Source organism: Onychomys torridus, chromosome 10, assembly GCF_903995425.1.
Source record: "Onychomys torridus chromosome 10, mOncTor1.1, whole genome shotgun sequence".
NCBI classification, from domain to species: domain Eukaryota; kingdom Metazoa; phylum Chordata; class Mammalia; order Rodentia; family Cricetidae; genus Onychomys; species Onychomys torridus.
The window spans coordinates 80,860,594-80,932,682 of record NC_050452.1 but is presented as its reverse complement, the minus strand read 5'-3'; the positions used below and the strand labels follow the sequence as shown (position 1 = coordinate 80,932,682).

Sequence of the window (72,089 nt, the reverse complement as noted above, 5' to 3'; positions counted from 1 at the left end):
AGGCAGGCTAGGGAAATTCCCAGAAGAAAAATAAATTTTTTAACTCATCGATTTGTCAAATTGAGTGTCATTTTAAGGCTTTACTCTGGCATCACAAGACAAGTGCCTTTGTTATCTGCAAGAGACACAGCTTTGCTCATGGAGAACACGTGACAGAGGTGCTTGAATGCCATCACTCTGAACACAGGATGGCTCGGGGACTATCATTTCATCACCTGTAAGATTCTGGTATGACTGTTGTTAAATTGGAGGGCTGTCATCTCTCTACATGTCATCTGATGCTATTATCTCTGATATTTATGTCAAGAGAAATCCCTTGTGATTTTTACAACTCAAGCTGAATTGCATTTTCTTTACAGAATTGAAGCGGCCTAACTTAGAAAAGGAAAAGGCCCTTCAAATGTGGTCTTTCCCTCCCCTGAAATGATCTCTTGTCAGTTCTCCTGCAGAGGATGGGCAATACTGATTCACCAGTGTGTGTAAGCTACATAATTTTCCACATGAGAAACAGTACCATGAGATTAGGCTTGGTTTTTGTTTCCTAGGTTCAGAGGGCATAGGAAGTTTGCTCCATGTTGGAGAGGCAGGGATTTGGGAGAGGGAGACTGATCTTAGAGTGCATACTTCCTGCTCCCAGGCTAAGTGTGCTGGCGGAGAAGACCATACAGGACAGCTCATCCAGGCAGTCTTCAGACTGATGTTTATGTGTGTGCTGATATCTTCCTGAGAGAGGATGTATATTAGTACCAATGTGCATGTCCATTCCCAGCATTTACATGGACCAAGGTTTTCTGTGATTCCTTTTAAGGGGCTACAAGCAACGAGCTCCCTAAGGCTTTGCTTGGTTAGCAACCTTGGTTGGGATGGCAGTATATTAAATGTCAAAGAGTTATAAAGGCAGGGTGTCAAAGTTTTTCTCTTTCCTTGCAATGACTAGAAAGGTGGCAAAAATTCCTAATAATAATTTCAAATGTCAGCAGCAAACTGGTCTTTAACACTGTGTTAGACAATTCCTCCAATTCTCTTCCTTGCCCTTCCTGTTTGCTGCAGTCCTGTGCCACAACCAGCTGTGCCCAGCATGATTCTTTCCTTAAAACACATTGACCTTTCAATTTTTTTTCTTTCATATGCTCAAATGTTTCACAAAAAGTACCTGTTATATTAGATATACAGTGGTGTAATATATCTGCCCAAACAAAGCCTAGGATATCAAATAATGTGGTAAAAAGTCCTAAAATACTTTGTAAAACTGTAGGAATTAATTATATTTGAGTAAAGTTCTTAATGCTTCAAAATTTTTTTTGGGGGGGGGTTTTCTATTAAAGGAGAAGCTGATGTGGCATTGAATAAAGATTTGTACCTACTCCATCTATCCAGCAGGTAGGATTGTGGGAGGATCACAAAAGCAGTGTCTTTGAGGCAGTCTGATATATTCAAAAACAGTGCTGTGAAACAAAATGACTTTGGTAGACTCTTCAGCTCTCCTGGAATATAAGCTGAGGCACCTGAGAACTGGATGTTCTGGAGTGTCCCAATCAAGTTCATTTATGCACTCAACATAATTACTGGGTACCCACAGTGTGTCCAGTGTCAATCTGTGTGTTTTCTAACTTTGAACAGAGGAAAGATTTGGACCATTGAGCTTATTGTTGTTGTTTGTTTTTACTCTTTTCTTGGGGGGCCCGCCACCCAGCTCCCAAATAAATCACATACAGAGGTTTATTCTTACTTATCAATGCCCAGTCTTAGCTTGGCTTAATTTCTTGCCACATTTCCTTAAATCATCCCATCTACCTTTTGCCTCTGGGCTTTTCCTGTTCTTTTACTTCTGTAAATCTTTCTCTTACTCTGTGGCTTGCTGGTTGTGTAGCTAGGTGGCTGGGCCCTGATGTCCTCCCCTTCTCTGGCTCCTTGATCTTAGATCTCTCTTCCCAGATTTCTCCTTCTGTTTATACTTTCTGCCTGCTAGTCCCGCCTATCCTTTCCCCTGCCTTGCTATTGGACTCTCAGGTGTTTTACGAAGGCACAGTAACACAGCTTCACAGAGTTAATCAAATGCTCCATAAACAAAAGTAACACATCTTAAACTAGTATTCTACTGCAGCTTGCACACTAAGCAGCAGACTGCAGCAGACAGTATGCGGCTCTCATGGTACTGAAATTCTCCAATAGCAAGTAGGTTAGAAAATGATAAATTGCCACAAAGATACAAGGACATTGGCTCTGGAGAAGACTCCTGAGCTTGGGCCTCAGCCCCACCCTTCCAAACAACACAAAACAAGTACATTTCTTAACTACTTCTTCTTCTTCTTCTTCTTCTTCTTCTTCTTCTTCTTCTTCTTCTTCTTCTTCTTCTTCTCTCTCTCTCTCTCTCTCTCTCTCTCTCTCTCTCTCTCTTTTCTTTTGATGACCTCAAAGAAGCAAGACGATGGTGACAATTTCTGACAGATTTTGTGAGCATTTGATGAATTCATAGCTGATCAGAATCTTGCCTTATAATATAGCTTCTGTAAGTGTTTGTGAAATAAACAACAGTTTCTGTGAGGAAAAGACCAATAAACAGCACGGGTATTGTGGAGTGCTTTGTGTACAGACTGCTTGAGATTTGAGAAGAAAACATCTGAACAAAGCCTTAAGAGGTTAAAGGACTTGACCAGACACTTGTGTTTGAAAGCTCAGCCTCAGCAGAGGAAGTGGCCTTGGTGTCTGTATGGAGACAAGGAGGTGGTAGCTGAGTTACAACTGAGGGGACGCTCATGTGGCCCCAGTGGACAGAGTGTGATCAGGTGGGCTTGAAGACCACTGAGGACACTTGAGCTTTTGAGTGGAGTGAGAAATGGCGGGGAGTTTTAAGAAGAGGGGTTTCTATAAACTGATGCTAATTTTTTAAAAAAAGATTACTTGGCTATGACAAGAACAAATTGTAACAGTCCAAGGCCCAGAGCAAGGAGACTTAAGATCACAATCATCCACATCAGGTGTGATGGCTGTTTGACTATGCGTGGCTACCATGGAGGGCTGTGGTGAAGTAGACTTCGACTCAAGTTACATTTTAGAGATAAAAGGAGATAAAATGGAACAGGCAACTAAAGAGAAACCAGCAATGAGCCCCAGAGTAAAATCCTCTGTGTGATTCTTCTGTTTACCCTCCTTCCTGCTTGCAATATTTTTAATCTACCTGAAACTGCCATTTGGAGTTAAATGCAAAAAGTGTTCCGAGAGTAGAGAGGACCGTGGTGTGAAGGGCGGATCGCAGTGTGAGGGATCACCATGGTGTGAGGGGAGGACCGTGGCATGAGAGACAATGGGGTAGAAACAGGAAGCATCAACCATCTGGAGAAGGACAGACTGGCAGCCCATCCCAGAGAGCATCCTGGAGAACATTTCCAACTGGAAATAGATGCAGATGGATCCTTGGGAGACCCAGCTCTGTGAGCAGTCTTTCACAGCATGAGGCAGGCTCAAGAAGTTTCCCTGGGCCTGTCTGAATATCTACACATACTGAGCCTGGGGAAGAAAAGGTTAAGGATATGAAAATGAACAGTGGCGTTGAAATCTCTTTGGAAAACGAAAACCCTGGAGAGCTTTTTAATTTTGCTCCTTCTCTTTCCTTAACCTCTGTTTCATTATGTTCTCTTCATTCTCTGTATGAGGGTATAAGCTATAGGAGGTATCTAACCTGCCAAGGAAAACCTGATTACTTAAAGAATTGATTCTGATTTTTCCAGTGATGTCTAGTAGAGCGTGTTTAACTGTCCCTGGTAGCACCAGCCTAGTGCCATCAACTTCCTCAAAATGATCCTTTTTCTGAAATTCTATGGAAAGTAAGGTGGTCTTGGCTTTCATGTTAGCATGTCTTTGCTTCCTTTCCTTTTCTCATGCCCTTCCCTCTACTCTTATGAGCTGGGTAATCACCTGTGAAATTGTTCCTACCTGCTAAACCATAGCCTCCTTTAAAAAGGAGTTCTCCTGGAATCCGACCACATTCATTTGCTCAGTAACAGATGTGACAGCCCCGGGCTGCATTTCTCTGGGGGTAGACAGAGGAAGGCCAGAAAACTCATGGACATCTTCTGTTAGATGTCAATAAGCTGTCATTTGTTTTTCCCCAGCCCCAGGCAGCTGCTCATCCTTTCTTCTGACAATTGCAAAGGTTTCCGAGACCCCATGACAGCATTCAGTAGCTCTATTAACAGGTGTTCCTCTGTGTGACCAGACAACAGGTGTTTGCCTGGGAGAGCCTGCCAAAAGTCAGGGTCTCTGGAATAGAAAACAAAGTCTGTTTTTAAGAATGATTATTACCATTTAGATCTATAGTAATGCAAATGATGACCACACACACACACACACACACACACACACACACACACACACACGAGAGAGAGAGAGAGAGAGAGAGAGAGAGAGAGAGAGAGAGAGAGAGAAACAGACAGAGACAGAGAGAGAAGAATGCACACATACGCACATAACTTACTCATGAAGACTTGTGAGACCAAATCTTCAGGCCTCTTGATTAAGGAAATGGTAGAGAACAAATTAGCCAGCTTTGCAACACACTTTTAAGTATTAAAAGTTCTTCTTTTAGGGAGCCCTTTAAACTATTATTTAGCATCATTTAAAACCGTTTCTTATAGGACCCTACCCATGATTTGTTTTTTGAGTGTATTTCAGCAAATGCTGAAAGGATGTGGCTTTTAGAGAACCTATGATTTACTTTTGGCCATATAAATCCATGAAAAAGTAAAACAATGAAATAATAATAATACCACAATAGCACGTTCAGTAGTGACCATATTACCACAGCAAGTTTTACTGTGTGTCCATCTGCTCTCCATGAGGAACTGCTTCACTTATATTTAATAAAAATCTTGATGGTTGAAGAGCATGTCTTGTATGTTCCTTCAGTCCCTTCCTCAAGAATCATGCAGGAACATCTAAGACAGAGCAGGCAGAATGGTTAACAAAAGGTAAATTCCTCCCTTCTCCTCTCTCTTCCTTCCCTCCTTGAGACAGGATTTTGCCATGTTGCCCAGGCTAGTCTCCAACTCCTGGGTTTCACGTGATCCACCTCCTCATTTAGCAGGAACTGCAGGCATGCCTTACTGACTGCTGTGCCCAGAACTCCCCCTCTCTCTCCCTCTCTCTGCTTTCTCATCCAGGAGCTAGGCTAGCGAGAGGCCAGAACCCTTCCACTGCTCTGGTCTGGTCAGCTGCAGAAATAAAAACAAATGTATTAGACTCATTCACGAGCTACATTAACATGATTTTCTGGTTGTGCCTCTATGGTCATAATAATTGAAATGATTCATGTAAGTCAGGCCTATCTTCTACTTTAGATCTCTTCTTGTGTATGGTTGCAAATGGCAGGAATGGGGGCATGGTGGAGCATTCCACTCCACTTGATAGACACTATGACTTATCAATAATTTCCACACTACTATAAAGGAACAGGCTAGATTTTTAAATTAGCTATTTCCTAATTAGGAAAGACTGGCTGGAAGAAACAGAAGTATTTTTCAAGTAATCCTCTTTCTAGAGACCATGGCAGGAGAATTCTTTTTCTTTCTTTTTGTTTTATGGTTTTATTTTATTTATTTATTTATTTATTTATTTATTTATTTATTTATTTATTTATTTATTTATTTATTTGGACAGGGTTTCTCTGTGTATTCCCAGCTGTCCTGGAATGCATTCTGTATACCAGGCTGGCCTTCATCTCAGAGATCTGCCTGCCTTTGCCTCTCCAGTGCAGGGAATAAAGGTTCTTTCCTTCTTTTTTTCATTCATTTTTTGTTAGCATCTTTTGGCTAAGCTAAAATTACTTTTTCAGCTTCTGAAGGAAGGTATACAATGACTATTTCTTTAGAATGTTTTGTGGAAGTCAAGTGTGTGGTGCACACCTTAAATGCCAGCACCTGAGAGACAGTGTCACATAGAGCTCCATGAGTTCAAGGTCAGCCCGATCTACATAGAGAGTTATAGGTTAGCTAGTGACACATTGAGATCCTGTTTCAATAAATGAATAAATCATAAATAAATAAATATGTGTTTTTTTTCTCGGAAGAACAAAAGCTACAATCAAATCAAACCCAAGCAAATATCCATACGCTATTGTTGATGGCATCTTTCAAATTTTGTGTACACTGAGAGTTGGTTGCATGGCTATGTCTTCCTCCTTCCTGATCAGCATGAAAGGAAACTTTCCACCTTACTGCTGGGGAGAAAAATAGACTCTAAATGAACAGACCTGGTCTGAGAAGGCATCTTCAGAGTCCTTTCCGAAAGAAGCCTCCAGGTGGGTTGGCGCATAGACAGGTGGGTTCCTGTCGGTTTGTTGTCTGCACCAGGCTCTCTGTCACTCTTGTTTGTGGGGTTGTGCACCCCAACATATTGTGAACCCCAATAAAGCTTATCTGAGGAGCAGAGGAAAAAGCCACCCAGTATAGTAAACTATACTATAGTCAGGCAATGGTATAGCACATGCCTGTAATCCTAGCTTTCCGAAGGCAGACATCCATCCAGATCTCTGTGAGTTCAAGGCCACACTGGGGAACAGAGCCAGGTGTGGTGACTCACGCCTTTAATCCCAGCACTAATCATAGAGGTCTGGAGGTCTGTACAGACAGACAAGAAGTGATGTAGCTAGGCAGAGAGAGGAAGTGAGATGCAGAACAGAAAGGCATATAGGTGTGGGTATACAGAAAGTAGGTTTCTTTGGAAGCTGAAGAGTTGGTGAGGTGAAGTTGGTTGGGTCTTCTCCAATTCCTCCGATCTTTCAGTTTTAACCACAATATCTGGTTCCAGGTTTTTTTGCTAATAAGACCATTTATCAACTTGTCTTACACCTGTTTGCTTCTCACCTTTTCCATTTGACCCAAGAAGAATTTCCCAGGTGACAATGCAACCTTTCTCTTCTTCCTACTGTCTTCCCCCATTTTTCTTGAGTACATGCCTGCCTCTCTAGAGACAAACTATCCAGAGTGATAATAGACCTATCTGAAAAGTAGACCTTATTTCTTCCTCCTCGTTCTTCACGGATGAGAAACACCCATGATTTCCTACCCAATGCCCTGTTAAGAGTAGAGACTCTCCCTGTGTGCCCACAATGTACTCTTTGGGATTATTAGAAATAGATAGTGCCAGTAACAAAATCTATCACATACAGCTATTGTCTGTGGACCTCTGTTTTGGGGGAGGGCTTGAAGTAAAACAGAGATCATGACTTTTTTCCCATGTGTATCAAACATCAGACATCTATCTCTTCTGCTGACCACTAGACCCTTTAAAGTGGTTATTTCTCCACTGTTGAATCTTGTGCACTGAGATAATTGGCATCCTGTAGTGTTTTGGGAATTCAGTGTATGACTCTGTACAGAAGCTAAAACATGAACAGTCACTAGGTTAGTTCAAATCCCCAGGAACTAAGCTATACTGAGAAAAATATAGCTGATTCATCGACTTCATTCTACTTACAGAAGGTCTTTTTATAGCCGATGCTACAAACGTTGAAGAGAGCGCTGCAACCATTGCCAACCATCACCCCTTGGCGGAGGAAATCAATGGACTATGAAGACAAGGGAAGAGATCTAATCCCCTTGTGCTCCTCTTGGTTTTCTTCTCACACAGAAGTCCCTTCCCACCCTTCTCAACCTGCTCAGCCTGCTCCTGTAGCCATAGGCAATTTGCCGCTGTAATGGCTGCCAACATGGCTGGTGGGAAGCCAAGCCTGGAGGGAATAAAGGGTCCTGGCAACTGCATGATCCGAGGGCCCCACAGGTCAGCTCCTAACTCCTTCTACAAGGCAAGCTCATTGCTTTCTGTCTTCAGCTGTTTTAACAAGAAGGTGGGAGACTGGATGGCTTGGAAAACACGTAAGTATGCTCACAGTTCCAGTGTCTGGGGAGGCCAAGATCAAGGTGCCTTATGGCTACTCTTGGATGAGCACTCTCTGATTTCCTCATATGGAGGGGGTGCAACCTTTTTCCTGTCCCTTCTTATAAGGGTACTTACCAGTTCATGAGGAATCCATTCCCAGGGTTCAAAGTTCCATCTCCAAGTAGCATTATACTGGAGCTTAGGGGTTCCATGTGAACTCGGAGGTGTCATACATATTCAGTCCATAGCAGCCTTCTTGAAAATGTGTGTGGCATCCCTGAGAACCTGGTTGTCAAAATATGATATGTATTGTTGTGTGGGCATAACCTCTCTGAGTATAGAAATGGGGCAGGAGTGGTAGGAGCCACAGAGCCCTTTAACACCAGGGTTAACACAGCTTTAGCAGAAAAAAATTCTGTTTGCTCATATCAAAGAGAAGCCTTGCCTTTCAGCCTTATGAGTAACAGACCCTCAAACACACAGACCCCACCATGCACTTGCATTTCCAGGAGCAGAGATTTGGCTCAAGGGATGATTTGGACCAGAGGTCTATTCAGGGTCCTGGCTTCTGCTTCCAGGTGGGAGGGTCTGCAGGATGGCTGCTTGCACTGCATCCTAAGACACTGTCTGCATTTTTGCCCTTCCTTGTAGCAGGAATCTTAAAGAGTTTTATTAATAAAATCAAACTCAGAGCCAGGTATTGGGGTGAATGCTAGAAGATCAGAGAGACAGGACAGCCACAGCCACCTCACCTTGCCAGTTCATCAGCTGGTCTTATTTCCTCAGACTGGAAGCTTCTGAGTCCTCATCCAAATGGCCATCAGCTGAACTGCTGCTTGAAAGCCTGAATACTTAACCAGCCAAAAGCTTCTAGTTTCTGGTCTTCACGCCTTATGTATCTTTCTCTTTCTGCCATCACTCCCTGGGATTAAAAGCTGGATTTCTGGGATTAAAGGCTTGTGTCACCTTGCCCGGGTGTTTCTAAAGGCATGTGCTACCACTGCCTATCCTCATGTTTAATATTGTGGCTGTCCTGTTCTCTGATCCCAGATAAGTTTATTAGCCTGCACAATATTTTTGGGGAACACAATACCACCACACTTCCTGGTCCCAGCATGATGCACTGTGTGTGTGTGGGTGCCTTTTAATCCCTGCACCAGCAAGGCTAGGGCTTGGCTTACAACCAGTGGAAGGTCATCAACAGTGAACCTGTTCCTTGGATAAAAGGAAGCATTCACCTTAACCTCTATCTTCTTAGGCTTCCAAGGTCTAAGTTGAGGGTGGGGCATTTCATCTTCCATTCAGATGAGGGGGGCTAGAAATTGGATCGATGATGTAGCTGATATTCTCCTCAAAGAAATAGGAGAGGCATGGAAGGGTCCAGATACTGTGGTCAAGAAAAAGGGAGTCCAGCTGGGCCGTGGTGGCACACGCCTTTAATCCCAGCACTCGGGAGGCAGAGGCAGGCGGATCTCTGTGCGTTTGAGGCCAGCCTGGGCTACCAAGTGAGTTCCAGGAAAGGCACAAAGCTACACAGAGAAACCCTGTCTTGAAAAACCAAGGGGAAAAAAAAGAAAGAAAGAAAAAGAAAAAGTGAGTCCAAGGTGGTGGCGTTTCCAAATGTGAGGTTTAGGTCAGTAAAGTGACAGCAGCTGAGCCTGAAGAAACGGGACTGTGGAAAGTGAACATGACAGGATGCGGCCAAACTGACTGCACACCCCAAGCCTGGCACCTAGATGATTGGGGGACGCAGTCAGTTTGGTGAGCTTTCCATTGCTCTGTTAAATGGCAATGAGTACATACACACCACTGTTCTAGAACTGTTTGCTGTATAAAGCAGACAGATAGCAGCATGCTTTTTCTCCAGGTCCTGCTTCTCAGCTCTGAGAGAGTAGGAATAACACTATGATGCTGGCTATGGGTTCAGGCTCTCAGGAACTGTGTCCAGGTTTCAGTGGCTCATAAACAGCAACTATGGGACTGACTATACCAGCAAGGGACGTAGGGTGATAATAGCCTTTTAGGAAGCCACCTGAAAAAAAAAATGTGGTATAGGATTGCACTCACGTTGGGGTAGAATTCACTGGAACGAATCCAGAGCATCCAAGACAATGAAAGGAGAGACTTTTTTGCCCCCAACAGTGGATTTGCTGTGAGCCCAGGTTTGGCTGAGACCAGCTAGTCATGTGTGAGAAAGGTTATAAGCACTGCAGGCGTGCACAACTCTGGTGTTGAACACTAGCTGAGTTGCTGGGTCGGGGTGGGGGAATGGGGGGTTTGGTCACTCAGCTCATTCACAAGCTATGGGCATGCTGTTATTGTCTCAGTTCCTCTGCCTCAGTTTTTTGTAGTCCCTCTTCCCTCTTAAATGAGCTCCATACCAGTTTAACAGTCCTTTATCAATTTTAAATTAATGACCATCACTATTTGCTTACACCCACCAGCCGGGACATGGTTTTCAACGCACATGTACACATGTTTTATCCTTCTGAGGAGAGAGTTAGGTTGCTTTGCCAAATTTAATCATTTCCCCCAGCAGCTGGGACTTGTCCCCTTTTAGTGAGCTCCACCCAAACCCTTGGACACCAGAAAAAGTCATCTCGACATGCTCCAAACTGAGGCAGACTACAGCCTGAGCAGAAGTCTTAGCCTTTCTAAGTCACCCTTAGACAAGAATTTGATCTTCAACTTGGCTCTTGCCAGATACAAGAGAGACAAAGATTGCTGTCTCAGGCAGACAGAGTAGAAAGAGGCGAAACTTCAGTCTACAAAACTCCCAGAGTCCTCTTCTTTCTCCCACTCTGGAGCAAAGGGGGTGATCAGACATCTGAGGGGTAGGTCACTTCTCAGTTCCTTCCATAGACTCCTCAGGATGGGGGGGGGGGCTGCAATAGAATCTGCTTTGAAAAAAATTCTGTGAGTTTAGACACAGGCAGTGGATTGTGTGACACACAAGGAGTTTACTGATGTCATCCAGAGACACCAAAAGTGGTTTGAACCATGTAGATCAAGGGTTTCCTCTTCAGAAGGCATAGCACAATGTCTCAGCATGCAAAATGCATTCACCCTGGAAGAGGTGACTCTTTTCAAGTGGACCTTTTGGAAGGAACCTGCGATTGTTCTCATGGTGGGTTGGGGGACAGCTGACCAAGGACTATTCTGTGAGGGCCTCTCTTCCCAACTCAATTAAGCCAAAGAAGTGCATCGTGGACCTAGAACTCTGGCATAGAGAGTATGCTGTGAAGCACGCCAGGGGCACTGTGCCTCCTGTTACAATCCTTTGTGTTGATTTTTCCCTATCTCCCCTTTGGTGGCTCCTGGTGTTCTCCAGGTGACTGAAGGTCTGTTGTAAAGCTGTACTCTGTCCATGGATGATTTGTAATTCTGAAAACAAATCTACATCCGTCTTACAGTTTTTCATTTTTAAGATAGGAAATCTTAAGCAGACACCCAGTAATGAATAAAGTCATAACTTAACATCAAGCCTGACTTATGTGAATTGACCTTATTGGCCAGTATCATTGACTTTTCACTTTAAAAGACCAATGAGTAATATATCACAGTGTAGTTTAAAGTTTCAAATATGTTTTTGGACAGAAATATTCCAAGAATGCAAGTCAGGTATATTTCTCAGATAAATAACAGTCGTGGCGTTACATACAGGGAAAGTCTCCCTTCTCGGATTTCCCAGTTGAGATTCAGAGTTGTCATTAATCATTCACTGGGGTCGGTCCTCCAGTCAATGGAAGTTGAAGAGAGGGCTGTTGGCTAATTCCTCTGGGTAAGGGGATCATGGGGCCAGACAGGACAACAGGGCAGTCAGTCACATGTCCTGGTGTTCAGACACACTTCATCTTTGCCTTGAGTTCGAGAGTGTGTGTGTGTGTGTGTGTGTGTGTGTGTGTGTGTGTGTGTGTTTCCTCATTGGCGTTCACCTGTTCCAACTCAGACACAGGGTTTTCCAGAAGGATAAACTGGACACATCGTTCACCTGCAGAGTTCGTTACAGGGCAGCAGCTGAATTCTGGCATAATGATTCAGGGTGGCTTTCAAACGGAGAAATAAGCGCACACCTTAGCTCTTTAATAAATCAATAACATTAGGAAACCAGCCTTCTCTCCCACCTGGGCCACCACAAAGCCTTCCCGAGTTGCGTGGCCAATCAGTTCTTGGTTCCCTTCGGAAAGTGGTTCCCAGGTTCTAGGTGGTAGGGGCCAGGAACTTGGACATCGGGGGTGCTTGGTAAAGAGTGAGTTGCCTGGGACACACGTGGCCACTGAGGACGGGAACCCATGCCCACGTTTCCGTCCTTGCCCCTTGCGCGCTCAGAGGCGCGCTCCGAGCCGAATCCCGAGCCGCTGGCTCGGGCAGGGGGTGGGGTGACCCTGTGGCTCCTGAGAACAGCTGGGGTGCGTGGCCGGTGCTTGGGCGCAGCCAACGTCCTGGGGGTAGCTACTGAGGGCCAGGTACCTCCTCCCACTCCCGGGATCGCTTCTCCCTCCTCCTTCACACCCCCGCCCCCGGGACCGCGGCGCTCCCTCCCCGCACCGGCCAGTGAGTACACAAAGCGGCGGGTGAGGGGAAGCTTCGCAGGCGTGCACGGAGCAGTGAGATCACTGGCGTTATAAATATCCCGGTGCCAGCGCCGAGATCCGCTCGGGTGGCCTCTCTCTCTCTCCCTCTCTCTCTCCCCCTCTCCCTCTCCCTTCCCCGGGGCTATGTCCACCCAGTGCGGCGAGGGAGGCAGCGCCAGAGGCACGCAGCAGCGCGGGGGCTACGGAGCCCGGAGCCAGCCCTGCAAGATGCACTTAGGACCCCCGCGGCCGGAAGAATGAGCTTGTCCTTGCTCTTCCTCCTCTTCAGCAGCCACCTGATCCTCAGCGCTTGGGCTCACGGGGAGAAGCGTCTCACTCCCGAAGGGCAACCCGCGGCTCCGAGGCACCCGGGAGACTCCAGCGGCAGCCGGGGCAGAAGTAGCACGACGTCTTCCTCGTCTTCTGCCTCCTCCCCAGTCGCGGCTTCCCCGGGCAGCCCAGGAAGCGGCTTGGAGCACAGCAGTTTCCAGTGGAGCCCTTCGGGGCGCCGGACCGGCAGCCTGTACTGCAGAGTGGGCATCGGCTTCCATCTGCAGATCTACCCGGATGGCAAAGTCAATGGCTCCCACGAAGCCAGTATGTTAAGTAAGTTGCTCACTCTCCAACAAAACCTGTTCTGGGAGGGACAGCCGGTATTCCTTTGGGCCACAGGGGAACCTCTAGGAACCCCAGCTTCTGGGACTCGGCTGATTCTGGAAATAGTTGGGCAGGTTTCGTGGAGATGCGTCTACAGGGTCCGTGCACACGCACACCTCTCTCTTGGGCAGCGGGCATGGCGCTTCCCCAGGTGGAGGTTACCCTGATGAGACAGGCAGCTGGTTTCCAGAATGCCCTGGCCGAAAAAACCAGCCTCTCATCATAGCTGAAGAAAAAAAAAAATAACGCAAGAAGTAAAATATCTTTCTCTTGGTACAATTTCTTTTTACTTATGAACTAGAATCGCATTTTTCTTTAAGTGTCAAAGTACATCTCTTTTTTTCCCCTGTATACAATTCAGGTTAGTTTCTGAAAATATCAAATCTGAGTATTTCTACTCTCCAACCACATATATCATATACATATATCCCATATTATAGGTTTATACTAATATGTGTAACTTTACACGCATAGGCATATTTCACACACGTATACATATATATGTATACACACATATACACCAGCTACACGTGTCTACGTAGAATTTATATGTACGTACTGAGAGCAGGGTCCTACTTGCAAGAAAGCAACATGATCTGAAAAACTGGACAGTGTGATGACTGAGTCCGGGGCCGGGCTTATCAGCTGAGACCCTGACAACACCTTCTTAGCCTTTGATACCCAGGGATATTTAGAAAGTTCTTAATTTTAAAAGAACCACAGAGGAGCTGTAAATTGAGCATAACTTAAAAAAACAACAACCCAACTTGGAAATTTTCTTTCTGAGTTCTCTTTCCTCTTTGCTTCCCCTCCATCCGCGTCCCCTCCACTCCACCCGCGTCCCCTCCACTCCATCCCGCGCTCCCTCCACTCCCATCTGCCTCTCTGGACTATGCAGTAGCGGCCGACACTCCGCTCGCTCGCACTCCTAGGTGGCTGAGGCGAGCAGGGATTTGGGGTTGTGTGCAAGGGACTGGGGTTGTCTCTGTAGTCCCACTAGGTATTTTCTCACTAAATTCAGACCGCTTTTTCCAGCCGGGCTTAGTCCTTCTGATAAAAGCCACAGCAGGGATCTCGCAGCCTCCCAGGGAGAACGGAAATGGGGCGAGGAGATAATGCTGTGCAGTCACCTGGCTTCTCTAGTCTTCCTGTGGCTCCCAAGTACACCTCACCCAACCAGCGTCCTCCAGAGACAGACTAGAACGCTTCCGTTTATTCAGCTCCAAGAACCGCAGGCTTTATTTGTTGGGGTTGACAGACTGCTGGGGCCTGTGGAGAGGGTTTGGAGAGCCAAGCACAGGTGGGTGGCTGGCTGACCAGCCTCTTTCAATGAGTTAAGAGGATCAGACGCCTGAGATCTGGCAGGAGCGTCCCCGACAGGTGCGGTTCCAAGCCAGCAGGCTGCTTATTTTGTCTTTGGAGGGCTCCCCTTCAGCCGGCTGAGCTGCAGGTGGAGAGGCAGTGCAAAACCGAGGCTCCCATCTCATTGAGTCCCACAGCCTCAGAGTGCTCCACGTTGGATCCCCTCTCTTCACCTTTGAAAAAACTCTGATTTTTTCTTGCTGAAGGGAACAGCCTGTTCTGGTTAAGGTGACTTTTCCGAGGCTTTGGGAGGATGGAGAGCTCCTTTTGTTTCAGAGGTCCTGCTCATGCTCCTCATTTTGTAGGACTCAGTCCTACCAGAAGACACCAAAACCCAGTCTCCACTTCCAGCAATCTTCCTATCTCTGGGAGAAAACCATTCTCTAGTTTGTTGCTGTGGATTTTATTCAGGAAACTGGCGCTAACCAAACATAAGCCTTTCTTGCTCAGGAGAGACCCAAAGTAGTGGTAGGTTGGAGTCCCTGATGCCTGAGGTAGGCTTTGGAGTGCCAGGGAGCTCTGAAAGCAGGATGTCCCTTCTTTATTACAAAAGCACATTGAAGTTAAATGTGGCTGCAGTTTAGGCCTTGTTAGAAGGAGATTTTCAGAAGCACAAGTGAAGGAAAGTGAGAACAGACCAGCAGACTCAATTTAGGCTAAACAAGAAACTGGCCACCTATCCATTAATGCCAAGGGTCAATTTATTTTAAAATCCTCATTGAAAGATGGCCACCAAACAACAGAGATGTATTCTAAGCAGGGACTAATAAATCTTTGTAAGTAGCTTTTTCCTAACTCCCAAGCCCCCAGTTGTAACAGTCATTCAAAGTTTAATTTGTGTCTTTCAAAAGACTGGCTTTCATTCATTCTCCCACTCATTCATTCATTTACCCAAACCTGCCTCAGGAAGTAGGAGGTTTGGGTTATGTTTGTACCACTTTTGTTTTTCTGTTTGCATTTTCTCTGACCTTGCCTTCTACAGTTTTTTTTTTTTTCTTAAAGGTAAAGGTAAGCATAATTTAAATAACCACTGTCCTAGTGATTGCTTTTGATATTTGGAGTTCCTAAAAAATGATCTATGAAATATTTCTATGTGCAGTGGGAAGGCATGGAATTTGGAAAGTTAACATGACCCTTTACACTTACGTAGCCATGGGAAAAAAGCAGCAGCTACTTGCAGTTGATTATTTAGCGTACTTTGCAGGTAGTGCTTGATAGATTCCTGAAATTTGTGTAAACTAAGGTATTGACCTTGGACCATTACTAAGAATGTATGTGGAACTGTTTGTTTGGGTTTCACAGGAGAGGCCAGGAGGGCACTGCAAGAAAACCTCAGTCTAAAAGTTTCTTTAAGATGCTACAATAAAACTTTTTTTTTCCACTTTGGTCAGATAAAATGTCAGTTTTACTCAATAATGATTATACTTGCCAATTGCAAGGATTTGTTTGATTTTAATATCAAAATCATGCTCTAGTCACAGATATCGAAACATTCCCTTCAGTACATCAATTAGTAAGGCCCTGGTTTACCTCATTCAGTAGGGGCACCATACTAGAATATGCTATCTAGCTTATTGCACATAGGAAGGAAATACTGGGGAAAGATGAAGAAGGAAGGAGAAGATGAGGGGTGAGCTCTAACCTGGAAGAGAAAGGAGCAGCTGCTTTTACTTACAACCTGTTAAGTTTAGCTTGGATACAGTGCTACTGGTTGACTTACCTTGGACCATCAAAACTACGAAACTAGTATCAGTTCAGAGAAGTGAACTTTAGGTGACGACCACACAAAGCATTCACACAAAACACGAAAATTCCATTTACTATTTGGTTAAGGGAGTCCTCAATTTTACATTTTGTTTTGAGAATCTGACTCAACTATGTGTTTGGGTGTCACAAAGTCAGCAGACATTTCCCTGAGTTGGAGAAATCAGAATTTACTAGGCAGAGAAATTCAAGGGGAAATTTTGTTACTAAATTAATCAGCAGAGACTGTGCTAAATTGGATCATTCAATACCAAGATTTGATAACTTGGCAGAGCATATCTGTTGCCATGGATGGAAGTAGAGAAACTTCAGTGTCGCCATATTTTTCTTCAGGAATTTTCAAATATGTTATTGAAAGCTTTTGAACACATGTAGCTTTTATTCTCCAAGACCCCCCACCATCAACAGAGCCGTCTGATGGTTAGAGATGTAAAGAAGAACAAGAAAGAGATCTATGCATGTGTTTTCCTACTGAAGTAAACTTATTCATAAAGCATAATTTTCCTTTGAAGAAAGTAGCTTAAGGACCAATGGTAGAGACACCAAAAAAAAAAAAAAAAAGTTTTGTTTCCTCCAACCTTGATAGTTTACTGAGAAAAGGTTCTCTCTCTCTCTCTCTCTCTCTCTCTCTCTCTCTCTCTCTCTCTCTCTCTCAGACTTTGAATATCTTGGGAAAGATAGCACACCATCTTCAGTACCTGACTATGAAGTAATTTTTTCCTGAGTTCTCTACATCAGTACCCAAACGGGAGAGAGACACAATAATAAGGAACAACTCAAAACACATGTCTCTACATGGCAGGGAGGGTGTCCCTATGAAAGTGTAACATTGCAGACAGTCACCGGCTGGTCTGTGAGACAGTTGTCTTCCAGAGTTTTGCCTAAGGGTACTGTTTTGACATCCACAGCGTGAACAGGAAATTTCCTTCAAGTTTATCATCACCTACTCCTAAAGATGAGGATACAGATAATACTGATGTTTTCAAAGTTAGCATTAGAGAAAGGTTTTTTGGGATGCATTAATTAGTGATATAATATATGAAGGTCTAAAGTATTTGCTAGAATTCTTTAATGAGCTATTGAGATTTACACTATAAAGTAGATTACATAGACAGCCTGTGCTCTCTTGGAAAGAGGAACAGAAAACCGGTTCACTGTGAGTTGTGAGGAATTGTGCCAGCATTCTAGAAGACAAGACAGAGTGAAATCATTATTGACATTAGTTGAGGAATTATGATCTTAAGAATGATTCCAATATTAGATCAAAATTGCATTCAGATTTAAAAGATCAATTTCAAAGTTGCCTGTGTGAAAAACAATTCTTATGTACACATACACTCATATACATACATACACGAATATACATATATACATACATACATACATACACACACACATATATATGTATATATATATACATATATACATATATGCATGCATACATCTATAAAGCTTCCAGATATGTGGAATCTTCTTAACATTATATAATCCTTCCATTATCTGGCAATTCATGACTTTTGTAATAGAATTTACCAGACAAACCCTGCAATGCATAACAAAATAACACTTTTACAGGCACTGTTTCATCATCTCCCAATACTTAGAATTAACTGAAGTGAAAATGTGTATAATAAGCACATGTGCCGTGTGTTGAGACACAAGTTCAGTGAGACAAAATGAGTCCTTAAAAGAAGGTTATATACTCAGGAAGGAGTAGTTTGACTGAACAAAGCCGTAGGTGTTTTCTTCATTTGTTTGCTTTTTGGTTTTTAACCAAGTAAATATTTATAAAAACCATCTAATCCTAACATCTCAAAAGTCAGACTGAAAACAAGAGAATTTGATCTTTGATACTGCCATGTATTTTTCATTAATATAGCATCTCTTTATACTTATAAAGCTGAGCGCATGCATAAGGTGAACGGAAATTTCCTTCCAATTCACTGTCAAGGACTCCTAATAATCAGCTTATAGAAAATACTGAATTTTTAGAACGTCGTTTTTTCTTGGGAGTGCATCGGCGCGTGAGTTAAAGCATCACTTAACACCTAGAGCTGTGAGAACACTGGAGAGAACCTACTGAGACCTCATCTCTCCACCCCATGTGGCCTGTTATGTCAATCATTCCGCAAAGACGAGCTCCGATGATGGCCTCTTCATGCTTCTGATCACACATGTTTGTGCAGTGCTCACAGTTCCATCCCCAATCAACGAAATATTTGAACTTGTTACTGATGCTTTCAGCTTTACTCTTTAATTCTGGTTCAAATATAGCTTTTTACCAGACATGTTAGTCATATTTTAATAATAATAACAATAATATATCTACATCTTTATAATTTTATCTAGAAAGTTAAATATCCTACATGCAAAGCATATTTTAAATTTTGAAAAGTTAAGTATACCATGTGCGTATACATATTATACTCTATATAAACTGATGTATATAACTTTACAAAGCATTCCCTGTGCTTTGCCAGTACCTGGTAAAATGATAATGCTTCTAAATCTTTGGGTGTGTATCACAGTCAGACAACATTTGTATTAAATTCTACACAAATTACATTTTAGAAACATTTTAAAGAAAATGATGTACAGGACACTAGTATCTGTTAACACTCTCTCACATAAACAAAAACAGCTTCTTGTTGAGTGTATTTAAAATTCATGAAAAGAAACACCACTAAATTGGTGCCTGCAGTTTTTCATACTCTGGGCTAAGATTTCAGAACAATATTGACAAAAATAGCTTCTCAGGTGTTCCTTTTTTCTGTGATATTTCTAAGTATTTCTAACAAAGCAAGCTGAGAAAGCAAGCAGTAATATTTGTGACAACGAGAGGTTCTCAGCTTGTGTTGTGGGACATAAGTCCTCAATAAATTGATTCTTCTACATGCACTTAGAGTCCTTGTTAGGAGACTGAATAATTTTGCATTCACGTCAAGCGCTGCCTGGGAAGATTGCTATTTCAAGGAAGACTGAAGAAGTGTCACCTTAGTAGAGATCTACTAAGACCCCTAGTCAATGTGTATGCTTGAAACAGTTGTGACCAAGTGTGCAGATGTGCTTTTTCCTCCTCTGTGTGTTTTTTTTTCTTCTCAGCTCTAATGAACTATATTATCTTGTTTATATATTTTTTTTCTTTTCTTACAATTTCATATATCTAACTAACAACGATGTTGTCCTTGCTCATACTTACATAAAATCTTTTGTGAGTTTATTATTAATAATAGGCAGGTTTTCTAACTATATGCAGAATGCACATTTAATCATATTCACTCCATGAATTACAGTAACAGTTTCTTGACTCGACATATCGTTCTTGAAATGACTGTGGGGGATGAAGGACATTGCATTAACGTGCAGACATGCTGCGTTATACATTGACAATGCTATAAAAATCATCACGTTTATCTAGGAATTGATTTAAAATCTAGCATTTCTCAAAACACAATTCAAACAATTCACAGAAGTTGTAATAACTTATAATGTTTTCAGTATCTTAGGTGTAATTTTTATGTTTTGAAAGGACTGAATGGGGCATATGTGTATTTAAGTTCTTAAATTGTGATTGAAAGAAGGGGATTTGTGTTATGCAAGAAAGAATAATTTTCCAGGCTTTTGAAATTCTTATACCAGCTTTGAGTTCAGACTTGTGTTTTAATACTAAAAGTGGGTCATCTTTGGTAGAATATTAACAAATTTAGATTAAATTCAATACCCTTAGGATTTGAAAAGATTCTAGTGTCAAACGCCATTTACTAAAAGCCACCTACAGAATTATTGAGGAAGCAGAATCAAATTTCTGAATCTGGAAGTAAGTCGTCCCGAGTGTCCAAAGGATGGTAGCCATTCTTTAACACAGCGGATGTCACGGAAGGTCATCGTGTGTTCTTTTCTTTAATCACGGTAGTAAAGACTGAGAACAGTTGGTGTAGACATTGAATTCTTCACAGTTCTGTGTAGAAGAGTCTGTGTTTTATTTTGGGATTTTTGTCATCCTAGGTATTTTGGAAATATTTGCTGTGTCTCAGGGGATTGTAGGAATACGAGGAGTTTTCAGCAACAAATTTTTAGCGATGTCAAAAAAAGGAAAACTCCATGCAAGTGTAAGTAGAACCACTTTATGTTTGTTAAAGGTGCTCTGGAGGTTTTACATTTGTAACAAAGGTGAAATGATTGTTTCTGTTTTTGTTTTTGTTTTTCAAAATTAGGAGATAAGGTAGACAATTTGCTTATGGAACTTAATTTTTTTTTTTTTTTTGGTAAAACTATATGTACGTATGAACAATTTTGTATGTGTCTGTAAGTCATCATTTGAACTGACCTGAAAATACATAGACCCTTTAAAACTGTAAAGGATAAATGCACCTACAAATAGCCTTGGCACGCTGGTTGCCATTGTTAGTTTCCTAGTAGGGTCTGGGTGAGACTATCCCAGCAACAAGCTATTCTGTTGCATTTTAACTTTCTGTGTTTATCTGGTGATCTGAGTGTTTAATATACAGAGAGTTCTTATTTGATTTTATAGGCTATTCATTCATGATGTCAAATGTGGTCTAAGTAATATACATTTCCATGTAAGCGAGTAAGAGACAAAAACCAAGACTGCAAATCCCCTTAGTTCCCAGAAAGAAATTGCACTGGATGAGGTAGGGGAATTGCCATCTTGTTTTTTGTCACATCAAATATAATTACTTAATACTAATCTCGAATTGAAAATGTTCCTTCACACTACTTTTACGTTTTACAATCAATTTACAAATTAGTTATTTCTTAGCTCTTAGTACATCCAGATTCTGTTTATTTATATTAGTGTATAGGCTTTCACACTTAAAAGTAACAGGGTTTTTTGTGATATCAGATTTCTTCACACTAAATAATTTTAAAAGGCAATTATTTTTTAAAGGCAGTCCTTTAATTAATAGTAAATGAATAGTTGACTATTCCTTTTGCAATTTTCAAAGTAGGTAGAATGTCTAAGTTAGGAGTGATATCAATGGACACTTCTTGGCCTTTTGCTTTATAGACCTTTAAGAATCCAATCAGAATCCCACTTATTTCTATATGCAAAACTCTTACAGTTTCCTTTCCTTTGCATCAAAAGTAATCCATAGCGTTTGCAGAACACTGTGGCTGTTGGGGATTTAGTAAGATAGTAAGTACATAGAATGTACTGAGGATAGCATTTGGTACCTTGTAAGTGTTCAATAAACAGTGTATATTGTTATATGCAATAAACTAAATATAATGTAGATGTAGCAAACCACAATCTAAGATAAATGGAAACCCTTTGCTAAACTCTTTAGTCATTAATTTCAAAAATTATAAAAGCACTTTATTTCATTTCTGGGTTGTTTGCAAGGACTAACACAGTTATTTTATTTTATTTTTTTTTAATGGTTGCTATGACTGAACAACTAAAAGTAACATTACACATATTCAAGGGGGAAAATATTCTGCATCACCATGGGTAAAAATCAGACATCTCATTCTGTTAAGAATAATATTTGATCCTTAAAAATTCACATCCCGGTTGGAAAGCAGAGACTTTGCCTTGTTCTACTTTAAGGTTGGAAAAGCCTTCAAAATCTCAGCATCATCATGTATAAAACAAGTAAAAAAAAAAAATCACCTCTTAAAGGTTTGTTTGCTGTGGGATGAAAAATCCCAACACCGAAAATATTCTGACTTATGCACTAGCACAATACAAAAACAGATGAAACTTGGCCGGCATGAGGATAATGGCTACAGAAAGCAAAGTATTATAAATGGATGCCAATTAGAAGGGTCAAACTGAGAGGTTAGGATACATGATTCCTCTGTCAAATGCAAGTAACTAATTTCTAGAAATTTGACCCAAATGTCTAAGGATGACTGGTGGAAATAATGCAGATAACGCAAAAACAGCATCTGTTATTCTTTCTCATCTTGGCAGGCTGAAGTTATGTCGTGGAAGAATGACTTTTCGCCAGTACAAAGCAAGTCTTGTTCTTGTCACTCATGGGGCTCTTTGATATAAAAGTCATTCTGATGACTTTGAGCTGAACCACAGATAAAAAACTAAGCCCTGCGATTATGTCCAAACCTACATTCTCTTATCTGAGCCTTTATTAGCACATTTTCTCTAGATGGAAACCTAATTAAATTATGAAGTGATTTATTTTTAAAGAAGTCGAGTTTAGAAATAGCATTAATCATAGCAATTATCGGCTTTATGCCCAGCTGGTTTCTTTCCTGTTTTCACTGTAGCAGAATACGTTAAAAAACAGTCTTATAACTTCCAGTGTGTTTACTTGACTTGGTTTTGATATTTACAAAGTTAAATTATTATCCAAAAACCTAACTCACATTTACTAATCCTTAGTTTGTGAGGTACTTTATATTAATAATCTTGCAAAGGCATTAAAGAGTACCTACCTTTTGGCTTCTTCTTCCAAAGTAGAGGTCAACCAGAAGTGAAAAGCGTCCAGGTAACTCTGGGGAAAGTAATCTCCGTACACTGAATCGTCCATTTCAGTTCAGTTCTGCCAACAGAGATTAGTCACCAGGTGAGGGTGATGTACTTTCATAGTTCTGTAAAGACCTTCCACTCATATTGTCTCATCAGACATTGAGTTGAGGAAAAAGTTTGAGATGTTTAGTTATTTTTCTAAGGTTACACAGTTATGTGATTGAAGAAAACTGTATCATTTTCAAATTCCTTCTTTAAATATCCAAATGCTTTGTAGGTTCAAGTTAGTTTAAAAGAAAGCATTCTTTGGGAACAAATTACTGTTTTCATGTGCTTGTAGGAATTAACAAGTACCTGATTTAGTAATATTTTCACACCGTATGTAAAAATCGAACATTATGGCACATCACTAAGAGCATTTATTGCACACTATTAACCAGCAAAGAAGAGGGAAATTCTAGATTAGACATGGAAAGTTGTAAATTAATTTCCGCCTTCTTCCCTTGGATTCAGAACACATTAATTTAGTCCTTGCTTCCCCTCAAACTCTCCAGTACTTGGTTTTAGTCCACAGCAGAGGGGATGTGTCTGCCACAGAACTTTACAGACATATGTGTTGTTATCCAGTGTGATGCTGAGTTTCTTAGGGAGCCCTTTTCAAGATGGAACTTTCAAAACAGAAAAAAACTACCTGGTTCCTAAAAATCTTCACATACTGCATGCTACTTTCATTGTGTACCCAAAGACGGCACACTAAAGCGGCAGCCCTGGGCAGTGCGAAGGAGCCAACACTGGTGGTGCCCTGAGTGCCCTGAGTGCCCCGAGTGTTACTTTCACATTAGAAGTTTTACTTGAAACTCAAGCATGTGGACAGGTGGTGTTTCAAGCTCTCATCCCATCCTCTCATCTGCATGCCCCTCTCCTCAAAACCATTCACAGATTCTAAATACACTGATAGCCAAATTCCTACCATGTGAGAGTCTCAGCACTCTTGTTTTAAAAAGAATCTTTTTCATTGAAAATAATTTTTTTCATGCAATATATTCTGATAATAGTTTTCCCTCCCCCAACTCCTCCCAGGTGTTCCCCACCTTCCCACCCACCCAAATCCACACTTTTTGTCTGTAAAGAGAGAGAGAAAGGGTGTTATGGGCCGAAAGTGTATGGACTTCTTGTCGAAATGTGCTAGGAGTTATGGAGAATAGGAGACAGTAATTACTTCCCCTTCCCGGAGGGCCAGCAGGCTCAGTCAGTCTCCAATGTGGCTCTTATTCTCTGTCTCAACGTCCTCCAGACGGAGGCACCTTCTGAGAACAGGTTTGTTGTCTCTCGTCTGTTCATGCTCTTTCATCAGGTTTGGGGTCCTTAAGAAAGTCCCACAGAGAACCTTTTTGGATTTTCCTGATGGAGTTCTGATGTGCAGCTAAGTACACAGACCACTCAGCCAGTTCTGCTCCACACTTGTGTCATTTTATTTAATGATCCTGTTTTTTTTTTTTTTTTCCTTTTATGGGTGATACAAATAGGAAAATCATTTTCCTGCAGTGATTGCCCACAGTAGTGGCTGTGTTTTACATGAGATAATATGTACAGAATATTTGGTGTCGTGCCTGGAAACTAATATTACTCCCTATTTAAACAGATCTTCCAGAATGTGTTCTCTGGCAGCTGGTTGATGATCTTCAATCTTTCCTTCTGATTTCAAGGTCAAGTGACTCTTCAGTTATTTAGAGTAGCCCAAATCCTACTCGCCATTAGCCTTTATTCCTTGGGGTCACACTTTTTATGCACAGAATAGTCTGTTATCTGTTAGGTTTTTCTTTTGCAAAGGAGTCAAATTTGAAGGCAAGATTTCCAAGCTCACATTGTCACAGTGGCAGGGATTTCTACTGTCACATTATATAATTTTTTTGGAGACCTACAGTCCATTTTAGTATTTTAAACCCTAAAAAAATGAAATCTTAGAAAAGTTGGGTATCACATGTGCCTCAACCGCTTCATGAAGCATGCACAATAGCTTGTTACATATTGGGGAAAAGTCTGTTGGCTAACTGTATAGAAAAAAGCATGTGGTCAGATGGTTATTTTCTTATGTCTCAGGGTTTTAGGGGATCATGTTTGGAAGGAAAGCTAATTGCGGAGTTTACGAAATAGTCTTGGAATGTGTGTTGATCAGCCTTGGGTGAGGACGAGAACATCCTCCTTTCCTGGGTTCAGAGGGTGCCAGCTGGCTGGCCTCAGAGGAGAGGCTGGACTGGACTTCAGGTGCTGGGGGCAGTGAGGAGCAGCCAGCAGCCCCTTAGCTCAGCATGTTTACTAAAAGGGGAAATAGCAAGTCTTCAGCAGTACTTACCATCATCACTTAGAAAAACAAAAACAAAAACCTGGTAAGACCCACTCTTCCAGTCAAGAGTGTGGTTTATATCAAAGCTTTTGTATAGAGATGTCCTTTGCACTGTAAGAGCGGCTCATTTATATGGAAAAATAAGAGGTCCAGTAATTTGGGATTGAAAATGAGTTTGGGGTTCTGCCTGTGCAATTAATTCCCTTATCTGGCTTTAATTTTGTCTTCTGTAAAGTTGATGAGAAGGACTTTTTTTGAAGAAATTGGGCAAAATGAATGGACTTGTCGCTTCAAAATCCAAGTTGCCTGAAGCAAGTAAGAGTGTGACATTTCTCTGATGGTTTAGGGGAAGATACTTAGCATTTACCAGTATTTAAAAATGGAAGGACATCAGAGCAAGTGCAATGCTAAAGTGAGGACAGAGTCTCAACTTTCAGTGTTAGGGAAAGAACTGTAATCTCAGTCAGAAGAAGAGGTGAGAGGCACATACCTAATGTGGGACTTCAGGTGGGCCACGTCTTGATCCTTCTGATTTAAAGCCAAATAATAGTGTTTGAATTATTGCATGAGGTAAATGATGCATGCTAATCACTGGATATGGAGTAGTGCAGTTTTACAGGGCTATTGAAGACACCAGAAATGGAATACCTGTTTTCTAGCCTCCTCCATACATGATCCTTACCTCACCTCCATCACTACCATGTAGTAAGCAGCTGGTGACCCAGTTCCAAGCCTTCATCCACCTCACACCCAGTAACACAGAGTCTCTGGAGATAGAGCCAGGGGCACAAGCATTTTAAACCTGCTATTTGATGAATATTTTTGAAGTTACATTGATGTCCTTTAAGTTGTTTATTTTTAGCCATTTAAATGTGTCTAAAATTTATAAGCTCTCTGAGGTTATGTAAATCTGCTATCTGGTTGATTTTTTTTTCAGACAATCCCGCAAGAGGAGAGGGAGGTCTTATGGTTGGCGTTTGTCACTGTATTATTAAGTTGGTTTTTATTAAGCCCAATTAAGACATTTCTTTGGTTGCTCAATAGGAAGAAATGGGATATAGAATGGTAAGATGTTCATTGTCTAGCAGGACCTATGACCCTGCCAGAATAGCACAGCAGGGTTACCATGGGCCTCTGTATGACTTATATGGTAAAGGATAAAGGGCAGCTCCTTTGCCATTGCCCCACATCAGGGCACAGCTGTACACATAGCCTGAGCTTCCGGCACATTCTCCAGCAACAACATTGGTAGAAGTAGAGGTGGGAGCCCAGCAACACTGAAAGGGGCAGAGGAACTAGAAGCTGGGAATCCATGCTTCCAGGAAACTGCTTGAAGCATGATTTGGCCAACACGTGTTTTCATCGCAATGTATAATAACGTTTTACTTATTTGGATTAAGCTAATTATTTTTTTAAATTTATAACTTTTAGGAGAAAGAAACCAATTAATGAAAAAAAAAAAAAACAGAGTAAAATAAATTAAGATGTAAACTCCACATGTTAGGTGCTGTCTATCCAAATTCACTCCAGTTGACATCTCTTTCATGCACGGCATTTTCATCCGTAGTTGTACATTTTGAGAATTCGTATTTGCGTAGCCCTGGTCTGGAACCAGAGATCCTTGGCTTAAGCCTTCCCTGTGCAGAGATTACAGGTGTGTGGCATGGACCTTTAAAAAGCATTCGTAATTTAGAATGGATCCCACGCCGTGAGAACAGACAGTAGAGTCAAAACACTACCATTACTTATTTTTGTTTTAAAATTTTAACATACAAAGTATTGGAACATAAAAGTATTTCATTATATTTTCCAATAAAACTTGTTATTATTCATTTCCTCTTTCCTTCTCTCAATACTTCCAACTGATCCCTTGTATTCATCTACTTATCCCCGAGGCCACTTCTGTGTCTCACATCTGCCACCACACTCAAGTTCTGTAACACCTCTCCAGTCTTTCTAATTTTGTCACCTGTACCCATGCTTACCTTCACATACACTAGTAAAAACACCAAACAATTAAAGAGAACACATAAATTTAGCCTTTCTGTGAATCAGTTCCCTCCCACCAAATTGTGGAAATGTTCATGATTTCATTGTTCTTTACAGCAGACTAAAATTCCATTCTGTGTATGTACCACATTTTTGTTATCTGTTCTTCTGTGGGTAGTCATCTGGGCTGGTTGCATTTTCTTGCTATTGTAATAATGCAACAATAAACATAGATGTGCAAGTATCTCTTTGGTAGGATACAGATTTTTTTTTTATGCCCAGGGAAGTATAACTGGGGCCTATAGTAGTTCCTTGGAGATTTCCATGGTGTCTGTACTAGTTCATAGTCCCATCAGCAGTGCCTAAAGGTTTCTCCTTCCTCCATCCCCACCACCACCGTCTGCTGACATCTGATTTTGTTTTCTTTCCATTCTCACTGGGATGAGATGAGACTCAAAGTACTTCTGTTTTGCAGCTCCCCGGTGGCTGGTGATGTTAAATGCTTAAAAAAAAAAAAACCAAAAACAAACAAACAAAAAAACAAAAAAACAAAAACAAAACAAAACAAACATATGGGACATTTGTGTTTCTTTTTGGAGAATTGTCTGTTCACTTTACATGCCCAGTTATCAACTGGCAGTTTTGGTTTTTTGGGTGTTTAATTTTGGCAGTTCCTTATGTGTTCTAGATACCACCTTCCTGTCTGCAGCACAGCTGGTGAAGACTTTCTTCTGTTCTGTCGACTTTCTGATAGTTTTTCTTTGTGTGCAGTAACTTTCCCACATCATATGATTCCACCTGTTGATTCTTGGGGCTGTGTCCTGTGCTAGAGGAGCCCTGTTCAGAAGGCTCTGGCCAGGAGCTGCAAGTTGAATACATTCCCTATCATTTTCCTCTGGCAGTTTCGGGACCTTGTGTTTTCAGTTGAGATCTTTGATCCACTTCACTTGTATGTTTGTGTTACATGAGAGATGTGCTTCTAATTTAATTTTTTCAGGTAGCAATCAGTTTTGCCAGCACAGTCTGCTGAATGGACTTTTTTGAGCCCTTTGTCAAAAATTAGGTATCCATCGCTGAAAATACAATGTTTGGTAATAAAAACTTCTTGCTGTCATTAGCAGTATATCCCCTCCCTCTTTGTAATAATTTGGATATTCAAACAAACATAATTTAATTTGTTTAAGTTTTACTTGTTTTGATAGTGAGAAATAGTAAACTACAATAAATTAGTTGATTTGAATTCTTCACTTTAATGTTCAATTTGGGGTCTCTTGATTATAACTTGCTTTGATGCTTGTAAGATGAGCAGAAATTAAAGAGGAAAACACAGATAACTTAATTCATTAAAGAAGATTGGAAGGGCTTATGTGCTTATATAGTTTTTCCCTGTAAAAGCTGCAAATAGCATAGCATTTGGCTACACAGTCAGCAAACAGCTATTGAATCAATTAAAACATATATTTGAAACAAAGATAGGGGTAATTTTGTATTTTCTTCTTCTTTCTTTCTTTTTTTTTTTCTTGAGACCAGTTCTTGTTGAACTCCTGGCCATTCTCCTGCCTTAGTCTCCTGAATACTGAGATTATAAGTGTGTGCCACCCTGCCAGCAGAAACAGAGAGCCGAGGCTTTTCTGCTCTAGTGACAAACAGTGGTGGGACACCGAAGTTATGAGTCCTGATTTCAGTGACTAATTTAGCATTTGATTCACCTGCCTATATCATACCTTTGATAAATGAAAGTGTGTATGCCAACTTCACTAGCCCTGCCAGGGAAATAATGCATTTCTATCATTTAAAAACTATATGCTATGTTAAAAATGTCCTATAATTTAGAGCAGAATGTGTCATGAAAATGACCGTAGTCACACTCAGTCCTAAATGAAATGTTTCCCTCAAACCCCTCTCCTCCGTGCTCAAAAAGCTCTGCAGAAGAGGAGGCAGACAGATTATAAGAACCAGCGGGAGTGGAGGACACCAAGGAAACAGTGTCTCCCACATTCAAGGACTCACACACATATAAACTCACACAGACGCTGTGGCAGCATGCACAGGTCCAAACCAGTCAGGATCCCAGCGCTGAGAGGTGCATACAAGCTCCTACCCCTACTCAAGAAGCTGTTTCCATTAGACAATTTGCTTGTAAAGAAGAGTTAGTTTTCTCCAGTGGGGTCTCATTGGGCACACAAATCACACCTAAGGGCAGGCCCCATGCCCAGTAGTAGATACCAACACAAAATGAACTCAAAGGTACTTCTGTAGATTTTATATTTGTCTCACATTGCTTTGTTTGGGCATTTAAAAAGATCTCACTGGTCTTTCGCTTATAAATTATGGTTTTTGATTTTCGTTTGTATGGGTTTTGTTTGCAGGTGTGTCTGTGTTTCTTTTTCTTTTTCTTTCTTTCTTTTTTTTTTTTTTAAAAAAAATTCTGGTTTGTTTTATTTGCCTGTTTGTTTTCTAAAGAGAAAGAGAAAGAAGGCATGGTGTTGGCTGGGCGGGGAGATGAAGAGGAGCTAGAAGGGTGTGAGGGAGGGGAAACTGAGATAAAAATACATTGTTTGAGAAAATTTTATTTTCTATGAAAAAAGTGAAGAAAAATTACTCTAGGAAGTTATTCTCCGGGGTCTTAAAAGAACAATTGTGTTCATTTTGGTGAATGTATATGTATTTTGGTAGGCCCGCATTTCCCGGTCACTCTGCTCTGAGATGCTCCGTGCTGACCATGGTATCAGACATTTTGTCACCACCTTAGCTGCGAGAAGGCTAGACTACTGACAGGACCTGTCTGTCTGTCCTTCAAGACGAAACTCCGTTTCCTAATGGAAAAGGCCATGGAAGGATTTGTTCAAATAATTCTGGTACATCATAGACGGGATTTTTCAGACAAAACACAAATTAGAAATCAATTAAGAAAATCCAAACAGTTTGATTCTTTTTACTCAATGAGGGACTGCATACAGTGTATGGGGCTTCAGCACGCTGTTATCTCTACTTTGTGTGACCTTTGAAAGACGGGCAGCCTCAGTCAGAAGCCATCACCTTCCCAAATGAACCTTAGAGCATGAATCCCTCAGAAAGTGGAGGAAGTCTCTATGCTGAATAATGTTAGGGGTTGGATCAAGAGGGTTTTTCATTCTACGATAGAACTAATATGTGTTTTTAAATATGGTGTGTGTGTGTGTGTGTGTGTGTGTGTGTGTGTGTGTGTGTGCAGGGTCACACATCCACGCTCCCGTGAACATGTGCACATGTTCATGTGTCAGACACTTTGAAAGGTGACCTGTCTTTACTTCCTTAGAGACCATGAGTGTAAACAAGACTAAATAATACAGCCCATTTCAAAAACCAGACATATCTTTGTGTGCCTGTGTTATTTGGCAACATTGTAAAATAAAATGGCTTTTGTTGGTGTTTGAGATGCTAAGGATTAAACCGAGAGCCTTGCACATGCTAAGCAGCTGAACATTGATCCATCTGCAGCCCTGGCCTGTTATTCTTTGTAACGCAATGTTCCATGTCTTTCTAAAAGAGTTGTCATTTTATGAAACCACAAACAGCTGAGGTGGTTAAGGTTTTTATTTTAAAATGTAACTGGAAGCCAGGTGTGGTGGCACATGCCTTCAATCCCAGCATTTGAGAGGAAGAAGCAGGCGGATCTCTGTGGCATGGAGGCCAGCCTGGTCTATAGAGTGAGTTCTAGGACAGCCAGGGTCATGTAGTGAGACCTTGCCTCAAACAACAACAACAATAACAACAAACAAACAAACAAACAAACAAAACCCCAAAACCAAAACCAACAACAACAAAAAAAACCATAAAATAAAATAATCTGGGTCAGGAGTCCGAGACTCTGATTCCTGTGAATTTGAGGCTAGCCTGGTGTACATGTAAAGTTCCTGGGCAGCCTGGGGTACATAGTAAGACTCTGTCTCACAAAAGTATTAAAATCATACTTGTGTTTATATACAACAGAGGGGAAACCTTTTAAAGAGCTAAGCAGCTATAGACAAAAATTAGATTGAATTTGTAAAGAAAGTCTCTTGAATAAAAACTGGGAACCAATAGTGTGCTTTTTCTAAAGCCGTGTCCTGACAGCATCCTTGGAGTAGACACAGGCTGACAATTTGGGAGTTAAAAGACGTGCGGAGACGATGCTACACTTAGGGGTAGTCCTGTAACACACCTGCTTCCAACCTGGCAGATCCAATGCAGAGTTCTACCAGTCTGCTGGAGTAGCCATCCATTCCTTCATAGCCACTGGAAGGAACTTGCGTGAACCCAGTGCCAAAGGCGTGGTGAGTCTGCTGCCCGTAGGTCAACATGTTGTTGGAAATGCTCTGCTGTTGGTCTTCCTCTCGTGTTTTCCTCCGATTTGCAGAAGCAAAAAAGAAAAAGGAAGTTTATTGGACTCAGCAACTGATTCGTGTAAATCTTCTTGCTGGAGTGAGGCTTTCAGACTTCAGTGTGTGATCTGCGTTGAAGGGGAAAGTTTGTATTATTAGGAAAAGCAAGGACAGAACACTTTTCTACAGAGAAATAAACCATAATGGGGTGGGGGTGGGGAAAGCCACCCGCTAGTCTCAAACCCAGGAGCTCTGTGCAAAAGGGACCGTGAAAGTAAGTCTTGGTAGCCTGGACTAGTACAGGGACTCCTAAGCCATCCAAGGTTTTGGGCTCTTGTGTGTTTGATGGGAATTATAGATCCTTTCCCTAGGAAAATGGGTTGATTATGACAGTAGCCACATAGGCAGAGCTTCTGCACAGGAACCAAATGAGTAAGAGCTCAGGAGGCAGTACCAGGCCACGGTAGGAAGACTAATGCACGCCGGTACTGTTCCTCTGACATATTCCTCCAGATGTCTCCGTTTTGGGAGCTGGCACTGGCCTACTCTATCGACCCCATCTCTTGTCCTTTCCAACATATATCCCAAACGGAAGTCACACAGGATGACTTATAAGTGTTCACAGCATCTGAACACACATTCCTGTTTCCTGGAGGTTACTCATATGCCTCCTTACTGTCTTGCTACACGTGACGCACCCCAAATGTTGACTTTTATAGGGTTTTCCTACACTATTGCTTACCGCCTCCACTGTTACCATTGTACTCCCTGTACACAGGGTGTGTGTGTGTGTGTGTGCGTGTGTGTGTGTGTGTGTGTCACATTTCCTTACAATAAGCTGTACCTTGGTGGGTGTGAGCTCTTGCACCTTCCTGTGAGTTTCGAAGCTCACTTGTCTGTGAGGATGTATGAGATGCAGGTGAATCGCTGCTAATGATGCTGATGACTTTTTTCTTCCTGGCATCAGATGTACTTTCTTGAACCACATATGTGAAGATATATTTTTTCCTAAAGAACTCTAGCACATGCAATATTAATAGAGCCATATGCCACCCCTCTGTCAGCATCAAGAATCACACTGATAACACTGAAAATGTGTGCTTGTTTCAAAAGAATTATATGACCCCGCTAACTGCGTTCCTGGTAGGATCTTGGCCTTCTGCAAACATAAATGTATTTCTTATTTGGCAATTGTTTCTTAGTAATCTAGTTCTATTTTTTTTTTTTATGACTTAGAGGGGGAAATCCTATTTTAAGAAATTTTAGATACAGATTTCAAAGTATTTTAAAAACAGTAATAGTATTTATATGTATTAAAATGATAATTTAATAATGCTTAAATTCAATAATCCCGGGTATTTGTGTAGACAATGACACCATATATCCTAAACATAATGAATAAAAAATAATGTTACAAAGATAAAGTAGGATTATAGAAACACACACACACACATACTTTAAAAGGAACATATCTTTATAAAAGGGAATGGAGTAGCTGAGTAGGAGGATCCTAGAGTCACAGAATTCTTGGGTTTTCAAAACTTCATACTTACATGTATTATAAGTCTTTGTGTGCTGAACTATTGTCGCAACTTAAATGTCCTCTTTTCCTCCCTCTAGGCTAAATTTACAGATGACTGTAAGTTCAGGGAGAGGTTTCAAGAAAACAGCTATAATACCTATGCGTCCGCAATCCACAGAACTGAAAAGACAGGGCGGGAGTGGTACGTGGCCCTGAATAAGAGAGGGAAGGCCAAGCGAGGCTGCAGCCCACGGGTCAAACCTCAGCACGTCTCCACCCACTTCCTACCCAGATTCAAGCAGTCCGAGCAACCTGAACTTTCCTTCACAGTCACTGTACCAGAAAAGAAAAAGCCACCTCGCCCGGTGAAACCAAAGGTCCCCCTGTCGCCACCTCGCAGAAGTCCCAGCCCAGTGAAGTACAGATTGAAGTTTCGCTTTGGATGATGCTCATCTCAGCCTTGTGGGAAACCACTCTTCCACCTCAGGACTTTCTACAGGCATCGTGGAGCCCTGAAGGAAACCTTCCAATGCAGAGTCCCTCCGTCCCTCCGCTGTGCTTACATGAGTGGAAGTCAGGTCATTGTTTCACTTTGACTGGAACAAAACTGCTTTATTTTATTTTTTTTATTTTTATTTTATTTTATTTTTTTAAACTTTGAATAGACACAGAAATGGGATTCTCTGTAGAGATCCAGGGAACACATCCCTTCAGCTCAGTAAGGTATAAAGACTTGGTGATTAGAGGATGTTTAGCATTCTACATATTTAGAATGTTCCATACCCTGGACTATATGTATTTTTGTGACTTTTACAGATCAACCTGAAAGAACAAACATGATACATTTTTATTTTTTGTTTTCCAAAGAATATTTTAATGCAGATAAAATATTTTATAAACTTTTGTTTTTTTTTAAGGTACCTCTACATTGAGCATATTTTCTTACTTTTATTATTTTAACTAACGTGCCACAAGCAGTCCATTTATTGCTGTTCATGGATTATAAACATTTTGATTGATTCTCTGGTAGCATGTGGATCTCCTTTGCATTTTTTTCTCTTCACTGCATTGTTTACTTTGTTGTAGCCATACCTCAAGCCGCGTAAATTTAGTTCTACATTTTAAAATGTTTAAATGTGCTTCCACAGCCCAGAGGCTCAGCTGGGAGGTGTGTATTGTGTATTAAGTCACGGCGTTCTGTGGAATCCTGCCACCTCAGTGGCTGGGCTCTCACGATTAGGAGGACACTATGAGAACGTTCTGACGGATTTGAAGGTAAAGAAAAGGACAGAGGCAAAAGCACAGGAAATGTGCAGCACCTGCAGCAATCTCATCCCATGTCTTCTGCGTCTCCTTTTACCTGCCCCCTGCCCTCGTTCAAGAACAGCTGAAGGAATACATTTTATCCTGTCCATCAAGGATACACCGTGAAACCGGAGTGCTTAAAAACACTTCTGACTCGAGTTATCCTTAGTGTATAGACCCACAGAGAGCAACTAATCAGGGTGTGTGAGTGTGTGCGTGCGTGCGTGCGTGCGTGCGTGTGTGTGTGTGTGTGTGTGTGTGTGCATGTGTGCATGCATGCTTGTATGTAGATGAATCACTGGCCAGGTATTCATGTTGAGACTCATGGTAAAAAATACTCCTATTATTCAATCAAATACCTTTGAGCTTTCTATGCTAAAGGTAAGGAGTGCAGTGAGTGGGTCTGCTCTGCCATAAGAAAATCTGATGTCATCTGACATAGGCAGGAGCTTAATTTGGGAATTTGATATGTTGAAAATGACACTTCATTCTCAACTCAAATGCCAAACACTAGACGGGAATCACAGAAAGTTTAACTTACAAAGAGTTACAAAATTTATTTTCTTGGATAATCATTTTTATGAAGATCTATGAAATACAAGTGTTCATCTTATATTCATAAATGCTGCAATAAAAATGTGCATATGACCATTAGCTGTGTGTCTTTCATAGAGCAGAAGCATTCACACAAATCTCTGCTTTATACTCTGGTATATTGGAGGAATACTGATAAACATTTTACTTAAAACAAAGTATGGCTTACTCTGATACACACACTAAGACACATCAAAATTGAACTCATTGCCCCACATACAGGTTGCAATATTTTAATGGGAACAAACTGTACATGTACATGTTATGTGTAATATACCCAGAATGAAAATGTCATGCATGCAGTATAGAAGTTTGTTATAAAAATAATTTCACTAACACATGACTTTTTTTAAGTAATGAATTGCTCCAAATTTTAATTAGCACATACTTTAGAATACTCCTGATTTAAATGAGGCAATGGCATTTTGCACAGAACAGGTTCTGTCAAACTCCTGTAGCCCTACCTACACAGGACAATGTTACAAACCGTCTTCTAGCTTATTTAAATGTCTTGTTAAAAATTGTGAACTATTTATCCAGTTACTAGACTACACATAGAAGCAGAGATTAGGAATCCTGTTAATAAATGGGGAAGAAGCAGATGACAGTTAACAAATTAATATATGCACCAAATCAACTAAATACCACTCACACTTCATAGCAAGAAGTGTAGCTTATCTTGCACTTTGAGTTTGATTTAATTAACATATGAAGGTTGAATTAGGAGAGCAACCAAATATATATTATATACAAGTCAGGACTCATTAATTTCAGAATTTAGAGCCATACTGAAATTGAAAAAAAAAATTAAATTACACTTATCTGAAGTTTACTGGCAATATACGGTTATATTTAATTAATGCACAGTTAAGCGGAAAGCTTCAATTAAGTGAATCATGTACAGTTGCTTTGCATACGTACAATTCCTTCTTACTTTTATTTTTTTTCAAGACAGGGTTTCTCCATGTAGCCCTGGCTGTCCTGAAACTCCCTTTGTAAATCAGGCTGGCCTCGAACTCACAGAGATCCACCTGCCTCTGCCTCCCGAGTGATGTGAATAAAGGTGTGCGCCACCACAAGCACTTTTTGGTTTTGTTTCGTTTTTTTTGTTTTCTTTTTAAGTAACTAGCTCATCTGTTTGTCAAACAAAGCTGCCTGGTTATGATCCTGTTCATTCAAAAGTGTCAATATTTAGGATGCCAATTTGTGCCAAACAGATTAAAAACATCAGGCTGATAATTCAGTTTTGTCAATTATTTTACGTTCACAATATTCTTTGTCTGGAACATATACAGAGATAAAGAGAGGAGTCCAGATAAGATGATCAGCATTGTAGTTCCCCAAATCAACCTTTGCTCCCTTCTAAGAAAACTAATACTGTTATGAATCATAATGTAAATACCTGTGTTTTCTTATGGTCTTAGGTGACTCTTGTGAAAGAGGTCATGACCCACAGGTTGAGAACCACTGATCTAAGCTGTACTAGGTCATTCAAGGGTGCCTCAAGTCATCAAACAGCATTTACGTAATTATAAGTTACCAGATGTGGCAGTTAATAAGTCAAGAGCTCTTCAACATATTCCAGTTTAGCACCTTCACACCACAAGTTGCTCTGGCCTAACATGACCTCTGCCCTTTGATCTTTAATACCATCTCCAGCTTTGTTACAATAAATTGTACGAGTTTTAAAATATTAACAATTCTAGTTAGTTCTGCCAGGGCACTCCTACACCTTTCTCGAAGTGGCTGGATACAAGATTAACTCAAAGAAAATCAGTAGCTCTCCTATAAACAAATGATAACTGGGTCGACAAAGGAATCAGGGAGATAACACCGTTCACAGCAGTCACAAACATAAAACGTCTTGGTGTAACTCTAACCAAGCAAGTGAAAGAGTTGTACAACACAGGACAAGAACAATTCCAATTAAGTTCTTAACGGGACATGGTTCTTCTTTAGAGTCAACCAATAATCAACATCTGATGGAACAGGGGAATCACATGAAAAAAAAAGTCCATGGAGTGAGAAATACATATAATTTAACAGACCCAGTTTTAGTTGAGAAAAAAAATAGCTGTGGAAGAATCAGCAGAGGCATATTTATTAGAATGCAGAGAGTTCTGTGTGTGATCCCTGGAACCAAACAGCTGACCAGGAATGGTATTAGATTAATAGATTTAAAACATTGAGGTCATACCTGAGTTCAGAATTTTATGGATAGGGAAAGTGTGAACTAAAACAGAAGGCAATGGTTGGAGCTGTATCATTGGTCACAATAAATAGTTCTCAGATCCCACACCATCTTTTAATATTCCTTTTGTGATGATAACTCCATAATCTGCAAGCCTTCAAGAAATCTATGAAGGACCATGAGGAACTCTTCCTTGACATCATTCATCTGAATAAGGTCAGCTCACCACACAATACCCAATCACTGTTTTCTTACTCTCCAGTCACTCAGGAAGCTTTCTCTAAAGTTCTAACTTGTGCAAGACACTCAGCTAATGAGCTATGTTTGATTTGCCCAGTACTTATGCAATATATTCTTTGTGCTCTCTTATTTTTAAATTCTAGAAGGAGCATGTCTGCACTTACTGTACTTTATAGTCTGACATTAGGCAAATGGCTTTTATGAAATCCTCATAGCTGGTAGTGATTTTGAATGTTTCTGTGACATACTTTGTAGAGGTCACTGGATATGTGACTTATTCACAGAGCTTAGTAAACACAAGAGGTCTAGGTCCCTGGTATATTAGTTTAGTCTTTCAAAAATTTTAGCATGAATTGATTGATGAGTAAGACGTACTTGAGGAAATCTATCCCAGGTAAGAGAATTTCATGTTAGCTGTAAGATAGCCCTTCAGTATGAGTGAGAACCCCCACTCTCCCTGTCACTATACCTAGATTGTTCACACACAAATTGTAAGACCAAATTAAAAATGCCAAGCATTTATGAGCTGCTTTAGGTACCAGTACATTAGTCAGCATATGACACTTCAATTTCATTGGCCATCATAAAGTAGGTTACTATGCAAATCCTGATTTTTTTTTTCCTATTTGTAAGGCAAACAAGCTGCCTAGTGAGATGTCGGTAGGTATCAGTGGGGGAGTGAGGACATTTCTCTTTTGGTAATTTATTGCTCGATGTGTTTTTCTCCTTTCTCAGATAAACTCTCTCAGAGAAGACTGAGTTTTTCTGTACCCTACAGTGAGATTAGTGAATGCATAATCACACAGTGACAGGTCCCGTTCCAATGTGTTTCTCATTAAATTCTCTGTCGTTCCCTCTGTGGGAAACTGGGAAATTTATCAGATTTTCATACAGGGAGGTGAATTTCTGCTGAGGAGGCAACACAACTTCTTTGACTCTCCAGAGAGCAATTATGGCTGGGCCTCCACCAGCAGTTCAGTATTTTATGGCCGGCTTTCTGCAGAATGTATGCACTCCACACTCTGACACATGCGATATATTCACATTTTTAAAAAGTTTGCTTGTTGTCCTACAGCTACCTCCACAAAGGGCCCCCGAGAATAAGTGTACCTGCATACTAGATTAATAAATGTATAAAAATATGCTACTTTTACAACACTCTCTATTCCCACAGAGTACCTGAGACAATGAGTTTAAATTTTGGAGAGGAAAAACAGCACACAAGGAGGACATTCTCTGTCAATGTCAATTCTGTTTTTCTGCATAAAGGATGCATCACAATGGGGCGAAGACATGATTTTCTTTGCTTAGTGAAAGGTAACTGAAATCACCTACATCACTTCTGCACATATCCTTTGAGGGCTGGAGCTCCTGCAAACGAGATGACTAGGAAGTCGAGTTGTGTCCCCCAGGGTTGTCACACTAGTTGTGTCATTGTGGACTAAAATTGGGTTGCGTCTGCAAGCTCGTTTTTACCTTGGAAATAATGTTGTCCAAATCCTTAGCCTTCACTGTGTGGAGAGAAAAAGAGCAACTGGAATAAACACACACGTATGTATGCCAGCTTGTGGTGCGGAGCACAAACCGCAAGATCTCTCTTTATTAGTCCTGGGGATTTGATGTTTAATGATGTAAAATCAGCTCAGCCAAACAGAACTCCAAGGTCCCAAGGAGCCAATGCAAACTAAATGAATAATGACTTCATGGTTGCTAATAATGTATGCAAGTTACCACCAATAAATTTCAAGCCAATACTCAAAGCCCAGTTCACCTCATACCTGGCATTATAGTGAGGTTCCAGAGATAAAATTAAACACAAGAGCTGTGTGATAAAGCTTACATTTTTGTTCATATTATCATGACAGTGAATCCTGGCCTTAGAATGTTATATTCAGTTCTTAGTATTTTTAAAATGATATTTATTCTTGCCCAAGTATTTCAATGTTAGGATACGGTTTACCATGATAGACCCAAAAGCTTAAGTTGTAGGTTATGCTATCTGTTTTGGAAGTAATACACAAGTGACCTTGATATTCCTTTTTAAGAATGTTTACCCTGTCTTCCATATTTATTGAGTTATAGGGTATTTTCAAGTGTTCAAGACTGTTCTATGTTCATTTAAAGATAATCAGACATCATGAGAGCATAGCAAAATAATATGTGGCCTTTAAAAGGGTGACTTCAGAGTCCATCTGTTATAGGCAATTAGTTGACAGCAAGAATTAGAATAAATAATCTGATCTCAGAGTTTCTCAGAAACTAGAAACACTGACCTGTGCTTTCCAGAGTCTGATTGTTTTTGAGATGAAGATGTCTATAGTGCAGAAACAGGTAGAGAATTAAAACATTAGGATGTGAATCTGGCCCTCAATCTATCTTAACTTTCCAGCTGCTTTTCTACCTGCTTGCTGCAGGCCAAAAAACAAAAAAAATGCTAACAATTTAGCACATTTTAAATAAAACATCACCTCCCACTGTTGGTCTTAGGCAAGGGATTATGTATCAGACTCCCTCTGAGAACAGCTGCTGCCTTTGGACTGCTGGGGTTAGTGCAAATGAACCTCCCCCAGGACATATGAGGGGCGGGCAGATGCTCCTGAGTCTACCATGGGTGTTAGAGGCACCTTTACCGAGGTTTCAGCCAGCGTTCCTCTAACATTGGCTGGCTGTCAATACATATTTCATGTCTTTTCCCCTGGGGGTGTGCTCAGAGGACCACCCTGCAAGTCTCTGGCTCTGTGGTCACAGCTTCATGCCGTGGGCGGTGAGGTGGGTGTGGAGACAGAGGCAGGATGTGCAGGCAGGATCCAATGTGGTTAAAGTTTGGGATCAGTAGTCTGGCTTTAGGGAATCTGGAGCCTACTCTATGTCAACACTTGTTCTGGGAGAAGAAGCATGTCCACCAGAGGGTTATCATCAAGCATCTGCGTGACTCACCACAGGGTTAATGGAAGGAGACATTCATAAGAGGTGAGGTTGCAGGTTAAAAGAGAAATAGAGGCCTCACTAACATACAATGACTCTTCCTTTCAGGAAGGTCAAAGCACTGAATGAGCATAATCTATTTTTTTTATTTGCTACATCTGAGAGCTGTATACACAGGGATCTCTTTCAAGAGGACTCCCCAGTGTCACTCTGTACCATTCTCAGCCTGAGTGTTTCCGGAAAACCCATTCTCCAGGGAGAGGTTCCATGCATAGTACAGACAGAGGAGCATCCTGGATGAAGGAAGAAAACTTCCAGCAGAGTAAGGAGAGGACCCACTGGGGACCCTGTTTTTATGTTCAGAGGGCACGTTTGACATTCTTATGCACACAAGGAACGTTATAGAATACCCATGAGCAAGAACAGATTCAAAAGTTGTACTGTCTGTACAATTCTAAAACATTTCTTCAGTGAAGCACGTTTCTGAGGCATTTGCCCTTGGCTGTACCTCCACGACATTAGATTCTACATATCGTACTAAAGCATGTGGGCTGTGTTTCCAAAAATCATGAAAAGCATGGGATCAAATTAGGGCCTATCAATATTTCTGAAAAGAATCTTTCAAGAATTACAAGATTTCCTTCCTTCACAAAACAGATTTTTTTTTTCTTCTTAACTTATCCAAAGTAATCAGCTGCACCCCAGCCCCACCAAGGCCTGTTCCTTTTGTCTGTTTACTACTTTTCTCCCACTCCTGGCCTTGGGACCTGAGGACTCTATTCAGCTTCTCTTCCTGTACTTTTTGCACCATATACTGATTTGTGATTTCATCTCTGCCTCACTCACTGTGAGCGTGTGTGTGTGTGTGTGTGTGTGTGTGTGTGTGTGTGTGTGTGTGTTTGTGATGGCTCCCAAATTTAAGCCTCCATCTTCAACCTCCCTGAGCATGTCCCAAACTTAACTCTTGTTCCTAAACAATGTAAAGTTCCAGGCTTCTACAGTTCACCCAATGGTATGATGACTTACTTGAGAATTTGAGCTAGACATCTGGGGGTCATTTTTGGGTCTTTTGTTTTCACTCAGAACCCTCATTTAAGCTACTTGTGGCGACTTTTATCTAAACTCTAAAAATACATGAGTCCTGTCCTGTCTATCAGCCCTTTATACCTTCGGCTAAACCACTCTCATCTTTAGTTTGATTGGTTGATACAGCCTCCCACCTTGTTGGTCTGCCTTCTCAGTATGGGAGATTTTCAGAGAAACCAGAGTGAAAGTTTAGCACAGAAATTGCTTGAGTTTGTTGTTGTTCAGAAGTCTTCAGTGGCTTCTTAGGCACCCTCTGGAATGGTTTTGGTCCTTAATTCACTTTTCTGTAGTATCTCCTATTGTCTTCAATGTCAGGAGCTCTGTTTTGACTACAGCTGTTTAGGATGCCTCTCCCCTGGTCCTTCACTGACTCTACAGTCACCTCACAGACGTCCTCACAGATGGTTCTGTTTAAAGTGTCTTCCCCCTGCTCCATCAATCCCCTCCTTATTTTGTAAGAGTCAGTTTATATCACTCAACTGTTTTTGTGCTTGTGTGTCATGGTTTCCTCACGGGTATGGAAGTGTTCTGTCTCCCACTCAGAAGAATCTCAGTATTTTGATTTCATCACAGCAATATTTCTGGTCCATAGCAACATAGTTAGCACAAAGGAGGTACCCAAAATTCGTTGACTGATTAAACCAAACAAGTATAGTTGGTTCTCCTACAATACTTGTTTTAAAAATACTATTTCCTTCCAATGTGATATTCCAGAGAGTAATTGAAGCAGAGTGGGAACCCTGCATTTGAATATGCAGCTTCATCTGTGATGATCATTAGCAACCTCAGTTGGACTAAATGAGAATATACACCATGTACAGTCATATATCTTGTGAGATCAGTGAGCCACAGCCATCTGCTTTTGATGACACAATTTTCCACCTGCTTCAGAGGAATGATGGACTGCACTGTGTGCCTCCTATTCATATGTTGGAGCCCTGACCACCAATGTGGAAACAATGACATCACAGAGACAAGAATAAATGAAATCGCCAGGCGGTGGTGGTGCACGCCTTTAATCCCAAAGCACTCGGAAGGCAGAGCCAGGAGGATCTGAGTTCAAGGCTAGCCTGGTCTACAGAGCGAGATCCAGGACAGGCACCAAAACTACACAGGGAAACCCTGTTCTGAAAAACCAAAAATAAAATAATATAAAATAAATGAAATCACAAGGTGGGGTCCTAATTTGAGAGGACTCACGACTGAGAAACTTAGGAAACATGGAGTTCCCTTCTGCCTTCCTGTAGAGGAGAGGTTTTCGGAGGGCAGAGCCCAGTTGCAGCCCTTTGTAGACCAGCCAGAGGTCCTAACTGTTGAGCCGCCTCCCAACACTCTTTCTGTGTCGTACCGTCACAGGAAGGGTTTTGTCATATTTATTACAGCAATTTGTGTTTTTTTTTTTCATCACTTGACATATCCAAACAGTTACCACTTTTTTCCTTGGGTTCCTGTCTTTTTAAGTTCTGTACTCTTAGCCCCGTTTTTCCTACACATCCTACTACTTTTATTGAGCAGTTTTGCATGGAGTAGTGGCTCTCAGAAATTGACATGTGCTCCACAGAAACGACTGTCGTCATTTGTTCTTTGTGAATTAGAAAAGCTTCCAGTGATGATGCAGAAAGTTGACCCCCTAAGGCTAACTTAATGCATATACTCTGTGATGGACTTTCTGATATCAATACCCGTTGAAGGTTATAAAACAGTTTTCACCACATGGTCTCCAAAGAACTGTCCTTTGTGGTGATATTTACCAAGCAAAGGAAGTGAATACACACGGCTTAGATAATTTAAGTCCAAAGTCTACAACTGACAATATACTTAAAATGAAAGTTTAGATAGTACACCCACGTTACTGGGGTCAATAAATTGAGTTAACAATTTCCTGATGCATACTTTGTTTTATTTTTAGGTCACATACACATTAATTATTAAATCATATCAGTTTCAAATTGTATAGATCAGCATCAATTAAAAATAAATACATTAATATATAAATAACCACTTGAATGTTTTTTCTTTTTAAGACAGTGAGTGTCTCATGTGTCTTAAACTGGCCTTGAACTCCTGATTCTCCTGTCTCCATCTCCCAAGGTTTGAGATTAAGGATGGGGGTCACTATACTGAGGTTTAAATACAGTTTCAAAAAAACCTTACATCTTATTATCAGATAGTATTTCTCTGATCTGCTACAAGCAGATATATAGAAGGACTAGAGAAGGCTCATTGCTTCTCTGCTGTTTCATGTGCTTATCTAGACCTCAGTTCTCTGGCTTTCAACATACTCACTGGAACACAAAAGACTGGCACTGACTGGCGCTGAAAGTCGTCCTGCTGTGAATAACTAGGAAGGCTTAGGCATCTTGTTGGGGTTTGACCTGATCACTAATAAAACTCTAGTACTTTGAGCTCTCTTTTTTTTTCTTTTCTTTTTTAGTTTTTTCTCCTCCAGCCAGTTTCTAAATTGAGTACACTTAACACTGACCTTTCTGTTCACACAGTGAATTGTGGAGAAGTCTTTGCTCCCCTCTCTTAACTCTGCAGATATCTGCAGGCTCCTTTTAGGAAGGACCTGCTAGACAGACATGATTAAGAGAAAGTTATGAGTATAGATCTATTTAACATAAAATAACAGACTTCTCTGGGGGAGCGGAGAATGCCAATAAAACTTTGTTAGCCTAAGTATTATAGCTAATTGAATGAACAAAAAGATTAGCAAGTATTTCTTCATCTCTTTCTTAGTGCACATCAATGCTAAAGGCCTTTCAGCACTCTACACTGGGTAGAAGAAATCAATGATTCTAATTTAGAATTGACTAAAACCTTTAAACTCTCCCACTAAATTAAACTTTGTCTTCAACTTGAGTCTCTTGAGATGTGTCGCACCTTCTAATATGCCTTCCATTACTCTCCACTCTTATTGACATTCATTTTGGTTCTAAAATTATTTTAGTCTTTCTCAGAGTGAATTCTTTCCAAATAAAAAGAAAGGCAGACAGCAAACACGGAACAGCTGTAAACACGACAGAGAACAAGGCAAAGGTGTAAATGCATCCACAAACACAAAGGAAGTTGGACTAGATGGTTGCTACCACACTCTCTAAATCTAGCCTTTAGAAAAACAACACGAAAATCAATGTTAATTACGCCTATTCACAAACGGGACACCCAGATGCCCCTCCCCCCACAAGGCTCAAGGACCATCTCAAAGGAATGAGTGGACAGGTTGTAAGAGCCAGATGTTGGGGAAGACTGGATCAAAACCATGTCTTCTGGATATGACATAATCCCTGAACTCATGACCTCACAGCAGCTGTGGTTGTCTGCCCCCAAACCTGCACAAGATCAAACCAGTAGACATTCTAGCATGGAGTGGGAAGGGGTTCATGAGCCTCCACTCCTGAGGAGCTATGGATAGTTGATGTCTCTAAGGGTGGGAGATTTCCTTAAGGGTCTGGCTCTTGGTAGGCTGACCACACTCTAGAGGATGCCTCTACCTCCTGGAGTATGTAACAAGTCAAATTGATATGATGCATTTTAAAATGAGGGCACAAAGCTGGTGAATGAGGGTACATGGGACTGGATCTGGGAAGATTTAGGGGAAGGATTATGGGGTGAATATGATCAAAATACGTTGTATGAAATAATCGAGGAATTAATAAGGTTATTTTTTAAGACCTTCCTGCAATGGACTCATGGATTGTAAACATCTTGACTGATTAGCTGCTACATTAATCATCATTTAAAGCACTCAGTTGAAAGCTCGCTAAAAAGGAAAACTGTGGCCATAGCACCCACAAGGCCTGACCTTAAGATGTGCTTGAATGTTTCAGTGGCCATGAGACACACTCAATAAGAAGTTATTCACTCAGAAAACTTGGTCTTGACTCTAAGAGGTTTGATCAGACTAATTTCTGACATTTCAAGAGGAGAAAAAAAATGAGAGAAGTATTGTCAACAACAACAATAAAATGAGCAGACTGTTGAATTCTACAAAAGATGGCTTGTTTTGTCTTCAAAATCCAGTCAAGGGCAAAGGAAAGGTCACTTGAACACAGACATGTGTTATTTTTAGCAGAAGTTATGACCACTCATGAGTCAATGTAAAATGTGTCACATCTGCATAATAGGCTCATATGGCTATTGTGCTAACTGAACTGTGTGCTTTTGATGCATTCCTATTCATGGTAAAGTGTGGGAACAAGTGATGGAGGCCACAGTCACGGCAATTGGACACACTAGATATCTTTCTTCTATGATTCTGAGTCAGTCTCCACAGTGGATTACTAAACACATTCCAGAAATCTCATAAGTTACTACTGCTCTAAAAATGGATATAATTAAAGATGAGTAAACCTACCGCAGAGCTTGATGTAATCTGTAAGCTAATTAACACAAACTATGTGCAACAGGCTTTTATTCTACTTTTCTAAAGATTGCATATATGTTACTACAGGTTCATAGACCTTACCATTACAAAAAAAAGACCCCTCTCCAACAATACTGAGACCTAGGAAGCAGGTATTGACCTTGAGAGAGGGGAGGAGTTAGTTCTAACAACTGTAGTTGTTTATTTTGACTAGTGCCAGCCAAAGGTGTGGGAACCCTTTACAAATCCCATTATTTCAAGGATTTACCAGTAGATTTCTCCAGATGTGGGAGTACTAAGATGTGGAGCATGCAACACCTAAGATCTGAGTGCCCCAACAACACTGTTTTCATTGCTATGCGCCCAGCTGCTTTCTGTGGTGGTGAGAGCAATGATTCATCCCCCAAATTCTCCTTCCTTTCAGGATCAACTGAGTGTTACTAAATTCTTGAGAATGAGGGTCCTTTCTTGCTTTCCTCAGGTGCTCTTAACTCAGGTATTCCTACCCATCGCAAGGCTTCCGGTTCTACATGGGGTTCCTGAAAGAGCTATGTGGTAGAATATCCTGTCTTGATGTTCATATGAAGCCAGTGTTTTGCATAAACAAGAGAATGTGTTAGGTGCTCTCACTAACTCCTTAGGCATCAGAAACACAGGATGTGTAAATTTCCTTTCAAGGTGAATATGAGATTGAAATACTACGTCAGCCTCCCAAGATCTTGAGGCAAAGTTTAGAAATTGTGTGTGTGTGTTTTTCTGTTTTCTAGTACAATGCCACACAGAGGTTATTAACTATTGTTTTCATTTCCATAATATGCCCATCCTTGAGACTCTATATTACCTATGATTCAGCTATGGAGGAGGGGAGACTTTTAAACCAGTGTTCAGGAAGAGGAAAGGAGGGGGTTAGATGTAAATTTTAGTTGAACTGGAACAGAGAATGTGTATGATTTGTGTACTTGTATATATGAGAGATGCCCCAGGCACTGAGGACTAACTTGACCAAATAAAAGTTTGAAAATGGATCATGCACAGGGAGTATGACTTGCTTAGTTACTTGTACTTCCTGAATACCCGGTGGTATACAGGAAAGAGCCTTTGGGTGTATTGAATCATTTTGTTCATTCTGATCTTTAAAAAAATATGAGAGAATGTTTCCTTCCAAATTTATACTCAAAGCTACGTTTACACATGCTTTTATATCAGGGATTCAAATCACATTTACTTTTAACATCAAAGAGCCAGAAAAAAAATTGCAGGACTCAGTCGTCACAAAACACAGCACACACAGCCTATCTTAGAGATACCTTCGTCTCATTATAATTTGACCTGGTCTTACTTTAGAGTGGCTGAGAATATTGCTCTTTTTCTTAGCTGTCAAGATTCAGTTGATACATCACAGATCCCTAAAGCTATGTAGGGAACTCTCCTTAATTCCATCCGCTTCATTTCTAAGCATCTGTAATAGTCACTGCTGGGTTCAGGGAGAGTTTTGCTTGCTCTGAGCGTGAGATCACGCCCTCAGTAATTACAGTGAGTGTGCAGTGAAAATATGTGGTGCATATAATGTCAGGAAATCATGCAAATTTTATTATCGCCGGTGAAGTGGTGGCTGGTAGCAAACTTGTCAGTATTTGCAACTTGAAGCCTAATTACCTTGATTAACTTGTAGTGCCATTCATAACCCTGCTGCTGTGCTGCTCCTGACAGCACCTTTGCATTTTACAAGAAAGGAATAATGCCATGTAAATAATTTAAAAACAATAAATCATTTAGAGTGGCTTTAAACCAAAACCTAATGCAGTAGCTGGCTGAGTACTTGCTACGCTTGACAGGTAGCTGGCATGCAGAATTCATCTGTGTCTAAGAGGTATTTACTCCTAAATTCCACAAAGGCAAAGAAGGCAGATCGGAAAAGAATGAGACCCCAAGCCTTGTCTCACTTCAGGGCCACCCTCTTACCTTTTTGACATGAAATGGAAGATGGGAAAATCGAAGTCTATTTAGGATCTTTCTGCTTCAAACAGAGATTTGCTGAGTTACGCTAGGCAAATGACTAATTAAAGCTGCCTCTCCACGCAGAGCTGGCTGAGAGTTGGAGAGAGGGTATCTAACTCGCCCCGGGGCTGCCTTCCCACCTCCTCCACCCCCACACCAGAGCTGGAGGGAAAGGACCGGAAAGGTTGGGAGCAGGGTGAGTGAGGAACAGGGCTGACAGGTAGCCAGCTCCAGGAAGGCAGTACTCTTTTCTCCCTGGTCATTTCTTTACAGAAAGCAGATAATGAAAAGAAAAAAAAAAAAAAAAAAAAAAAAAAAAAAAAAAAAAAAAAAAAACATCGGAAAAGCTTGTACTTAAGAAGGAAGGTAGGAGGACTTGCATTATGCCGGAGGGAGCGTGGAGTTGCCAGCTGCTTCTGGACAATTGCGTTCCTACTGGGTGCCAAGCATGTCATTATCTCGTTTAATCCCCACAACAATTCTCTGAGGTAGGTATGATTATCCCCTTTTATAGATAAGGACAAAAACCTGGAGTTAGATTAAGTAACTTGCCTGAGATCACCAGCTAGGGAGTGACTGTCAGGATTAAGTCTGAATCCTTCTGACTCAGGCAACACTCCCTCCATCCATCCTCACTCTGTTCCCTCCCCCACAAGCCGACTTCTTTCTTAACTCTGAATCCACATATATTTTTGACATGCCTTTGAGGTAGTCCTCTGAACATTGAGAATGGTAGAACCCTTCTGGTGATAAAGAATCCTGAAGACCAGCAGTTCAGCTGTGTCTCAAACGCCTCTGCTTTACCTCCCGGAAAGGTGCCTTGACTAATTCTGCTATATTACTGCCCAAGAAAAGGCACAGGTATGTTGCTTGACACAGGCTGACAGCGCCATTTCTTCCACACTGCTCCCATTCCCTAGGGCTGTCCGTACCCTAAGCAGCTGGTCCCCTTTATTATGCATTTTCTTTCCTTCAGGAAAGTGTATCTTTGTTGCTTTTCTTTCCAAAATACTGACATTTGAATGCTTAGTTCCTTAGATTAGTGGTTCTCAGAGTTTGGTCTGCCCAAGATTCACCCAATGGGCTTACTCTGTTGTCGACGAAAACTCCATAGAGCGATGCTTTGGCTCATCCTAGGCATCAGCAAATGTTAGTTTGTGTGAATAATCTTCAGCATTTCACACATTGCCTTCATTGAAGTTGATCCTGGCATTTCAGACTTGGGGTTTTAGTCTCAATTTACTACATGTTGGTTCCTTGAGTAAATAAATTCAGGAAGAATTTTTTTTAAATGTCTATTAGTTTGTATTGTGTCAAAGAACAAAAGTCTAACACAACATGCGCCTACTCATGTCTACAAGGCAGACTAGGCATTGTGGGTAATCACAGTTGTGCTATTTATAGAAAAATGATATGCATTTAGAAAGAGCTTCCTGTCAAAATTATTTGAAGTGCCTCAAGGAAGAGAGGTTGATTTTTATTTATTTTTTGTTTCAGATAAAATTCACCCAATATCTGTTTATCGATATATATTAATTATACAAAACAATGGGTTTCATTATGAAGCCTTCACACAAGTACACAACGTACTTTGACCATGCTCGTTGCACATTAGCCTCTGTTGCCCCCTCTCTCCAGAACCCTTTCTTGTCCTAAGTCCCTTTGTGCTAAAGGCAGTAAGACAGACTCAGAAAGGGAACTATCCCTTGCTTCCCCTCAGACGCAGGTTCTATATGTAATTTTAACAGAAGTTCATTCTTAAGAGAACCAAGGCCAAATGACAGGGCCCATAAGTGTAGTCTGCTGAACACTGGCTGATGCTATTGGGAGCTCAGTGTTTGAGTTGTCAGTTCCTGGGGGTTGAACATGGAAGACTCTTGCCTTCTGTGAGACAAGACCGTTACAGAAAGAACCTGGTGAGGTTTGATCAAAGGCTTGTAGTTCTCAAAGTGTATTCATCCCTGGACCAGCTACTACAGCTGCACCTGGGATCTTGTCGGAAATGCAAATTCTCTAGTCTCACCTCAGACTTACTCAATCAGAACCTGTGGGCAGGAGGCCTAGGAATCTGTTTCAGCAAGTCCTCCAGAGGGTTCTGGTGAGTATGGAAGTTGGAGAATATGGTTGTATGACAACTTTTTAAAAGAAAGTATCCAAAGGTTAAAAAGCAGGACAAGAGAGACCAGAGGCTCAGCAGGTTGAAGGCACTTTCTGGACCCAACGACCTGAGATCAGTTCCTAGGACCCAAGTGGAAGAAGGAGAGACCTGACATCTGGGAGTTGTTCTCTGACTTCTATGTGCACACCATGTTACATGCATACTTCCAAGCTCATACTTGTGCAGGCTTGTGCACACATAGACACCCCACAATGTAATTTTTAAAAAAGGTTAGACACTAACTTTTTGACTTACGATTTTAGCTGTGATACTGTTCTACAAGCCCCATTAAGTCTAGCAGAGGGCAAAAATAAAGCTTCAGGTAGCTTTGCTCTAGTGAGCAGTGGATCTCAACTTTGGCTCCACAGCAGAACTATGTGAGGGTGCAAAACAGCAGTAAAGCCAGGCTTAGTAGCATACACCTTTAATTCCAGCAGAGGCAGGTGGCTCTCTGTGAGTTCAAGGCTGGTCTACATATCAGGTTTCAGGACAATAATAAAACAACATTAATACAGTTAAATGTTATTAAATTATAGAATTGATTCATTGTTAGTCAATTCTGTCATTGTGAGAACAGTAAAGAGTGCGTGTATACCAACCTAGATGGTATAGCCTACCACTAGTAGGTACATGTAGTAGAGCTTATGTGTGTGTGTGTGTGTGTGTGTGTGTGTGTGTGTGTGTGTGCGTGCGCACGCGCACCTCACTGTGGTATAGCCTGCTGATAATAGGCCTATGATGATCAACTTTAGGGGAAATGAAGTTGAAGAAAAAAATAATGTTATCAAGAGACCAGGCAAACATAGGAGGATTGAGACTGCTGCTGCTATAACATGCCATACTATTTTACAGAACATTTTTTAAAATAAGAGAACCCTTTTAAAAAAGAAAATAAAAGTGTATCATAAATATATAAACCAATTAACACACTCGCTTAGTCTTGTCATCAAGTACTATGCCTTGTGATCAAGTGTCCCTGACATCTTTACATGCAATGACAGCGCAATACATTTATTTGCATGAGTGTTATAGCGCATGAGTGAAGTGTTGCAGATCAACACTGTAGCTGCTATGATGTCATCAGGAGGGCAGGTGTTTCAGCCCCATTATAAACTACGAGATCACAATAGATGTAGTCTGTTATTGATCCTAATGCTGTCAGGTGGTTCATGAGTGTGCTATTCCAGGTCACTTCCCCCCCCCTCCTTTTTTAAAGATTTATTTATTTATTAGGTATACAGTGTTCTGCCTGCATGTATGTCTGCAGGCCAGAAGAGGGCACCAGATCTCATTACAGATGGTTGTGAGCCACCATGTGGTTGCTGGGAATTGAACTCAGGACCTCTGGAAGAGCAGTTGGTGCTCTTAACCTCTGAGCCATCTCTCCAGGCCCCCAGGTCACTTCCTAGAGATTGCGATTTCTGTCCTAAGGTAGTGTCCCAGGCTTCCACATTTCCCAGAGACTCTCAGCTGACTGTCTGGTTGAGAATCTGCAATGGTGCTGACTCCTAGGGCTTGGATTTGAGGATCACTGGTGAAGATGTTTATGACTTGGGGTATCACACAATTTAAAGCACCAGAGCAAGTTAGGGTGCTTTATAAGGGACAGATTTGTGAAGTACTGGAAGGTGCCGGCTACCATCCGGCAGTGTCCTTGGGGCTCTTGTGGGCTCTTGTAGCAATATGTGAGTTTTCCAGACTATGATGTCACTGTCATTGTTCCTACCATGACCTGTTGTACAGCCTTCATAGGACTGTGGGTCCCACACTGAAGTACAGACATGCATTCTTAAACCAGTCCCAACGCCACACTGGTAACTCTTCTCTGTGGAATGGGAGGGTAGTAGAGTGCAGAGAGGACTTTAAATTTCAGGGTGAGAACATCAACGCTGGAGCCCGTGTGTATCTTTGCATTAGCAAGCTCCATGACTGGATCAAATGAAATGAATGTTTTGCACCTGTTCCCATATATGTACTGCACAGTAAGTTTCCTCCCAGATTTGAAATAAAACTTGTGTTCCTAGTTCCCTTTGCTCCACGTAAAGTGGCCACTGTGTGCTTACACAGTATATGTACATGTGTCTATACATATGTATACTGTACATTAAATACATTGTGTTGTAGCTCTTGATCTTTGCACGTTATTCCTTTAGTTTCTTCACTTATTAAAGTTAATCTTCCACTTTTCAGTAAGTAATGCTGCTGTTCTATGGCAAGCAGAAATGGCCAGAATTACGTTCACACTGTGCACTGGGGCCCACTTCATCTCTCTCAACAGAAATATCATAAAGGCCAGGAGCTAAAGTAAGTTTTCATGAAATGAACATGACATCATCAAAAGTAAGACATTTATCAAGCTTTAAAAAACATCTACTGTTTGATTTCATGATCTGTTTTTATTATGAAGCCAACTTAGAAGCCAAGACCGAAGAGGGCTTGGCTGAAGAACATTCCTTTCCTCTCATAAAGGATGCTCCAGATACTGTGTGACTCTGAAAGGTACCATATGAAGCGTATCACACAATTATTACACACCATTCATCATGTTCATTTCAACTGCCGAGTTTGGAAACCATGCAAGGATCAGATTCTAAGTGGAGCACTTAGGAAGGAGACAGATATGGCCTCTGTCTTTATTGCCCCTGTGTGCTATCTCTCTTACATTTTGTGTTGTAAATATTCCTTCTGCTACAGTACAAAAGGTTCCCTTGTCTCCTATTTTAATGTTTCTGATGTAAACTCAAAGAGCCCATTTCAAAGTTTCTTGGAAACTTTTATTTCTGTTGAAGCAAAAGCCAATCAATAAATGCCAATTTTCATTTATGTGACTTTAGCAAATTTTGATGCACATTTGTGTGTATGTATCTGCAGCCTGTAGCAAATAATTCACTTCTCTTTAGCTGAAGCATGGCATTATAGAGTTAATAAGCAAGTATGAGGCCAGAGAGAATGAGATGTCAGTCAGGCAGAGGTGCACAGAACCCTTTAATTAGCATGAAAAGGTAAGTGATTGTTCTCAGGGAAGAGAGCAATTTGTTGCATTTCACCAAAAATGCTTTATATAACTGGAAGATGGAGTTCAAATGTCAATTAGCAAACAGAGGCTACATTACACTACTCTCATTTGGATCAATATAATTTTGTGAAGAATATTTTTTGGTTAGGAAAATTAAAATAACACTGAAACATACTGCATTCAGAAATATTGCTTTCAATTGTAACACAAAGGGCAAAGCAACTGAATTTATAAAACTACATTGTTCTCATCTCAGTAGACTATTAACATTAATGAGGGTAAAATTACTTTAGTTCTTGCTAGCAATTATTTTAAAAACAGACCATTTTATTTAATAATTTTCAATTTATATATATCATTTATATTTCACACATGTATTATATATAAATGCATATGTAACATACATAGCATGTGATATTTGATGCTTATGATGGAAGACTACCTTTGCATTAGGTAATCTATGACAGAAAACCAGGAAGGTTCCAGGTAGACAGATTAGGGTATCAGGGCCATTTATGTGCAAAGATAGCTACCTCCCTTTATTGGCAACAAACCAAGGAGACCCCAGACTAATCAACACACTTGCAAACCCCACTAGAAGTCCAGTAAGAATGCAACTGCTTTTATTCAAGCAGAGAAATGGAAACTCTATGTCGAGACAAGTTCTCCAACTCTTGAGTTGTGAAGTATTTAAAGTATACAGAAAGAATGTGGAAAGTTGTAACTTTGGCAATAAGATTTGTACAGTATTATGAGACTTGGGACATTAAAGTATAAGCACTTTCTCAGAATCTATGTCCCTGATAGCCACTTGTGTCTCCAGTCTGCCTTCCTCCTTATTTTGATGTTCAAAACAAAAATGTCAGGTGAGGAAAATGTCAAGCCAAGGGATGGTGGATGGGAAGCAAGAAGGATGAGGAAAGGGCAAGATGGATGTTCTGGGATGTTCTGTATGTCAAATGTGTTGCTCTGATTGGTTAATAAATAAAACACTGGTTGGCCAGTAGCCAGGCAGGAAGTATAGGTGGGACAAGGAGAGAGGAGAATTCTGGGAAGTGGAAGGCTGAGGCAGAGAGACGTTGCCAGCTGCCACCATGACAAGTGAGATGTAAGGTACCAGTAAGCCACGAGCCACATGGCAACTTACAGACTAATAGAATTGGGTTAATTTAAGATAGAAGAAGTAGATAACAATAAGCCTGCCATGGCCATACAGTTTGTAAGTAATATAAGAGTCTGTGTGTTTATTTTATAAGTGGGCTACAGGACTGCTGGGGCTTGGCAGGACCTGGAGAGAAGCTCTCCAGTTACATATCAATAGGCAGGTAGGGAGGTATGCTGAAGAGGAATATTTTGGCCATTTTTTCCCCACCACTGAGCCTCCATATCTTCTAGAATTAGCTTCTTTGAAAAAAAAATATTTGAGGGCCGATGGGATGGCTCAGCAGGTAAAGGTGTTTGCCCCAACCCTGAGAACCTGAATCTAACCCCTGGGACTCAGAGGGTGGAAGGAGAAAACAAACTCTTACAAGTTGTCCCCACCCCGAAACACCACAGTGTGTGCGTGCATGCCTTCACAAGTGTGTGCTCACACCTCCACCCACACATACTGTAGTGTGTGAGTGCATGTCCACACAAGTGCACACAAAACACACACACACACACACACACACACTAAATAAATGTAATAAAAATTTTAAAGTATTTCAGCCAACATCCTCAATTTTTATAAAAATGATGTTTATAAATTACATACACTACCGTGGAAACAATTATCAGCAATATGTATTAAAAGGCTAATAATTTTATATTAGTTTATACTTTACTTCATGAGGCATTTTCCTTACAATAGTTTGCATTTGAATTTACTTTGCCATCATCTATTTTTTATTAGGAGATACAGTGACTCTTGGTCACTGCAGTAGTCATGGCTCTCTATAGCAGTGGTTCTCAACCTTCCTAATAATGCAACCCTTTAATACAGACCCTCAACCACAAAACTGTTTTTGTTGCTAATTCGTAACTGTAATTTTGCTGCTGTTATGAATCGTAATGTACATATCTGTGTTTATCCATGGCCTTAAGTGAGTCCAGTGAAGGGGTCATTTGACCCCCAAAGGGAAAAGGACTCATAGGTTGAGAACCACTGCTCTACAGGAATAGAACCAATAAACTGAATGTGTATTAAAAGGAGGCAATAGATTGGCCTACATGAGCCAGTCCAGGCAGTTCAACAAAAGTTGTTTTTACCCTGGAGGGGCTGAAACCCTGTAGCTGCTCAGTCTGTGTAAGGCTGGGTGCCTCAGGAGTCCTCATGTGCCGGGAAGATTCCTACAGAGCCATTGGTTTCCAGTCCATGCTAGAAGGCCACAGAAGTGAGGTTCCAGTGTTAGTGAAGGTGGAGACAGCGGCAACAGTGACAGTCACAAGTAGATGCATTCGTGCTGAGCATCCAAAGGAAGCAGGTGAAGAGTCAAAACTTTCCCCTTGAACCTCCTCATACCTGTGCAAACACCACTAGACGGTGCTGCCCACACCTAGCTGGGTCCTCCCAGTTCAGTTAACTTAGTCAGGAAAACCCCTCACCATGCACCCTGAGGCTTGCATCTTAGTTGACTCCAGATCCAGTAAAGCTGCCAACCAAGATTAGCTCCACTCACAGTCCCTGACACTCCTGCTGTGCCCTAGGTGCTGGGCTATGTCGGTGACACAGGAAGTGAGAGGGTCATAATCAATCTGATTGTCGTGGTGCCTCTGAAAAGGACACAGCCTAGACATCATCACAGCTGTTGAATTAATGTAGCCTTATAGTTTAACAAAGGCTGTGGATGTTCTTGTCTTTCATTCACAAAGTCCTGTCAACCTGGAGGTAAAGCAGACAGGAAACTAAGTGCTAATGTAGGAAAGTTAGAAGATAATCTCCATATACCTATTTGTGTATATATGCTTCATATATATTCATATAAAATTAAAATACATTTAATTTAGTCTTTCATTCATATCAACGATGGGCATTATCAACTGATAGAATTCACAGTATATTCTTATTATATCTTAATTTTAACTAAAATAGGGACTATATTACATATAAATTGTTTATATTTTCAGGGAACTAGGTTAAGAACAGGAATAGAATTCAAAGTCAATTTGAGAACACTATACCATGCTAATTTTTATACACATTTTCTAATTTGTCATTATAAAACATCTCATAAAGTAGTCACTTTTTTTTGAGACAGGGTTTCTCTGTGTAGCTTTGCTCATGGAACTCACTTGATAGCCCAGGCTGGCCTTGAACTCACAGAGATTTGCCTGAGTGCTGGCATTAAAGGCATGCGCCACCACGGCGTGGCAAGTAGTCACTTTTATTATTCCCAGTTAAAAAATAGGAAAACAGCTACAGGAGAGACTCTGTGATTTGCCCAGTATCACACAGTGACAGAAGACAGATACATATTTCATATGCAGAACATCCTGTTTAATAGCTGAAGTCTAGCTAGAGCCTATTCGAGACCCGTTTCTTCCCTCTTTACTAATGTAGATGTGCCAGGGCTTCGAAGAGATTAAAATCAACAGTATTTAAGCACCACTTAAGGGGGCATGTTTGGATATGTCACTTGTAAGTAAGCATTCTTGTGGTTTGCTTTGTTATGAATTAATGATAGCTTGGGATATCAACTTTGCCAAATTTTAATATGCATTCAATAACTGTTTTTATAACAGTTGAAAGCTTGTTCTTAAGAAGAATGAGTAGATAATTATTAAAAATGTGAATGCAATCGTCCAAGTTGGAAGACTAATTGCTTAAGCCTTCCCTGTGCTTGCATACACTCCCTTGGAAGAAGCATACGGGGTGAAAGGTCAACACAGAGAGATGAAGCTGTAGTATCATCCGAACTTCCAACGAGGACTCAGGTTCTCTGAGAGTAGCGCTACTCTCTGTTTCTTAGGCTCCCTGTGTCTGTATTTCCCAGCTTTTGGCTAAATGCTTTATAAGAAACTGTTTTCGTGGCAGAATGTCATGGCCATTTCCTATGCAACATGCCCTGGCTCCCAGAGGTCTTCACTTGAGGCCAAGAGGTTGCCCCTGAACTCAGTCCCCTCTGTGTTTTGTAAAACACTAACTCCTTGGCTGAGCTGCTTAATGAGTGTCTCAGAAACACCACTTGCATGAAGACAATCGTTTCTGTGGATGATAGATGGACTTGGACAGAGACAGACAGACATGTTGAAAGCTTCATAGTATTCCTGGAATCACTTTATGATTCTTCATTAGTTTTTTTTATGACTGTGCTATCAGACTCGTGCCAGATGCTGGTAGCCTTTAAAAACAAAAAGTTCAATATGTTGCAAAGTGGTTTCAGAAGCTGCTTTCCATGCAGAGGAGAAAAGTTGCCATGCATGGCAATTTCTTATATTTTATGCTGTAAAAGATACTTATGATGGGGTTGGGGATTTAGCTCAGTGGTAGAGTGCTTGCCTAGCAAGCACAAGGCCCTGGGTTTGATCCTCAGCTCCAAAAAAAAAAAAAAAAAGATACTTAAGTTAAGAAGTCAGTAGTAGGACATGTTGGATGGGTTACAATGGGGGTTGAAGGGGGAAATGGCTATGAATATGATCATATTTCATCCTATACATGTATGAAATTCTCAAGTAAAAGAAAAATTATAATAATGAAAAGGAATTGAAATGACCTTTGCAGACAGATGTTCACTTGTGTGTGTGTGTGTGTGTGCATACAAACTTACTGCCACTGGAATGTGATAAAGCCTCTCTGTAAAGACATTATCATGTAAAATAATTTTACAAAGAAATGCGCCTTATTTTATTGAATCAAAGGTGACTGATTTGTGACTTGTTAAATAATATATAGTCTTTAAAAAAATTGTAACATTTGTCTTAGCACAAAAGTATAAGTTATTCTATAAGTAAAGCCATCAAAGGAGGTAGTTGTATAGGACAGTTATAATAAATAAATAACAGCAAGCAAAGGAAAAACCAAAGAAATACATAATAATATATTAGTAAAAATATTTTCTTTGAAATGAAAAATTCAGACAAATATCTAAGAAGAGAAATTGTCTTTATTTGAGATGACATTGTAATACAGACACACAGTCATAACCAATCCACTATAAACTACTTGAACTAGTAAATCTGGTGAGGTTGTGGCTACAAAATTAAAATGTAAAATCAATTATATTTCTAGACTCTTACAATAAACAAGTCAAAAAGTCGAGAAAACACTTCTCCTCATGGATAAGAGTTAATTTTAACAAAGTCAGTGAAAGGCTAGCACTCAGAAATTATACAACATTGTTAAAGTAAAAACCTAAGCACAGAGACATATTCTGTACCTGTGGATCAACCTTCAGTTTGGCAAATGCTTTCCTGGATATGTTATTAGCATCAAAATTTAGAAAGATAAGTTGGAATTTATGACAATTTAAAACATTCAAAGGATAATGTTAGAAAGCTAAGATACAGCTCCTAGAATGATACAATTTATTTGAATATTACATATCTGATAAAGAGATTGTGTATAGAATGTAGAGAAGTCCTACAATTTAATGGCAAAATGAACATCTGCCAGAGTCCCTGTCAGCTTCTTTATAGACCAATCACTGAATGAGTGTGGAGACTTGGTATAGACACCAATCACTGAATGAGTGTGGAGACTGGGTATAGACACCAATCATTGAATGAGTGTGGAGACTGGGTATAGACACCAATCATTGAATAAGTGTATAATGCAGGAAACACGTGGATTACTGATAAAAAGACTATTTATTAAAGGATTATATTGAGGAGAACAACTCACTAATAAAGGAGAAGGCAGATTCAGTCTCAGAGTCTTGGAAGGCTGAGAACTGGTCCCATGCTGCTTCACGCTACCTGAGGCCTTCTCCACTATCCAAAAGCACGTGAGAGTCGGGGCTGGCGTATGTGCTCCCCAAGTCTTAAGCTAGCCGAGACTCCGCACCCTAGGGGCTGGTACCCAAAGGCCATAGGTGGAATGTGGAGACTACAGGGGCTTACCAGCCAAAGCACTTTAGAAAAGAACATCGATGGAGAATTTGTACTTCCCCATTTCCAAAATGATAGTAACCGTGATGGTCAGTTACTTATATATGTATGTGTATATATGAAATATACCACATATCAACATGTAAGTTATATGTAAATGTATGTTATATATGAACAAGTGAATATGTATCCCAATAGTAGGGGATTAAGAGTTCAGAAACAGATGTATATAATATGGTGAGTTGATTGATTTCTACATTCCCTTTCTTCCTCTTACCACACTCCCCCTCTTCTCTCCTCTCCTCTTTTCTTTTGACATGAAGCCCAGGATGGCTGTGGATTTCAGGACCTCATTCGTCAGCTCCTGGATGATGTTTTTACATGTCTGTTCCACAAGATCCAATTCAATTATGTTTAGTAGGACACTAAAACCATCAGAAAGAAAGAAGTTTTCAACAAACATGTCCTAGACAACTGGAAAGTCACGGGAAAAGGAATGGTATTGGACAGTGCTACTTCTCATCCCAATGAAAACTAGCTTGAGATGTTTAGAGAAACTGAATGATAGAAGTAAAAACATTTTAGATATGAACTACAATTTTTCAAATTAGTGCTTTAATTTCCCCATAGTTTTATCAAGAAATGTGGTGGACATTGTGGGAGACCTACAGAAATATATTCCATGGCTCATGTGTGTCAACAGCCACATCACATCCAGAGGTAGTTCCTGGTAGAGTACGAACCTGTGTCCCCAGAAGAGAAGTAATAAAGACAAGTGTGCTTCATACTGAGATTTTCCTTATTACACAGCATTTCTTTCTAAAGACTAACAGTTTTTCCCCTACTGAATTTGTTGATTATTTGGTTGTTTATAATCAATAGAAGTTTCTTTCTAGCTTTTATTTAAAAAATTACAATAAAAAAGATAAAAATATACATCTCTTAGAAGTAAACAAAGGAAAAAATCATCATTATCTTAGACTTGGTGGCAATTTCCTGCACATGTTCCTAGAGCATTAGCATCAGAATTTAAAAAGATAAGTTGGACATTTCATAATTTTAGACTTTTGTGTCTCAGAAGATACCGTGGGGAAATTAGAAGACAACTCTCAGAATGAGTCAATATATTTGTAACTTATATATCTGTTAAAGAGTTTGGCCAGGCTGTGATTCATGCCTTTAATCTCAGCACTCAAGAGACAGAGGCAGGTGGAATTCTGTGAGTTTGAGGCTAGCCTGGTCTACAGAGCTAGTTCCAGGACAGGCACCAAAACTACACAGAGAAACCCTGTCTCAAAAAACTCTGTCTGTCTGTCTGTCTCTCAGATATAGTTAGATAGATAGACAGACAGACAGACAGACAGATAGATAGATAGATAGATAGATAGATAGATAGATAGATGATAGACAGATAGATATTGTAGTGTGTGTAGAATATGGAAAAATTCTATACTTTAATAACCAAGACACATAAATTCAGTGAAAATGAACAAAGAATATGAAAAGATATACTTCCAACCAATAGAAACACAGAACAGTTTACTGTTTTTATTCACTAAGGACATTCAATTCAAAACCATGGAAAAACCACTTCAGTTCACTAGGGATGCCATAGTCAAAATGTCTCAAAGTAACTGGACAGAAATGAATAGAAATCAAAACTCTATAACTCATGCTGCAAATGATAATCAGTTCAGTGATTTAGAAAGCAGTATGCTAGTTCCTCAAGAAGTTAACACAGGGGACTTACTACTCCTGGGACTCTGTCAAGAAAATGGACAGATATCCACACAAAACCTTGTTCAATATTCCTAGCAATGGCATTCATAAAAAACAAAACATGGGAATAAGGCAAGTGCTTATCACCTGATGAGTCAGCAAATGTGTTTTATGTATATAATGGAATATACACAACCATAGTATGAAGTACTGATATATGCTACAACATAAATGAATCTTTAAAATACACTAATTTGGATAAAAGCCCATATGATTCTATTTATACAAATGCTCAGAATAGGAAGCACACGTAAGTGGAAAGCAGATGACTGGTTGGCTAGGGATGGGAATCTAGGAGTGTTGGGAGGGGCCGGCAGATAGGAGCTGAAGAGTGCAGAATTTCTTCAGGAACTAATGAAATGTTCTGAAACTGATTGTTTCAGTAGGTAATCTCTGAATATGCTAAAACCCATGATACAATACACTCTGAATTTGCAAAATATAAGATACTTGAATTATATACTTCGGTAACATTATTGCTGATAAAAACACAATTCATGAAGTAGCATGTTTTTGTCTATACTTCTAGAACTAAGAATCCAGCCCTTGGCATATTGGTTTAGTTATGCTTGTGCAAATAAGCTGATGTTACAGACTGCTTTTAGAAGGGAATTTCATTTGGTCTGGATGAAAACTGTCCTGTTCACTTCAACAATACAGATGCATAAGCTTCATTTGCCACTTAGCAGCGTTATGAAGCCGATGGTTAGAAAGGTCAAAGGATGTGAAACAGGAGAACACATTCTTTGGCCTTTTTTCATTTTAAAACAGGTGCACTCCATCCTCAGAAACAGTTGGTGCAATCCTTAGATGCAGTTTTTGGTTTGTTGATATGTCGGTAGAAAAAAAAAAAAACCCCTATTTTCAGAATGTGTTCCCATCTAATGAATTATACATTTACAACTTATTATTCTTAGCCAGCTATGCAAACAATTGTAGGACATCTCACCAGAATCCTCAAGAGCTGGTGTGAAAGCCAACTCTGTTTGCCGCCTGTCTCCTTTGCCTGTGAGCCTTTCCAGTTAATGAATCTGAAAAATGTATTAGTCACAGTGGTTTGGAGTGCGCTTTCCTAAGCTGTGTTTTCAGTGTGCCCTTGCACTTCTGAACTAAAATTTGCCTGCTCTTTGCTGTCTTTCACCCCATGCTTTTCCAGACCTAAAATGTCAAAGTATCAAGCAGATGGAATTACAGTTGGAGCACTGGTTTGGTGGAGAATGGCTCCATGCTTTTAGCAAATGTGCACTTGTATTATATTTAAAAAAAAATGGACTATTAACAAAAGATTCATTGAATTTGGTTTTCTGTCCTAATTATTATATTCAGATAAAATATGTGATGCAGTAAAAAATAAACTCAGCTATCTGCTGTGGAGCCCAGGCAGGCAGTTTTAGTGGGCTAAATTTATTATTATTATTATTATTATTATTATTATTATTATTATTATTTTAAGTTACATTTTAGAGGAGAAAGATTTTGAGCCCTTGTGTACTTTAGTACAGGATTTTTTTGTTTGTTTGTTTAATTTGGCCAAGGATGCTAAAGTGCTTCCTCTAACCTATTTAAGAAGGTGAGGATGAAGGTCTTCCTGCCTGCTCTTCTCCACACAGGGCATCAGGCAGGGACAATTGGTTATGCATCTTAGAAGAAAGGCCTCTACGATTGCTTACAGGCATACATGTTGCTGTGATGGACAGTACATTCTTTAATCTTTTAATTTGTCTCTGCACTTCACATTGCTGAGTCTTCACTCAGGGAGGACACAGGCTGAGTGCTGGAAAAGCTAGTGCTCAGGAGCCAGGTCTCCAGGCTTCCATCACTGACCCTCCTCCCCAGTACTTATTCTGTATTTATACTATTTCCTTCATTGAACAAATAATCTTCATTACATACTGTGTATGTTATTGTCTAGATTCCCGAGCTTGTTGGATCTCAGCTTCCTCGTCTGTAAAATAAAATATGAAATATGAGTAGTAGCTATGACAATCCTGGTAAGATCCAGAGAACAGATGTCAATACATTTTATTTTTACAGTGCCCATGTACTCTTCCCGAATTTCCAAAATCTGAATCTTTTATTTATATTTGCACAGTTTTCCCTACACTTCCTTCTGTCTGAGATGACTCATATTGTTCTACAGTGTTGATTAAACATCATAGCTAAACTGTCTTAAACCTAACCATGCCATTTTTATCCTTTCTCCTCCTTTCTCCCTCTTCTTTTTCTTCTTTTTTCTCTTCTTCTTCTGCAATATTGGGAGTTGAACCCAGACCCTCACATATGCTAGACAAGCACTCTGCCCCTAAGCCTTATTCCAGCTTTCCTTTTACTTTTATTTGTTTGAGACAGAATGACATTAAGTTATCCAGGCTAGCCTTGGACTCTCTCTGCAGTCTAGGCTGGCTTTTGACTCACTCTACAGCCTGGGCTGGCCTTGGACTCACTCTGTAGCCTTGAATTTGTCATTCTTTTGCATCATCTTCCCAAGTAACTGGGATTAAAGGTATGTCCCACTGGACACAGCTTGAACAGTTTGAACATGGTTTTAAGTAAACAGTGTATGTGTGCATGTATGCATTTGTGTGCTTGTCTTTGTGTGTATGTGTGTGTCTGTAGCATGATAGCAAGTTGATCAGTGGACATATATCATTAGACAATTCATGATGTAGGGTCATAATTCCACAGTGCTTGAAAATTCCTTCTAGTCTGCATAATGAGTGATTATTTTTATATTAAAAAGCAAGAATTATTCTATTTATTCTCCTTTGCAAGAGAAAGCAATGGCCAGATACAGATGGTTTCTGTGGTTGTCCAGTAGTCAGTAGAAAATGCTCCTGACTGCAGATGCAGGAACACCACTGGACATGAGCTGTCTGTGAGGCTCCTTGTGACAATGCTTATCACTGCTTCAGCCTCGCCCAGATATTCTTCTTTATGGTAGGAGACGGAGTCCAGAAGTAGCTCGTACTCTCTTATCTCTCCTCTACTGCCATTGAGAATGCAAGTGGGCAGAAAGGGCATATCTACCTGAGCCTACATCCTTCTCCTTAGCCTACATCCAGAATCCCAGAATTCCCTGTCAACAGGGCTCTATGGACCCCATCCTCACTGCAGGTGAATGTGACCTGGCTGAGAGATGGTCAGAAAGGGGGGTGAGGACAGGTGTGTGAACTGCAGAGGGAAGAGAGGGGTGGGCTCCAGCAGACCATGCTAACATAGCCTGGGAGTCTGCATTCACTGGTCATTATATCATGTGTGTTTCTGTGATTCTCCCCCACGCCCAGTTCTTAAAGGAATAAAGGTATAAGATGGACACTTGTGGATCAATTTAACCCTAAGTCCTAAGCCAAATGTTTTAGGTTAGTTAAAGTCAACCTTGGATCCCCTCCACCTGTCCTTTATGCACCCTTCCATCTTATTAGAATGTAACAATACTTCACACCATACTCTCATACTTAGTCCTGTTTGCTTCTTAATCCCCAACTTCCATAGGGTACTCTACCTGGCCGATGAGCATATTCCTGGATCCTTCTTATCCTTTTTCTCTCTGCCTGAGCCAAATCAATAAGAACTCCATTTGTTTCAGGAAGTGCTGTGCTGATGTAAATAGCTTAATTAATTAACTGATCATATTTTTGACAGTCCGTTTTCTAATTCAAATGTCCTTTCTTCCAGACAATCAGAGGCTTAGCTATATTTAAATACAAGCTTGCTCAAAATGTAATCCAGAGAAAAACAGCCCCCATAGTTAGACAGAAATTGGGATGGACCAGGTTTTAGGGAGACTCATCTAGGAAGCAGTTTTGGCCCTGCCCACTCTGAATCTCTCATTTGGACTCTAATTGCACTGCCTCTGTTACCTTTACCACGGAGCATGTGAGATCCTTCTCTGCTACCAAGAATGCCAACTTTTTAAAATACGCCCTTTCCCCCTTCTTATTTGCTAAAGTCTAACAAAAGGGAGATAAACAGATTAGAAGACACGCAGAGGCTTTGCTTGCTAGCACCGCTTCACTATCACACAGTTGTTGAAATCTTAAGAAACCCCGAGTCTTCAGTAATCATGTAAGACAACCATTATTTCAGTAGGAATAGGTGGGGGTAGGGGCTAGAAGAGTTCAGAGTCAAAACAACAAAGTTATTTTAGGGAGCAACACTAATGATCCTTGGCTGGAACTCCAGGTAGGCTGCCAGGGGAGCTTTTGGTTGGCAGGCTTGATGCCCTCCAACCATAGCATAGTATGGCTTGCACCTGTGGGAAAAGCAGATGCTGTAGAGAAGCTGGGGCCAAGGGGAAGCTGGGACTGGATGTTGCACTCTGGTTGAGGAGACTCAGGCAGGAGCACCACCCACAGGAAGCTGGGCTAAATGCATTCCTCAGAGAGAAGCGAAGCAGAACAGCCCTATGGCTAAGTCATCCATCCAAGGTCAGCAGCAACCATCAAGGTTGTCTGGGAAGGAGGTCAGACAAGCCCTGTAGCAAAGGCAGACTTCATAAGTGATGAGTTAGAAACTTCTTAGGGGGTAAGCCAAGCTGGTTCTGGACTAGTCACACAATGAACAGTGTGACTGGACGTTGACTGTCATTTGCTATCTTGGGTGCAGACCTTGCTGTCTGAAGAACCTATGGAGGAAAACTTAGTGGAATAATCATTGTTATTTTCATGGTCAATGCTGTGGTTTGAATGAAAACGGACCCATAGATGCCTGTTTTTAAATACTTGGTTCCTAAATGGTGAAACTATTTGGGAAGAATTAGGAGATATGGCCTTGTTGGGGGAGGTATGTCAATGGGTGAGCCTTTGAGGTTTGAAAACACTTGCTCCGTTTCTGATGAGCTTTTTTGCCTTGTTGTTGTGTCTGAAGTTGTGAGCTCTCAGCTGCTGTCCCAACACCAAGTCTGCCTGCCTTCTGCTGTGTTCCCAGCCATGGTGATCATAGACTCCAACCCTTTGAAACTATAAGTGCCAAATAAATTCTTTCTTCTAGAAGTTGTCTTCGTCATGGTGTCTTATCACAGCAACAGGAAAGTAACTAAGATAGTCAACAAGTCATACAAGCCTATAATGGAAAGCATTAAAATATTTGATAAAATTAATGTAATTTTTCACTCTTGAATAATTATGCAGGCCAAACTTCCAGAAAACAGCCCAAGCATTAATGTTATCTTTAATTATGTTTTAGACTGTTTTAAATTAACAATTAGATTCTTCCTCATGTACCAGTAATTATTTTTGAAATTTTACATGTTGTAGGTTAATTAGAATGATTGTCAACAGTTACATTGTTCAGATTGACTCTATCCTAACAATGATTTGAAGGACTTACTAGATTCTTAGTTGAAGAAACAATATTCTTAAAATACATTTTAAAAATTCAAGGACTGACTGTGCACTTCATGTACTTCCTGGAATATATAATGTAATGGGACATACTATAAAAAAAGGATAAATAATTGTAGTTGGCTTTTTCTCTTTTGGAGGGCCACCACCTAGCACCCAAACAAAGACACCAGACTTCTTATTCTTTGTTGCAAAAGCCTGGCCTCAAATTAGAACTGTTTTTAGCCAGCTTTTCTAACTTACATTATCATGCTTCTCTTTATCTATGTTTTGCCTTGGGGCTTTTTACTTTTCTTTCCTTCTCTCTGTATGTTTTACTTTCCTGCTTCTTCTGTTGCTGGCTAGCCGACAGTCTGAGTGGGTTGGTAGCTGGCCCATGGCATCCCTGGCATTCCTGGTGTCCCTGGCTCCTTCTCCTTTTCTCATACCTCATCTCAGCCTTAGATTTCTCCTATTTATTCTGTCTGCCCACCAGCCCCATCTATCCTTTCTCCAGCCTAGCTATTGGCTGTTCAGTTTTTTTTTTTTTTATTAGACTAATCAGGTGCCTTAGTCAGGCAAGGTGAAACAGATGCAACACATCTTTACACAAGTAAACACACATCCTTACATCATCAAACAAATGTGACATAAAGAAAAGTAACACACCTTTACACAGTTAAAGTAATATTCTGCAACATAAACAAATGTAACATATCTTTGCCTAGTTAAAATAATTCCTAAAACTAATAATTGTTTTGCTCTCTAGAGTAGACATGAAGAAAAGCTTTCAAAGCATTCTGTTGTCAATTTTTAATATCACTGTAGAAGGAAATTTTCCTGTGTCCATTCTGGTCCCATAGCTGCTTGATCCCAAGTAAACACACAGAGGCTTATATTAATTACAAACTGTATGGCCTATGGCTCAGGCTCATTATTAACTAGCCTTTGTAACTTAATTCAACCCACTTCTATTACTCTATACTTTGCCAAGTGACTTCATGGTTTTACCTGTTCTTTCACATATTGCTTCTGGCAACTGCCGGCGGTGTCTCTCCCACCCACTTTACTTCCTCTTGCTCTTCAGTTTGAGTGTACCGACTAGCCTTTTTCAGCCTTGCCATTGGCCAAACAGCTTTATTTTCAACCAATGAGAGCAACACATATTCACAGCCTACAGAGAGACATCCCACAGCATACCATCCCATTTACAAAGTCCCTCAAAGTCCAATAATGGTTTCATGAAACCAAACTGTAAAAGAGAAGAAGAAATTACTACAATACATGGTTCATTATACATGGCATCATAGAGGGTGGCCTAATTTATTACGACTAATGCATCATTACTAATACATCATTACTAATGCATCTAGCTGCCGATACACTTACAGAGAGCCCCACTTCAAAACTTTGACCTTCATTTTGTTACACTCTCCCCTGCAGACACTGCGGTTGTGTAGCTGCCCTGACCATCTGACTCCATCATGAAAATTCAGGGGTACTACCACTGATGGCCTGGGAGAAAGCCATTTTCAAAGGAATTAAAAATTTTGAGGATAGCAGTAATTAAAACAACAACAACAACAAGATGTGCAGTGGTGAGCATATGTGGCATCTGAATATGACAGTGGTTGTTCTGAGTAGAATGGGAAAGAACACATTTAGGAAGAAGGGTTAGACTGTCAGAGAAATAAAGTTCTCAGTGAGGTAATAGCAGTAAAGGGAATAACTACATGTCTTTTAACATGGTCACGTAAGTACATATTTACTAATATCTGCTTAAGCCTATACCTATCAAGCTTACTGCTGATACACCACAGAAATATCTACACTTTAAAGAGATTTTAATTTTTTAATGTATATGTAATGCCATGTGTATGCCACGTATGTGCGGGTGTCCAAGGAGGCCAGAGGAGGTGTTAGCCCCTGAAACTGGAGGTGCTTGTGAGTTCCAGGCCCCTCCTCCATCGGTGGGTACTGAGAACCACCCCTTTTGAAGGAACAGTCAGCACTCTCAAGGGCTGGAGACATTGTTCATGTCTCTTTCTATTTTTTAAGGCACATTTTCCAGTTTATTTTCTTTCCCTCATAGGATAGGCTTTCTTCTGGCCCCAAGGACCCAGCTCCTTATGTCCAGCTCTTCTCTAAATGAGAAAAACAATTAATGATCAACTCTCTGTGGATGCTACAGCTTAGGTAGTGATGTAGCTTCACACACAGCTTGGGATGCATCCAAGACACTTTCTTCAGAGATGGTCCCAGAAGCCATGGCTGCTACCACATTTCACATAAGGAATTTCTTAATGTCTTTGTCCCTGGGCATGATCAAAGGCCATCCCTGCATTGAAAAGACTGGGGTCTCTTTTGGTATGGCGGTTGTTTTTTCTTTTCTTCCTCTTTCTTATCTTCCTTTTCGGCAAGATGCCATTGGTTATGGAAATCGACAATGTTTTGTGTTTGGTTGATGACAACAGGAACATTTTTGCTTTGTTTATGAAAAGCTTAGTTTCACCCATAAATGATACTCTTAGATATCAGTAAGTTTAGTGCTCAATTTATTTAGTGAGTGCTCTTGTTTATTATACCTGAACTTTCCTAAAAATAATATCTCACATTTGTTTTCATTTGTAAATTAAACTGCTAACAGTAAGCATTTTTTTCTTCTTTAATGGCCACAATTTATGTCCTAAGTACATTTGCAAGACTTTCTGTTTCTTGATAAAGTAACATCTTTGTTTCAAATTAGCACTTCAATTTCATTGCCACATTGTTGCTTACAAATCATACCATAATGCTGGCAAATTTAATTCCAATTTTGATGTGACTGGCTGGCCATCTGGGAGTATATTGTAGGGGGGATATTTTAATAAAGGCATCTTTGAAAGCAAGCGTGCAGAAAATAGTCCTATGCTGCAAGTCTCTGGACGAAGGAAGAACAACTTTTTGCATTACTTTAGGGCTCTGCCTTGACTGGGGAGTTGGGAGGAAGGAAAAGAAGGCATTTAATTGCAGTTCTCCTTGCTGTACCAAGTGCAGATAAAGTCACTGTGTGAAGGCTGAATTCTACCCAAGCAATTTTGTTGGGCAGTCTTCCTTAAAAGTTCTTCCTATTAATTACCAGCATTTCCATTTCCTATTTATCCCATTTAGCTGCATATAAACGAGTCCCTTCTGAAACTTGCAGTGATGGGTGTGGGAGGTGACTCATTCTCTCATACATCATAGATAGCTTTCTCCTCTCTTTGAGAGTGTATGTCTTAGTATACGTCAATCATGGTTCTACACAGTGAGTTACATAGTGGGGCTCTGTCTCTAAAAAAAAAAAAAAAAATTCAAAATTGAAACCAACCAAAGAACTAAGAAGTAAAAGTTCACCTGGATTCATGTGAGCTTTTTATTCATCATGCTGACATGTATTGTGTTAAGCTAAGGCATAATGTCTGCAGTGTGGTTTGGAAGCAGAACCAGTGGTAACAAGCCAATCAAAAGTCTTCTGTCAGGATAACTAATCACAACAGCACACTGAGCCTATAGCTGGCCTGTGTTCCCTTCTGAGTGCTACTGTTTTATTCTAAGTTTTTAGGTACTGGTACAGATTATCACTGATTCAATGACAACCGTTAGAATAAATAGCTGTGTGGTTGATGTTTTATTTTAGTTACAATCTCTGATTTTAAATTCTTGTATGAGGATTTTTAGAAGGTATCCAATGATTAGTGTGCTGTATAGTTTTATGGCAACTTGACACAATCTAATCATCAAGGAGGAGGTAGCCTCAACTGAGAAAATGCCTCCACAAGATTCAGCAGTAGGCAAGTCTTTAGGACATTTTCTAAAATAGTTATTGATGGGGGAGGGCCCAGACAATTTTGGGTGGGGCCATTCCTGGGCTGGTGGTCCTGGAGTCTATAAGAAAACAAGCTGAGCAAGCTATGGGGAGCAAGCCAGTAAGCAGCACCCCTCCATGGCCTGTGCATCAGCTCCTGCCTCCAGGTTCCTGCCCTGCTTTCATTCCTTCCTGCCCTGACTTCCTTCAGTGATGGACTATGATTGGAAGTGTAAGCTGAATAAACCCTTTCCTCCTCAACTTGTTTTTGGTTATGGGGTTTCATCATAGCAATAATAACTCTAAACCATGACAATTAGTTTTATGAAACATAAAATCTAGTAATTTCATAAGTTGTTGTCTTTCCATCATTAAATCTATATTGAACACTTAATAGGTTCTAGCCATTTTTATTGGTGTTGGGAATATAGAAATGAAGTCTGAGTAGACAATATCCCTTTTTACATGGAATGTACATTAAAATAACAAGTATAAAGTACTTGATTACAATGTGGAGAATTAGATAATGATATTTGAACCTTTAGACCAGACATTCAGCAAATAGCCTAATTTGTATCTGTAAATCTGACCTGAGAATGATAAAGAGGATCTAGGTACCCAAGGAGTGGGGCACGGAGGGAGAGATGGCCTTCTGGACCACAGTAATGTGACCACAATAGATTCTGGGAACAGAAGAAAACCAGAAGTAGCTACCGGATAATGGGAGACTAAGGGAGAGTGAAGTAAAAGAGGAGACAAGGACATTGGCGGGAGAGAAGTAGGGCTCTAAAAAACAGGACAGGATTTCCAAATCTTTTCTAATTGCAATGGAAGTCATCGAGTACTTTAGCAGAACAATGACAAGATCTGACATGGATTTAAAACAAAATATGCTTTTACTGTGTGGCATGAGGGCTAAGGGAGGCGGAGAACAAAGTGGGAGAAGGTGGGGCGGCCAGGAAGTTCTACAGTTGTTTAAATTAAAAAAAAAAAAAAAAAAAAAGAGCTAGTGATGCACACCTTTAATCCCAGCACCTGGGAGGAAGAGGCAGACAAATTTCTTGAGTTGGAGGTCAGCCTGGTCTACAGAACAAGTTCCAGCCAGGGCTACATAGAGAGACTTTCTCAAAAACTCAAACAAAGAAACCAGAGATGAAATGATGGTAGTGTGCATTGGGATGACAATTGAGTGAAAAGAACTGAAGGGGTTTGATGGGAGTGGGAGAGTTGAGCTAAGCCTACCGAAGAGAGTAGATGTGCGGATAGGGCAAGAGCTGTTTAATCAAGGTAACTCCTGGTTTATTACCTTTAGCAACAGGGTGAATGATGCTGCTCTTTGCTGAGACTGGGAAACAAGAGTGGTATAGAGTTTTTTCTGTTTTTGTTCGGCCAAGTTAAAATGCTGAGATATCTAATTGTATCCATGTGGAAAATTGATATTTGAGACAGAATTTTGAGGACTGGTTGAAGTTAATGATACACACACCAAAATCCCCAGTGTAGAAGAAAGTATTTATAGAGATGAAATGAGATAACCTAAAAGGAATATGTAAACAAAAAGTGGTGTGTGTGTGTGTGTGTGTGTGTGTGTGTGTGTGTGTGTTGGGGACAGGATTAAGCTCTGAAGCATCCAAGAGTGTAGAACTTCAAACCAAAGTGGTAGGATTCTGATGTATGCTTAGAAGTGGTGGGCAGTGTGGTATGAAAACGGTGTGGGGAAGCTGAGTCCAGAGAGCATTTCACAACAGACAGACCAGTCAGCTGTGCTCAATGCCAACACAAGGTCAAGCACACTGAAAGCAGAGCTGCATCCTAGATCAGACTGCAAAGACGTGAGTGGTGACTTTGAAATGACCAGAACACAGTTTCACTTCAGAAAGCGTAGGAGAGGGAGAGACATGGTGATGACATTTATGGCCTCCTTTTTTTCCGAGGATTATTTTTGGAAACAAGGAAAAAAATGACAGTAACTGAAAATGCGAAGCCAAAGTCATTCACATCATTTAAAGATCTGGAGTCCTGGAACGTGTTTGGTTATCATTAGGAGTGATTGCTGGAGTAGGAGAAATGACCAAAGCCAGGAAGAAAGTGTGTAGCTGCAGGAAGAATCCCTTAAGTAGCCGAGATAAGATGGTGTGAAGAGTGTTGAAGGGCGTGGGCAGCATCCTGCCGGAGCAGCACATACCTCATAACTATAGAGTGCATCATCACAGGTGCAGGAGGCTGGGGGACCAATTGGCAGGAGGATTGCCAGAATGCCTGAATTAAACATGGGGTGAGATTATCACTTGGGAACATGTGTACATAAAGATGAAGTCGGCGGATGCGTAAGGGTGACAGGTGGTAGTGCAGGGCGGGGCAGGAAGGCAAGGA

The 72,089-nt window shown here is 40.6% G+C and overlaps 1 protein-coding gene across 2 annotated transcripts; it reads left to right on the top strand.

Moving 5' to 3' along the window:
• The first annotated feature begins 12,478 nt into the window (after positions 1 to 12,478).
• On the top strand, positions 12,479 to 33,760 carry Fgf5 (fibroblast growth factor 5). 2 transcript variants are annotated; one of them, XM_036201510.1, is made up of 3 exons: positions 12,479 to 13,055; positions 20,238 to 20,341; positions 32,983 to 33,760. In XM_036201510.1, the coding sequence occupies exons 1-3, from the start codon at positions 12,707 to 12,709 to the stop codon at positions 33,328 to 33,330; spliced, it is 801 nt and encodes a 266-aa protein (XP_036057403.1). In that variant the 5' UTR covers positions 12,479 to 12,706; the 3' UTR covers positions 33,331 to 33,760. The 2 variants fall into 2 exon arrangements, with proteins under 2 accessions (XP_036057403.1, XP_036057404.1); XM_036201511.1 differs by lacking the exon at positions 20,238 to 20,341 and having other exon boundaries at positions 32,983 to 33,033.
• Positions 33,761 to 72,089: the final 38,329 nt, after the last annotated feature.

Excerpts from the sequence above, each read along its gene's own strand:
- Fgf5 (XM_036201510.1), top strand. The coding sequence starts at position 12,707 with ATGAGCTTGTCCTTGCTCTTCCTCCTCTTCAGCAGCCACCTGATCCTC. Across the intron at positions 13,056-20,237 it reads CCACGAAGCCAGTATGTTAA|GTATTTTGGAAATATTTGCT; the intron begins GTAAGTTGCTCA and ends TTGTCATCCTAG. Across the intron at positions 20,342-32,982 it reads AAGGAAAACTCCATGCAAGT|GCTAAATTTACAGATGACTG; the intron begins GTAAGTAGAACC and ends TCCTCCCTCTAG.